The sequence below is a fragment of the Chelonia mydas genome, chromosome 1, assembly GCF_015237465.2.
Source record: "Chelonia mydas isolate rCheMyd1 chromosome 1, rCheMyd1.pri.v2, whole genome shotgun sequence".
In the NCBI taxonomy this organism is placed as follows: Eukaryota; Metazoa; Chordata; order Testudines; family Cheloniidae; genus Chelonia; species Chelonia mydas.
Window position 1 is genome coordinate 3,296,485 of NC_057849.1, and position 71,456 is coordinate 3,367,940.

General features: G+C 46.6%; 5 protein-coding genes across 5 annotated transcripts; all 5 read left to right on the plus strand.

The window, feature by feature from the left end:
- Positions 1-3,430: 3,430 nt before the first annotated feature.
- Positions 3,431-4,378, plus strand: LOC102933481 (olfactory receptor 52R1). Its single transcript, XM_007057000.2, has one exon. The coding sequence runs from the start codon at positions 3,431-3,433 to the stop codon at positions 4,376-4,378; it is 948 nt and encodes a 315-aa protein (XP_007057062.2).
- Positions 4,379-11,827: 7,449 nt separating this feature from the next.
- Positions 11,828-12,775, plus strand: LOC119565155 (olfactory receptor 52K1-like). The gene has a single exon (XM_037889595.1). The coding sequence runs from the start codon at positions 11,828-11,830 to the stop codon at positions 12,773-12,775; it is 948 nt and encodes a 315-aa protein (XP_037745523.1).
- A 17,371-nt stretch (positions 12,776-30,146) lies between these two features.
- On the plus strand, positions 30,147-31,094 carry LOC102940571 (olfactory receptor 52R1-like). Its single transcript, XM_027834534.2, has one exon. The coding sequence runs from the start codon at positions 30,147-30,149 to the stop codon at positions 31,092-31,094; it is 948 nt and encodes a 315-aa protein (XP_027690335.2).
- A 13,206-nt stretch (positions 31,095-44,300) lies between these two features.
- On the plus strand, positions 44,301-45,248 carry LOC102940354 (olfactory receptor 52R1-like). Its single transcript, XM_007072377.2, has one exon. The coding sequence runs from the start codon at positions 44,301-44,303 to the stop codon at positions 45,246-45,248; it is 948 nt and encodes a 315-aa protein (XP_007072439.2).
- Positions 45,249-61,184: 15,936 nt separating this feature from the next.
- Positions 61,185-62,132, plus strand: LOC102940134 (olfactory receptor 52R1). Its single transcript, XM_037889693.1, has one exon. The coding sequence runs from the start codon at positions 61,185-61,187 to the stop codon at positions 62,130-62,132; it is 948 nt and encodes a 315-aa protein (XP_037745621.1).
- Positions 62,133-71,456: the final 9,324 nt, after the last annotated feature.

Here is a 71,456-nt window from a genome sequence, read left to right on the forward strand (position 1 = left end):
TTCAGGAGGCTTTGAGGCAACATTTGGAAGATGAGTACCAGTAATGTTTGTTGCTGTGATTGGGATTGTAATGCATTATGTAGTCCAGTTTTGGTAGGGTAAGAAGTAGTTGTGATTCTTCAGACTCAAGATTCAAGGTAAGGAAATGATAAAACTGCTTGTTTGTTTCCTGAGGCCATCTGCTTTCATAACTTGTATGGAAACAAACAAAGAGTGCTTATTTTCCAAAGAACTTTGTTTTATTGCCAAAAAACCCACAAGAACACGTACGCACACAGAGACACCTGTACATTCCTGGGTGCAGGGGAGAGACGTGTACCCGGGGAGAGCTGACTCTTAGAGGTGAGCATAAGTCCAGCTGTCATTTGAAGAGCTGTCTGCAGGGATGAAGAGTGGGGGAAAGTCTGAAGTCCCAGAAATCAGAAATGGATGTGTGAGTAAAGTCTGGGGAAGGTATGGGAAAGAGCTCTGAATGTGCTGAAGGGGCGGGCAGACACACTATCTGCTCATTTTGGAGGGTTACAAGGGACTGCAGCATGTTGGTTTGGTGCTCCAAAACTTTTATCAGCCTCTCTGTTGCGTCCCGACTGTAGGCCTCATTCTCTTTTCTTTCCTGCTTGTCGCTTTCCCTCCACGCCCTGCTTTCCCTCTTGTCTGTATCAAAGAACTGCTGCATCTCCCAGAAGATATCTCCCTTGTGCCATCTTGGTTGCTTTCTTATCTGGCAGAAAGGCTCAGCTGGAGTGGAGGGGGTGCCTCCTTTCCAGGTCATATCTGGTGAGTCACAAGTAACAACAAACTGAAGCATTATTGTTAACTCTACGTACAGCACTGAAACACTCCATTAAAATACACCATTGGTAACACACCAATCACTTTCTGATTGTCCCTTGACAAGCACACATGCCGGGAAACACTGAAAGGATGGTGAATGTACCCAGGGCTGGAGGGCATTGGGCGTGGGAGAAAAGCATTGTGAAAGGGGACAGAGGGCACTTCTCAGGGGATAACACTCGAAAGTTTCCCAATCATTTCCACAGGCAAGAGTCATTGTGGCAGATATCTCTCTCCTGACGGGAAGCAAGGAAGCAAGGATGCATCTACTACATGCTTGCGGCTTCCACCCCGATCCCTATGCTGCTCATCTGTGTGCTGCTTTAGTCCTTGCCCAAGTAATTGCAGAATGGGGCGGGAAAATGTCTCTCAAAGGGGAAAGGAATAAAGGAGCTCTGCTAGGGACCCTCTGGCACAGGATTGTGGAGTACCTGCAGAAAGTTTGCTGGAAAACTCTTTGGAGGAATCCTGTGAAATCTCAGTGTGCATCAACACCCTGTTCCACCGTGCTCCTTCGCTGCACAGGGAAATGCCCAGCACACAGAAACACAGCCAGGCTTGTACATTTCTCTTGTACACACTTCCACACTTCACAAAGCAAATCCACTGTTTGGACACCTCCAGAGTGGAGAAGAGCTCCTGACTGTGTACGGGGAGACTTTGGCAAACCAGTAAAGTGCCTGAAACCACTATGGCTTATTGCTAAAAGCAGCCAAGTCAGCAGGCTGTAAATTAGCCAAGTCAGCAGGCTTAGCTAAACCAAGGTCGGGGGTGGGGGGCGCTTGGGTGCCACAGAGAGAGCAGTTTGACCCCATGTTCTTCTTGAAAAGAATTGTGTTGAAGTGGCTGATACATGCATTTTCGAAGAGCAGGATGTGCCCCAGGAATGTCTATTGGGGCCTCACGGCTGCAAACTCTGAAAAAACCCACACCTGGTTAATCGATTGAAACTGCTTACTGAACAAGTTTGCTTTAAGGGACATGTCATTCTATTAGTAATATATAAATGAAGGGAAAAAGTTTGAGGTGGTGGGACTCTTCAGGACTGGTCTCTTCCTCTGGATGCATCTTGTGTTCCCCACTGGCAGACGGGCTGCCGCTGTGCCACTCAAGAGCCACACTCAGCTTTGGTAATTATCAAGGATTGTGGGGGTTTCACTAACCTGTTGTGGACGTGTATATAGGTGCTCGAGATGAGGTAGAGTTTAGCTTTAAGTGAAAGCACTCTTGTGTTGTCCTGTTTGTGCCGCCATCTATCAGTCGGACTGTCATGTCTCCCCTGATTTATTTCCTGACACCACCTCGCACAGAGTAAAAGTTACCAAGAGCTTTGGGTTCAAAGAACCCCGGGTAACAACTGGACACAGAACTGGGCAATGCTGACACGGGCTCCACATCTTCTAATGTCTCCAGATCTTCATCGATGACTTTCTCCTCTGGGTTAAGTCCAGTTTGAATTGGCTCCAGCCCCCCTGAAGTATCCACGGGGGTCTTGGTTGTGGAGGTGGGGTCGCTGCCAAGAATAGCATCCAACTCCTTAAAAAATGGCAGGTTTGGGGCACAGCACTGGACTGACTGTTTGCCTCCCTTGCCTTCTGGTATGCGTGCCTCAGCTCCTTCCCCTTTGCTGTGCACTGCAGTGTGTCCTGAACACAGATCTTTTCCCACAAGCTGCATGAAATCTGCCCATCGGTATCAACATTCCTACAGCTGGAGCACAGCTGGGACTGCACGGCCTCCTCTCCCCAAACACTGAGCAGATCCAGCAGATCCACAGTGGCCCAAACTGGAGAGAATTTGCTGTGTGGAGCCACCATGGCCACCTAGGAAGCCGTGATGTAAGCTCTCCATGTTGAGCAAACAGGAGAGGGGATTTCTAAATTCCCCGGCCTCTAAAGGGGGAGGATGGAAGGTATTCACCTCGATGCAGGACAGGGCAGTTGAAACTGCTTAGCAGAGTGGTCAGGATGGGCATTGTGGGACACCTTCCAGAGGCCAATTACAGCAATAAAATCAAGCGCAAGGGTCTACACTGGAGCTTCAGTGACAAAAGTTTTGCATAAAAAGCCTTACCACTCGCGTCAAGGTGGTTTTATTATCTCACTGAAACTGAGAAGTTCCATCGTTAAAAGTGGCTTTGCAGCGTGTACAGGGCCACTGTTTCTTCTCCAACAGATATTTTTTGGGTGGAAAAACTTGGCAGTGTAGACAAGGCCTAAGGAACAATGATGAATAACGAGTATCCACAATTGTGTTTCCTGCTGGTGTCTATTAAGGTTTCCCAGACCACGATGTGTTGGAGTTACTGACACACTGAGCACCATAACACATGGAATTGGCATTAGTAGCATCATGTGTTCATAATTCTTTTCTCTGAATCATAAAAATGTCATTTTTTCAGGGTGTGAAGGGCGACCGATCTGCTTCACCAATGAGAACAGCCTCCAGTTGTGAATGTAGTGTCTCATATTCACATTTTCTCTCCATCCAGGCATTTGTACTGCGACCATCCTCCTAGAGGCTGGGCACATACAGGAAGTCAGTGGGACGCGTGGTCCATGCAGGAGACATTGTTGGACACCTTCTCCCCTTCTTAATGTCAGATTCCAACACAACCCACTTCACCAACCCCTCCACCTTCATCCTGCTGGGCATTCCTGGCCTAGAGGCAGTCCACGTCTGGATCTCCATTCCCTTCTGCACCATGTATGCAATAGCCATCTTGGGGAACTTCACCATCCTGTTCATTGTGAAGAGAGAGCCAAGCCTCCATGGGCCCATGTACTATTTCCTCTGCATGCTGGCTGTCACCGACCTGGTCCTCTCTACGACCATCTTCCCCAAAATGTTGAGCATCTTCTGGTTCAATTCCAGGGAGATCGATTTCAGTGCCTGCCTCACCCAGATGTACTTCATTCACTGCTTCTCAGCGATGGAGTCTGGGATCTTTGCGGCCATGGCTCTGGATCGCTACGTGGCCATCTGCCATCCCCTGAGACATTCGACCATCCTGACAAACCCCATTGTGGCCAAGATTGGCCTGGCCATGGTGCTACGCTGCGGGATGCTCACACTGCCCTATCCCTTCCTGGCGAGGCAATGGCCATATTGCAGAACCAACATCATCCCTCAGCACTTATGCTTGCACATGGCCGTGGTGAATCTGGCCTGCGCCGACATCCGCATCAGTAGTTACTACGGACTCTTTGTGCAATTCAGTGTGATGGGTCTGGATGGGATTTTTATTGTTGTGTCCTATATCCAGGTCCTTAGGGCCATCTTCAGCCTCCCCACAAAGGATGCCCGGCTCAAGACTTTTGGGACCTGTGGCTCCCACCTCTTTGTCATTTTAGCCTTTTACACCCCACGTCTCTTCATCTCCCTCCTGTACCGGTTTGGCCAGAATGTGGCTCTGAATTTCCACGTTCTCTTTTCCAACGTTTACCTCTTCATGCCCCCCATGCTAAACCCCATCATCTATGGGGTAAGGACCAAACAGATCTGGGACAGGCTGCTCCAGCTCTTTACTCATGAAGGGGCCTAATGGTTTCTCCACAGCCTCTGACTCTCAGATTGAGCTACGTGCAGAACTGGTTGGTTATATGGTGCTGGACCCTCTTTGCTGAATCACTGACTGGACACTGAAAGTGACATTTAATCCTTTCATGGCCTTACTGTGCTGTGTCAGCGTGACAAATGGAGGAATCGGTCTGTATAAAATTTATTAATTCATAGAGTTCCCACCTTACTAATTGCTGATAATTGGACCCCTGAGGTCCGGTGCCCTGCCCTGCCTGTACCCTCAAGGCCTTGCCCCACCTCTTTTCCCAAGGCCCCTCCTCTGTTCCTATCTCCTCTCCTCCCCAACCCCATCCACTCCTGGTTCATTTACACTTCCCTCACCACCCGCATCTGGGCTCCCTCTGCTCCGGGGCTGGGACAGAAACTGCTTCAACCTGACAAGGAGCCCTCAGTGAGCACAGCGAAGACACAGTGCTGGGGCCAAGGGGACAATGAGAAGTGGAGGGGGAAGCCAGGAATCCTTATAAAAGCAGCTGAGGTTGGGAGCAGTGTTGTGCTGCAGGTGGGCGAGACTGTGCATCTTACAGCTTGTGGGCCCTAAAGCTCAGCCACAGACCCCTGAGGGAAGAGACCATTGTGTGGCTTATTTCATTAGCTTTCGGCTCCCTGTTGTTCCTAATTCCTGGAGGCCTCAATGGGGATGGGCTGGGATCACTTTTCCCTGAGCCAGGGCTTATGTCTAGGGCAAGGGATCAGATATGAAAGAAGGTGACAGCAACTGGGAGTGGTGGAAGGAGAAGCCCCTGTGTTAGTTGGGAAGGAAGGATCCTCAGAAGAGGCCAGGGTGGCTTTGGTACCTCACAGGGAGGGAGATAAACAGCAGCCATTAGCCAGATCTTTACACATGTATACATAGAACCATAGAATCATTGAATATCAGAGTTGGAAGGGACATCAGGAGGTCATCTAGTCCAACCCCCTTCTCAAAGCAGGACCAATCCCCAATTAAATCAACAAGCCACCTTCTCTGGAACTACAGGGCACCCGTTGTGCAGGGGCTGAAGCTGTGTCTAACGTGAGCTCTGCAGGATGCTTTTGATCACTACATCTAGAAGCTCTTTAACTAGGCATCCTTATCCCCATGTCATGGATGGATCAAGCCATGCAGCAATAAACTGATTTATGCAAGGCCACACAGTGAGATGGTGGCATAGTGGGAATAGGAACTGGATCTCCTGACCCTCTCTCCCCAGCACCATTTCTCTGGCCATGAACTGGCATTGCTCTTCTGGGGTCTATTACCTGCAGTGATGCTATTTGTGTGGCGTAGTCAGTGGAGTTGCCGTCCTTCTTAAACAGGAGGAATTTGTTAAAGAAACAGCTAAAAACCACAGCTGCAAAAACAGGTGTCCACAAAGCTCAGTTTTCAGCCTCGTCTTGCTTGTTTACCAGGGGCCACATGCTTCCTGGAATGCTGCATCGTTCATTGAGACCAATGATGTGTTGCAAGGAACCAAATCAGTGCAGCGTGTGACTCATGGGCCCTGATTAAAACCTTTCGATAGCAACAGACTAGGAATAATAAATAATAATCTCTATTTAAGGCTGTGCCCGAGATCACACAACAAATCCGTGGCAGAGCTGGGACTCTTTGCTCCTAGCTCACTGAACTCTTCTGATGCTTTATCTCTAGTTAATTGTCTTGGGCCATGTCATAAATATAAATGGAAGGCTAACCACCTTTCTGTATACAGTACAAAAAATCCCTCCTGGCCAGATGCAAAACCCTTTCACCTATAAAGGGTTAAGAAGGTAAGGTAACCTCGCTGGCACCTGATCCAAAATGACCAATGAGGGGACAAGGTACTTTCAAATCTAGAAGGGAGGGGTGAACAAAGTGTTTGTCTGTCTGTGCGATGCTTTTGCTGGAAACAGATCAGGAATGCAACCTTACAACCGCTGTTAAATTAGTAAGTAATCTAGATAGAAATGAGTTAGATTTCCTTTTGTTTAATGGCTCGTAAAATAAGCTGCACTGGATGGAATGTATATTCCTGTTTTCGTGTCTTTTTGTAACTTAACATTTTGCCTTGAGGGATTCTCTATGTTTTGAATCTGATTACCCTATAGGGTATTTACCATCCTGATTTTACAGAAGTGATTCCTTTACCTTTTCTTTAATTAAAATTCTTCTTTTAAAAACCTGATTGATTTTTCATTGTTCTTAAGATCCAAGGGTTTGGATCTGTGTTCACCTGTACCAATGGTGAGGATTCTTATCAAGACTTCCCAAGGAAAGAGGGTTTAGGGCTTGGAGGGATATTTTGGGGGAAGACGTCTCCAAATGCTCAGCTGGTGTAAGTGGGAGCAGCCCTCACTGAAATCAGGGGAGATCCCCTCACTAGGGAAAACAATGGAGAGAGAGCACCAGGCCTCTGTGCTGCTGCAGAGACTTCACGAGCTGGGTCTGAGAGAGACTAAGCAAGGGATTGGCAGCTAGGGACTCATGGCCTATGCTCCCGTCTCAAAACAATTTCCTTCATGCTGCCTCAGTTTCCCCATCTGTAAAAGGGGGATACCTCCTCGGACTAGAGAGCAATAGTCTGTGAATCACGCATGAATGGTAATCTCTGTGTCCGTGTCTTACCATGCTGCAGTGGGACACAGCTGTGGAAGCCAAATTCAGGACAAACTGCTGAGAAATGGGGCAGACGCACGCCAGACTGGTGGGTATTTTACCATTAGATTACAACAAGCCAGTAGCAAATGTAAATTTCTGTCTCATCACACTGGTTAACGTAGAGCCAAAAATAGTCTCCTCAGGCATTCCAGTCTTTGCCTCACCACTTGGAAATGGGACTCCATGATGAGTGCTCAGTGAAACCCAGTTTCACCACATATGGGGTCATTCTAATCTCAAGAGAACAGTCACTTAGCCAGATCAATATATAACTCAGAATTTAGCCAGTGATCACACTGCTGCCAGTACTTTAGCAATTAAAAGCTAAATGTTTAATAATAAAAGAAAAAGAAGAGTTATTAATGGTTTGTAGATGAGATATTACAAGTGATTTTTCAGTGTTCATACATCAGGATCACATCAGAGATGGAATAAACTGCTAACTTGCAAAAGTCTCTCTGGAAATTACCCAATCAGGTTGGGCTTCATCAGTCTTTGTTCTGAGCTTCTGCGTTGGAAACCCAGCCCAGAGAACCGAAAACAACGCGGAGATATCTCGGGGGTTCTTTTATGTTCTCTGCCCTGTGCATGGAATTTTACTGTACCAAAGAAAGCTCACAGTCCAGGGGCCTGTCACGTGTCCTTACTCTCTTTGATGACTCACAAGGGCAGTCGTTGCCCATATTCTTGAAGAGCTGTGTTTCTTCTATGGCCCATTGTCAGAGCTAAGTGTCCTTGAAGGGCTAATAAAACATAGCTGAGGGGTGTTACCCAATAGCACAACACGTGTAAGATACCAGTACATCGCCAGTGTTCAGAGCTTCAGAGACAGTGATGTTACACACACCTAAATAGGATAGTCATACTGAGCAAATCATGACTTTCCCACTGACACCTGACAGGACACACTTGGTACAAGCTTTGTAGCAGTTGTATAACCGCGGTAGCAACAATGACAACAATGGTCATTGTTCAATCACACAGCATCACACCCTGTTCTCGTCCCATGATGGGTGCTACAGCTGGTAGCCACATAAGGAAGGGGCATTGCCGGGTTCTAGCAGGGCAAGCAGCTGGGACACTACAGCCACTGGAAGATGGGAAGACCACATAAAAACCTTTTTTTCTGCAGGGAGCCTGGTCTTCGTTCAAAGAAAGGAGGAAAGAGTTTTTGAAAAGTGAGAGGTCGATGTCCAGGAACTCGGCTTTTTCCTCCAAGCGTCGCCAGCCACCCACGTTGGCTTCGAACAACCTGCTCAGAGAGGGGATCTTGTGAGAGTCCCTGTGTTTTCTGGGACTAGCCCAAAGATAGAACTCCTATGATGGGATCCCCGGGGTCTGGGGTCTGGACTGTGGGACAGCTAAGCCCTCTATCCCACCAACCTAGGGTGTCCCTCTCACAATGTGATGCTGAGTGAAGCCACAAACCTCTGGCAGGTACTGGGCTTATACACACACACAGGCAGGGACACACCCAGCTCAGTTACACGAATAAACTCTCAGTCGCTCAAAAGTAACGCTCGATAGGCTCAAGCCAATTCCTCCCAGCTCCCCAGCCTTGCACCCCAGAACTGCACCATACTGCCCTGATCCAAAGCCTGGCCCTTAGTTTGATCCCTTAGTGACAGCCCAGTGTGCCTGGAGAAAGTGTTCTTATCTCCCATAAGTCTTCTGTCTCCTGATCTGTCTGTCTACCATCTACCCATCCATCCTGGGCATTTACAGCGTATCAGACCCTATAGAGACGTTGGCATTATCCCTCATTTTCTTCCTAATCAACTACATTTTTTCAAATATGCATAAATGCGCAGAGCAGCTAATTCCTCTTTGACTAAGCGGAGAGCCCAGGAGTTCTCATCTCCCGTTGGGAAGGTCCCTTAATTGCTGTTTACTCCCAAAGCTGGATAAATAGCAGAGAAGCGCAGACATGGAAAGAGAGAAATTGGCTAGAGTGTCTCCGGTCTCCAGCCTGTTTGCATCCAGATGCTGCTTCTCCCCTAGAAGCTGAGCGAAGCCCCTGGGATTGCACAGAGCTCTATTATAAACAATGCACACCACTGTCAGCTCTCAGTGTGGGATGTTGCTGCAGATGCTGCGGTGAGAGAAGTGTGGGACACGGCTACCTGAGGGGGATTCCCAGGGAAGACGCTTCCATCTAAAAAATCACAGGTACCATCTCTCTCTTTTTGACAAACCCAGTGCAACCTGGATGTGATGGGACAGAGAATAGGGTTGTGCTCCTTTTCAATCTATACATCCATTAAAAATCCTAGGGCCCTTGCCACAAAGGATGAGTTTGATCCATTATCATGGGCCAAAATGTCCCTCTTTACTATGCCCCCCCCATCATGGATGACGGTCTCCAGCCCCAAACTGGCCGCATTTCACTGGCACGGTGGATCCTTTAGGATGAAAAGTGTTACTAGGTGTCCAATACAAGGCCAAATTCGGAGGCTGTGGCTGGAAGTTCACTTAGGCCTCAATGCAGCAAAATTCCCCTTGGAGTAAGAACTGAGTAAAGACTTTGGGATCCAGCTGTGTGTTAATGCACAGGCACGGTTACATCCTCCTCCTGCAACGTGGGGCTCTGGCTATAAACGGGGGTGGTGGGGACTGTTACCTGACTTTAATGTGCTGGAAAGCACGGAGGTAGTAAGGCTGCTCACTAGAATAAGTATAAGAATTTTTCAACATGGGCAAGACATAATGTCTCCTAGCATCATTCGAGAATTTGGCTAAATCGTTATGCCTGAAGCTTTCAAAATGCAATTCATCCAGAAGCAGACACCCAGCATGGGAAATTTCAGTCCAAATGGTTAATGTTTGGCAAACGTATAAGCAACTGAAAAATAGGTCTTCTAATTGAAGGAATGAGACAGCCTTAACTAACTGTGGTGCCACAAAACCATCTACAATGGCCAATCCATGTGTGAATGCCATTCAGCGAAGCTCTTTTCTCCAACAGTGTCTGTGACAAGGAATTCCTCAGGCCAAATATGTACTTTGTAAACAGTTTTCTTTTAGCAGTGTTATACGTTCAAACTTTCAATGCACCTGAAGTTTTCCATGTTCATTTGTTATGAAACACAGTGAATATAAATGCCAGATCTACTTTGTTTATTGAAACAAGAAAAGGAGGACTTGTGGCACCTTAGAGACTAACCAATTTATTTGAGCATGAGCTTTCGTGAGCTACAGCTCACTTCATCGGATGCATAAAAGTGGAAAATGCAGTGAGGATGTTTTTATACACACGGATCATGAAAAAATGGGTGTTTATCTCTTCAAAAGGTTTTCTCTCCCCCACCCTATTCTCCTGCTGATAATATTCAGGGGATACCATCACAGGGCCTAATAACATCAGCCACACTATCAGAGGCTCGTTCACTTGCACATCCACCAATGTGATATATGCCATCATGTGCCAGCAATGCCCCTCTGCCATGTACATGGGTCAAACTGGACAGTCTCTACGTAAAAGAATAAATGGACACAAATCAGATGTCAAGAATTATAACATTCATAAACCAGTCAGAGAACACTTCAATCTCTCTGGTCACGCGATTACAGACATGAAAGTTGCGATATTACAACAGAAAAACTTCAAAACCAGAGTCCAGCGAGAGACTGCTGAATTGGAATTCATTTGCAAATTGAATACAATTAACTTAGGCTTGAATAGAGACTGGGAGTGGCTAAGTCATTATGCAAGATAACCTATTTCCCCTTGTTTTTTCCTACCCCCTTTCCTCCCCCCTGTTCATCAGACGTTCTTGTAAAACCCTGGATTTGTGCTGGAAATGGCCCACCTTGATTATCATACACATTGTAAGGAGAGTGATCACTTTAGATAAGCTATTACCAGCAGGAGAGTGGGGGGGAGAGAAAACCTGGATTTGTGCTGGAAATGGCCCACCTTGATTTTCATACGCATTGTAAGGAGAGTGATCACTTTAGATAAGGTATTACCAGCAGGAGAGTGGGGGGGGGGGGGGAGAAAACCTTTTGAAGTGATAAACACCCATTTTTTCATGATCTGTGAGTATAAAAACATCCTCACTGCATTTTCCACTTTTATGCATCCGATGCAGTGAGCTGTAGGTCACAAAAGCTTATGCTCAAATAAATTGGTTAGTCTCTAAGGTGCCACAAGTCCTCCTTTTCTTTTTGCAAATACAGACTAACACGGCTGCTACTCTGAAACCTTTGTTTATTGATAGATTCACAGGGTATAAGGCCATTTGATCATCCAGCCTGACCTCCTGTATAACACAGGCCATTCAATTTCACCCAGTTACCTGTGAACTGAGATCCATGTCTTCTCTGTGGCTAAGGCCTGGTCTTCACTAGGCTTTTATTTCAAGGAATCATGGAGGCGCAGGGTGAGAAGGAATCGCAGGGGTCATATAGTCTAACCCCCTGCCAAGATGCAAGGTTTGTTGGGTCTAAACCATCCCTTACAGATGGCTATTTTGCTTCCTTTTCAAAACCTCCCCCAAAGGAGCTTACACAAGCTCCCGACGCTTCTGTTCCAATGTCCTCCTGTTCTTAGACTTTGGCAGTTTATCTGAGATTTAACCTAAATCTGGAAAGCTGTGTGAAGGGCGACCGATCTGCTTCACCAATGAGAACAGCCTCCAGTTGTCTCATATTACCATTTTCTCTCCATACAGGCATTTGTACTGCGACCATCCCCCTAGAGGCTGGGCACATACAGGAAGTCAGTGGGACGTACGGTACCTGCAGGACACACCGTTCTGCCTCAGAGTTGGAAACCTTCTCCCCAACTCCATGTCAGATTCCAACACAACCAACTTCACCAATCCCTCCACCTTCATTCTGTTGGGCATTCCTGGCCTGGAGGCGGCCCATGTCTGGATCTCCATCCCCTTCTGCACCATGTATGCAATAGCCATCTTGGGGAACTTCACCATCCTGTTCATTGTGAAGAGAGAGCCAAGCCTCCATGGGCCCATGTACTATTTCCTCTGCATGCTGGCTGTCACAGACCTGGTCCTCTCTACGACCATCTTCCCAAAAATGTTGAGCATCTTCTGGTTCAATTCCAGGGAGATCAATTTCAGTGCCTGCCTTACCCAGATGTACTTCATTCACTGCTTCTCAGCGATGGAGTCTGGGATCTTTGCGGCCATGGCTCTGGATCGCTACGTGGCCATCTGCCATCCCCTGAGACATTCTACCATCCTGACAAACCCCATCGTGGCCAAGATTGGCCTGGCCATGGTGCTACGCTGTGGGATGCTCGCACTGCCCTATCCCTTCCTGGCGAGGCAATGGCCATATTGCAGAACCAACATCATCCCTCAGCACTTATGCTTGCACATGGCCGTGGTGAATCTGGCCTGCGCCGACATCCGCGTCAGTAGTTACTACGGACTCTTTGTGCAATTCAGTGTGATGGGTCTGGATGGGATTTTTATTGTTGTGTCCTATATCCAGATACTTAGGGTCATCTTCAGCCTCCCCACAAAGGATGCTCGGATCAAGACTTTTGGGACCTGTGGCTCCCACCTCTTTGTCATTTTAACCTTTTACACCCCACGTCTCTTCATCTCCCTCCTGTACCGGTTTGGCCAGAATGTGGCTCTGAATTTCCACGTTCTCCTTTCCAGAGTTTACCTCTTCATGCCCCCCATGCTAAACCCCATCATCTATGGGGTAAGGACCAAACAGATCTGGGACAGGCTGCTCCAGCTCTTTAGTCATGAAGGGGCCTAATGGTTTCTCCGCAGCCTCTGACTCTCAGATTGAGCTACGTGCAGACCTGGCTGGTTATATGGTGCTGGACCCTCTTTCCTGAATCACTGACTGGACAGTGAAAGCGATATTTAATCCTTTCATGGCCTTACTGTGCTGTGTCAGCGTGAAAAACGGAGGAATCGGTCTGTGTACAATTTATTAATTCATAGGGTTCCCACCTTACTAATTGCTGATAACTGGACCCCTGAGGCCCCGTGCCCTGCCCTGCCTGTACCCCAAGGCCCTGCCCCACCTCTCTCCACAATGCCCCTCCCCCGTCCTACCTCTTCCCCCAAGGCCCCTCCTCTGTTCCTATCTCCTCTCCTCCCCAACCCCTTCCACTCCTGGTTCATTTACACTCCCCTCCCCACCCCCAGCTGGGCTCCCTCTGCTCCAGGAAGCCAGGAATCCTTAAAAAAGCAGCTGAGGTTGGGAGCAGTGTTGTGCTGCAGGTGGGCGAGACTGTGCATCTTACAGCTTGTGGGCCCTAAAGCTCAGCCACAGACCCCTGAGGGAAGAGACCATTGTGTGGCTTTTTTCTTTAGCTTTCAGCTCCCTGTTGTTCCTAATTCCTGGAGGCCTCAATGGGGATGGGCTGGGAGCCCTTTGCCCTGAGCCGGGGCTTACGGCCAGGGCAAGGGATCAGCTTTGAAGCTCGGTGGACAACAGCTGTGAGTGGTGGAAGGAGAAGCCCCTGTGTTAGTTGGGAAGGCAGGATGCTCAGAAGAGGCCAGGGTGGGTTCGGTAGCTCACAGGGAGGGAGATAAACAGCAAGCCTTCCATTAGCCAGGTATTTACACATGTACACGCCACCTTCTCTGGAACTACCGGGCACCCGTTGCCCAGGGGCTGAAGCTGTGTCTAACGTGAGCTCTGCAGGATGCTTTTCATCACTACATCTAGAAGCTCTTTAACTAGGGAGCATTATCCCCATGTCATGGATGGATTTAGACACGCAGCGATAACCTGATTTACCCAAGGCCACAAAATGAGACAGTGGCAGAGCGGGAATAGGAACTCGGAGCCCTGACCCTCCCCCTCAGCACCATTTCTCTGGTCATGAATGAATCCGTGGCAGAGCTGGGACTCTTCGCTCCCAGCTCAATGGTCTCTGCTGATGCTTTATTTCTAGCTAATTGTCTTGGGCCAGATCCTCAGCCGGTGTAAGTGGGAGCAGCCCCACTGAAATCAGGAGAGATCCCCTCACTAGAGAAACCAATGGAGAGAGAGCACCAGGCCTCTGTGCACCTGCAGAGACTTCACGAGCTGGGTCTGAGGGAGACTAAGCAAGGGATTGGCAGCTAGGGACTTATGGCCTATGCTCCTGTCTCAAGACACTTCCCTTCATGCTGCCTCAGTTTCCCCATCTGTAAAAGGGGGATACCTCCTGGGACTAGTGAGCAATAGTCTGTGTATCACCCATGAACAGTGATCTCTGTCTTCGTGTCTTACCATGCTTCAGTGGGACACAGCTGTGGAAGCCAAATTCAGGACAAACTACTGAGAAATGGAGCAGACTCACCCCAGACTGGTGGGTATTCTATCATTAGATCATAACAAGCCAGTAACAAATGTAAATTTTTGTCTCAGCACACTGGTTAACTAAGAGCCTAAGATACAGACTCCCAAGGCATCCCTTCCTTTCCCTCACAACTTGAACACTGGACTCCATGATGAGTGGTCAGTGGAAACCAATTTCACCACATATAGGGTCATTCTAATCTCAAGAGACCAGCCACTTAGCCAGGTTAATATATAACTCAGAATTTACCCAGTGATCATGCTGCTGCCAGTCCTTGAGCATTTAAATCTAAAAGTTTAACAATAAAAGAAAAAGAAGATGTATTAACTCTTTATTGATGAGCCACATACTAGTGATTTTTCAGTGTTCATACTTCAGGATCACATCAGTGATGGAATAAACTCCTAACTTGCAAAAGTCTCTCTGGAAATTACCCAAGCAGGTTGAGCTTCATCAGTCTTTGTTCTGAGCTTCTGCATTGGAAACCCAGCCCAGAGAACCGAAGAGAACACGGAGATATCTCGGGCGTTCTTTTATTTTTTCTCCCCTGTGCATGGAATTTTACTGTCCCAAAGAAAGCTCACAGTCCGGGGACCTGTCACGTGTCCTTACTCTCTTTGATGACTCACAAGGGCAGCCGTTGTCCATATACTTGAAGAGCTGTGTTTCTTCTATGGCCCATTGTCAGAGCTAAGAGTCCTTGATGGGCTAATAACACACAGCTGTCTGGCCTTCATGCAAATTCTACCTGAGGGGTGTTACCCAATAGCACAACACGTGTAAGATACCAGTACATCGCCAGTGTTCAGAGCTTCAGACACAGCGATGTTACACGCACCTAAATAGGATAGTCATACTGAGCAAATCATGACTTTCCCACTGACACCTGACAGGACACACTTGGTACAAGCTTTGTAGCAGTTGTATAACCGCGGTAGCAACAATGACAACAATGGTCATTGTTCAATCACACAGCATCACACCCTGTTCTCTTCCCATGATGGGTGCTACAGCTGGTAGCCATGTAAGGAAGGGGCATTGCCAGGTTCTAGCAGGGCAAGCAGCTGGGACACTACAGCCACTGGAAGACGGGAAGAGCACATAAAAACCTGTTTTCCTGCAGGGAGCCTGGTCTTCGTTCAAAGAAAGGAGGAAAGAGTTCTTGAAAAGTAAGAGGTCAAAGTCCAGGGACTCAGCTTTTTCCTCCAAGCGTCGCCAACCAGCCACGTTGGCTTCGAACAACCTGCTCAGAGAGGGGATCTTGTGAGAGTCCCTGTGTTTTCTGGGACTAGCCCAAGGATAGAACTCCTATGATGGGATCCCCAGGGTGCAACCTGGACTGTGGGACAGCTGAGCCCTCTGTCCCACCAACCTGGGGTGTCCTTCTCACACTGTGATACTGAGTGAAGCCACTAACCTCTGGCAGGTCCTGGGCTTACACACACATACACAGGCAGGGACACACCCAGCTGAGTTATATGAATAAACTCCCAGTCGCTCATAAGTAACTCTCGATAGGCTCAAGTCAATCCCCCCCAGCTCCCCAGCCTTGCACCCCAGAACTGCGCCATCCTGCCCTGATCCGAAGCTTGGCCCTTAGTTTGATCCCTTAGTGACAGCCCAGTGTGCCTGGAGAAAGTGTTCTATCTCCCATAAGTCATCTGTCTCCTGATCTGTCTGTCTACCATCTACCCATCCATCCTGGACATTTACAGGGTATCAGACCCTAGAGAGACCTGGGCATTATCCCTCATTTTCTTCCTAGTCAACTACATTTTAGCAAATATGCATAAATGCGCAGAGCAGCCAATTCCTCTTTGACTCAGCGGAGAGCCCAGGAGTTCTCATCTCCCATTGGGAAGGTCCCTTAATTGCTGTTTACTCCCGAAGCTGGATAAATAGCAGAGAAGCGCAGACATGGAAAGAGAGAAATTGGCTAGAGTGTCTCCAGTCTCCAGCCTGTTTGCATCCAGATGCTGCTTCTCCCCTAGAGGCTGAGGGAACCCCCTGGGATTGCACAGAGCTCTATTATAAGCAATGCACACCACTGTCAGCTCTCGATGTGGGATGTTGCTGCAGATGCTGCGGTGAGAGAAGTGTGGGAGACGGCTACCTGAGGGGGATTCCCAGGGAAGACGCTTCCATCTAAAAAATCACAGGTACCATCTCTCTCTTTTTGACAAACCCAGTGCAACCTGGATGTGATGGGATAGAGAATAGGGTTGCGGTCCTTTCCAATCTATACATCCATTAAAAATCCTAGGGCCCTTGCCACAAAGGATGAGTTTGATCCATTATCATGGGCCAAAATGTCCCTCTTTACTATGCCCCCCCATTCGACCCGGATGACGGCCTCCAGCCCCTAACTGACTGCATTTCACTGGCACAGTGGATCCTTTAGGAAGAAAAATGTTACTAGGTGTCCAATACAAGGCCAAATTCGGAGGCTGTGGCTGGAAGTTCACTTAGGCCTCAATGCAGCAAAATTCCCCTTGGAGTAAGAACTGAGTAAAGACTTTGGGATCCAGCTGTGTGTTAATGCACAGGCACGGTTACATCCTCCTCCTGCAACGTGGGGCTCTGGCTATAAACGGGGGTGGTGGGGACTGTTACCTGACTTTAATGTGCTGGAAAGCACGGAGGTGGTAAGGCTGCTCACTAGAATAAGTATAAGAATTTTTCAACATGGGCAAGACATAATGTCTCCTAGCATCATTCGAGAATTTGGCTAAATCGTTATGCCTGAAGCTTTCAAAATCTAATTCATCCAGAAGCAGACACCCAGCATGGGAAATTTCAGTCCAAATGGTTAATTTTTGGCAAACTTATAAGCAACTGAAAATTAGATCTTCTAATTGAAGGAATGAGACAGCCTTAACTAACTGTGGTGCCACAAAACCATCTACAATGGCCAATCCATGTGTGAATGCCATTCAGCGAAGCTCTTTGCTCCAACAGTGTCTGTAGCAAGGAGTTCCACAGGCCAAATATGTATTATGTAAACAGTTTTCTTTTAGCAGTTCAAACTTTCAATGTACTTGAATGGTTCCAGGTTCATGTCTTATGAAACACAGTGAATAGAAATGACAGATTGAATTTGTTTTCAATAGGTTCATAGGGTTTAAGGCTATTTGATCATCCCGCCTGACCTCCTGTATAACACAGGCCATTCAATTTCACCCATTTACCTGTGAACTGAGATCCATGTCTTCTATGTGACTAAGGCCTGGTCTAGACTTGGATTTTATTTCAAGGAATCATGGAGGCACAGGTTGAGAAGTTATCACAGGGGTCATCTCCTCTAACCCCCTGCCAACATGCAGGGTTGGTTGTGTCTAAACTAACCCATAGAGATGGCTATTTAGCCTCCTTTTCAAAACCTCCCTGAAAGGATCTGCCACAACCTCCGGAGACGTCTGTTCCAATGTCCTCCTGTTCTTAGTGTTTGGCACTTTATCTGAGATTTAACCTAAATCTGCTATGCTCTACTTTGAACCCACTGTCTCTTCTCCAGCCCTCTGTGGTAAGACAGAACAGCCTTTCTCCATCTTTTTTATGGAGGCCTTTCAAGGATCTGAAGACCACTGCCATGTCCCCCTTCAATCTCCTCTTTCCCAAGCTAGATGTACCCAGTTCCTTCAGCCTTTGCTCAAAAGACTTGAATTCCATCCCTTGGATCCTCTTTGTCTCTCACCTCTGGATCCTTTCCAGTATCTCTACATCCTTCCTATACATTTGAGACCGAAACTGGACACTGTACTCCAGCTGAGGCCTGGCCAGCGCGGAGTAGAGCGGTGCTATCACCTCCCATGACTCGCATGCTCTGCCTCTGCTATTGCAACCTAACATTGCATTTGCTTCTTTTGCAAAAGCAAAACAATTGACACCCCTGAGAGATGTACTATATCAACCTAACCCCTGTGTAGAGAGCAGGAGCTCTACTGAAGAATTCTTCATTGACCTAGTTACCAAGAGGTGGATTACCTACGATGACAGGAGAGTCTCTGGTGTTAGTGTAAGAACTATATAGATTGAAGTGCTATGGCAGCACCGCTGTTCTGCAGACACGAGGAGCTGGAGATTCCATCACTTCCCTCTGCAGTTTGTTTTTATGGTTAATCACCCTCAGTGATAAACACTGGTCCTTTATTTCCAACTAGAATTTGTTTGGATTCAGCTTCCAGCCCCTGGGCCTGGCTCTGCCTTTCTCCACTAGATTACAGAGCCCATTGGTGTGCAGGGATTTCTCCCCATGAAAGTATCCACTTGATGGTCTTTTTGGTAAGATAAATATATGATGTTTTTTATGTCCCCCTCTCTCCGACAGGCATTTTCTGCAGCCTGAAATAATTTTTGTGGCTCCTTTAGCATTGTCTCCAATTATTCAACATCCTTTTTGAAATGTGAACCCAAGAATTGGACACAGTTGTTTTCACCAAAATCATGTGCAGAGGTAAAATCCTTCCAATGCTCCAACTCACCACTCCTTCATTTATGCATCCAAGGATCGCATCAGCCCTTTTGGCCAATGCATCGCACTGGGAGCTCACAATGATCTGGTTGTCCACAGTGACCCCTAAATCCTTGTCATGTTCCCTTCATTCGATAATACAGTGCCCTAGTCTGTGGGTCGGGCCTGCATTCCCCGTTCTGAGAGGATCACTTTGCATTTGACTGTATTAAAATATTTTGTTTGTTTGTTTGTTCGGTCCCAACTCACCAAACGCAGTGATTTTCTAATTGCTTCCAGATTCTTGATGAAAATATTGAATAGTACTTGGCTTAGAACTGCTCCCTGAAGAACCACACTAGAAATCTCCCGATTCACTGACAATGACAAATTGAAAACTGCTTTCTGAGATCTGTCAGTTACCCAGATTTTTGTGCATTTGACATGTGCTCTACTGATATTGTATCATATCTATATTTTTAATCAGAATATTTTCCCTACTGAAGCAAATACCTCAGAGAAATCAGAGTCTATTGGATCTATACAGTTCCCTTAATCAACCAAACATGTATTCTCATTAAAGGATGAAATTCAATTTATTTGAACAGACTTGTTTTGCACACACCCTGTTGTTGTGTGGAATTAGTTATATTCCTGGACTTAAACTAATCCCATACCAGCTTTTCCATTGTTTCCCAGCTTTGTCAAATCTTTTTTTTTAAACTTTCCCTTTTTTTAATAGTTTGCATTTAACACAGAACTGTCCTGTATTTGCCTTTTTTTTGTTTTTTTGTTTAGCTTTGCTGCTGTCTGATTGCATACTTCTGGTTTTGAATGAGGTGTGTGGTTGATCGGTCAATTAGTAACTCTAGTGTTTGTCATTCTAAGGTTCTACTCTAGGTGCGTTTAACAACCTCCTTGACAGCTAATGGACTGGAAAGTATTTTGTCAACTCTTGTGATTTAAGTACTTCATATTGCTTCTTTCCAAATTCAGAACAAAAATATTTCTTCAACACATTTTCCTTTTCGACAACATTCAATAGATTCCTTGCTACCTCTAGGAATTGGCCTATAGCTTTCCTAGGATTTATTTTTTCCTTAATATTCTTAATAAGCTCCTTTTTGTGATCCTTAGCCCTTTTTTTCCTTTTCTCACTTTTGCTATATATTGCTACCTCCACCCTCGCCACCGCAATTGCTCCCTTCGCTTTGCCACTGGACTGGATTTTTAGCCAAAATTGTCAACTTTCTTGATTGTAAAATCATGGTTTTCTGTCTCTCTCATAAACTCTTCTTAAAGAAATCTCAATTTTCCTTCCCATTTCTCTGTCTAAATTTTTCCTCCCAATCAGTTTTGCTGATTATTTGCCTTAGCTTTGGGGAATTAGCACCTTTGAAGCCCTAAGTGTCTATAGATATTACTGGCTGGGAACTGTTCTATGTTTGTCCATTTGATCGTAATCAGTTCCATTCATAGCATCATATAATATCAGAGTTGGAAGGGACCTCTGGAGGTCATCTAGTCCAACCTCCTGCCCAGAGCAGGACCAATCCCAACTAAATCATCCCAGCCAGGGCTTGGTCAAGCCTGACCTTAAAAACTTCTAAGGAAGGGGATTCCACCACCTCCCTAGGTAACGCATTCCAGTGTTTCACCACCCTCCTAGTGAAAAAGTTTTTCCTAATATCCAACCTAAATCTCCCCCACTGCAACTTGAGAGCATTAATCCTTGTTCTGTCATCTGCTATCACTGAGAATAGTCTAGATCCATCCTCTTTGGATCCACCTTTCAGGTAGTTAAAAGCAGCTATCAAATCCCCCCTCATTCTTCTGTTCTGCGGACTAAACAAGCCCAGTTCCCTCAGCCTCTCCTCATAAGTCAAGTGTTCCAGACCCCTAATCATTTTTGTTGCCCTTTGCTGGACTCTCTCCAATTTCTCCACATCCTTCTTGTAGTGTGGGGCCCAAAACTGGACACAGTACTCCAGATGAGGCCTCACCAATGTCGAATAGAGGGGAACGATCACGTCCCTTGATCTGCTGGCAATGCCCCTACTTATACATCCCAAAATGCCATTGGCCTTCTTGGCAACAAGGGCACACTGTTGACTCATATCCAGCTTCTCGTCCGCTGTCACCCCTAGGTCCTTTTCTGCACAACTGCTGCCTAGCCATTCGGTCCCTAGTCTGTAGCGGTGCATTGGATTCTTCCGTCCTAAGGGCAGGACTCTGCACTTGTCCTTGTTGAACCTCATCAGATTTCTTTTGGCCCAATCCTCTAATATGTCTAGGGCCCTCTGTATCCTATCCCTACCCTCCAGCGTATCTACCTCTCCTCCCAGTTTAGTGTCATCCACAAACTTGCTGAGGGTGCAATCCTTTATTTTGTTCTCCTCTATCATATGCCCTCTTTTCTTTCTCTTCTCTAAACTGACCAGGCCCGGATTTTTTTATCTGCCCGCATAGGGTAGTCTCCCCCATTTTTGTAGCCTGTCTCAGAAATCCCCTTTCTATCTGCTGTATCCTTTATACGGACTGGGTGTCCAAAAATGAGCGCATGGCCAGACCAGGTTATACTGCATCCCATTCCCTAGGCACCCAAACATTCTCTTGTTTTGACTACTGCTGTGAATAAGCAGGATTTCCGTGGAGCTATAATCAGTGACACCCAGGTCTTTCCTCTGAGGTGTGTTCTAGTTACGATGTGTTCCCCTGGCACATGTCTTTGCAAATCTTTGGGGATTTTTTTCCACTCTCAGATTTTGAGCAAGCAGGGGAACTCCCTACAGCATGGACTCTCTAGCCTTGCTTTCATTGAATTAAGGCTACATTTACACTGGCAGAGTTTTTTTGCCAAAAGTTTGATTTTTCCATCTCCATTTCTGCTCAGCTCGCCATCTCTGTCTTCAGCAATGGATCCCACGCTGCTCTCCACTGCTCTGCTAGCTCTCAGGAGCACACCACGAATGGTAGTGGAATCAGTCTTGAAGTTGCGAAGGCAATAGGAGTCACAATTGCCTGACATTGCCTGACATGCTCCCCGAAATGGATAGCAGCAGTGTTAGATTGCTTTTGCCACTCAGGGAAGAGCTGAACATTGTGGAATGTTTCTTTTTGGCTTGGGAAATTAGCCCTCAGTGGTGGGATTTCATTGTTATGCAGCTCAGGGATGATGAGCAGTGGCTTCAGAAATTTAGGATGCAGAAAGCCACTTTCCTGGAACTGTGTACTGGGCTCACACCAGCCTTGTTGTGTTAGAATACCAAAATGAGAGCTGCCCTCTGGGTGGAGAATCACTTAGCGATTGCAGTGTGGAACCTAGTGACTCCAGGCTGCTACCAGTGGGACGCATATCAGTTTGGAGATGGCCATTCAACCATAGGGGCTGTGTTACGGCAAGTGTGCAGGTCCATTTATCACATCCTACTACGAAGGACTGTGACTTTTGGCAATGTGCATAAAATTGTGGATTGCTTTTCAGAAATCAGTTTCCCTAATGGTGGATGGGAGAGCAATGGCATGTACATTCCAATTTTGGAACCAGACCCCACTTTGTGAGGGAGTACATCAGTCGGAAGGGGTGCTTCTCCATGGTCTTCCAAGTGCTCGTTGATCACCACAGGTGTTCACTGACTTCAATGCGGGGTGGTCGGGAAAAGTGTGTGACGCACAAATGTTCAGGCAGACCGGGCCTTACAGAAATCTGGAAACGGGGACTTTCTTCCCTGACCAGAAGATCCCTGTAGGGCTTTTAAAAATCCCATAGTTATCCTGGAGGCCTGACGTACCGCTTCATGCCATGGCTCATGAAGCCATACATGGAAAACCTGGATCACAGCAATGAGCATTTCAACAATTGGCTGAGTAGGGATAGGATGGCCATGGAATGTCCATTTGGCAGATTAAAGGCATGCTGGTGATGCCTTTATGACAGATTAGACCTCCATGTGGATAATATTTCCATGGTCATAGCCACGTGTTGCACATCGCATAATATTTGTGAAGTAAACGGTAAAAAGTTTGCCCGGGAGTGGACTATTGAGGCAGAACATTTTGCTGCTGATTTTGAGCAGCCAGATACCAAGGCTATTAGAGGGAAACACTGGGGGGCAATTCAGGAGGCTTTGAGGCAGCATTTGGAAGATGAGTACCAGTAATGTTTGTTGCTGTGATTGGGATTGTAATGCATTATGTAGTCCAGTTTTGGTAGGGTAAGAAGCAGTTGTGATTCTTCAGACTCAAGATTCAAGGTAAGGAAATGATAAAACTGCTTGTTTGTTTCCTGATGCCATCTGCTATCATAACTTGTATGGAAACAAACAAAGAGCGCTTATTTTCCAAAGAACTTTGTTTTATTGCCAAAAAACCCACAAGAACACGGACGCACACAGAGACACCTGTACATTCCTGGGTGCAGGGGAGAGACACGCACCCGGGGAGAGCTGACTCTTAGAGGTGAGCATAAGTCCAGCTGTCATTTGAAGAGCTGTCTGCAGGGGTGAAGAGTGGGAGAAAGTCTGAAGACCCAGAAATCAGAAATGGATGTGTGGGTAAAGTCTGGGGAAGGTATGGGAAAGAGCTCTGAATGTGCCGAAGGGGCGGGCAGACACACAATCTGCTCATTTTGGAGGGTTACAAGGGACAGCAGCATGTTGGTTTGGTGCTCCAAAACTTTTATCAGCCTCTCTGTTGCGTCCCGACTGTATGCCTCATTTTCTTTTCTTTCCTGCTTGTCGCTTTCCCTTCATGCCCTGCTTTCCCTCTTGTCTGTATCAAAGAACTGCTGCATCTCCCAGAAGATATATCCCTTGTGCCATCTTGGGTGCTTTCTTATCTGGCAGGAATGCTCAGCTGGAGTGAAGGGGGTGCCTCCTTTCCAGCTCATATCTGGTGAGTCACAAGTAACAACAAACTGAAGCATTATTGTTAACTCTACGTACAACACTGAAACACTCCATTAAAATACACCATTGGTAACACACCAATCACTTTCTGATTGTCCCTTGACAAGCACACATGCCGGGAAACACTGAAAGGATGGTGAGTGTACCCAGGGCTGGAGGGCATTGGGCGTGGGAGAAAAGCATTGTGAAAGGGGACAGAGGGCACTTCTCAGGGGATAACACTCAAAAGTTTCCCAACTCTGAAAAAACCCACACCTGGTTAATTGATTGAAACTGCTTACTGAACAAGTTTGCTTTAAGGGACATGTCATTCTATTAGTAATATATAAATAAGGGGAAAAAGTTTGAGGTGGTGGGACTCTTTGGGACTGGTCTCTTCCTCTGGATGCATCTTACAAGAAGAAGCTTACAAGAAGTGGAAGGTTGGACATATGACCAGCGATCTAGTAGCTTCTGCGAGCTGCCGGAAGAAAGCCTCATCCACCTCATCCCCCTGGGCCGGTGGTCTATAGCAGACTCCCACCACTCCATCACTCTTGTTGCTCACACTTCTAAACTTAATCCAGAGACACTCAGGTTTTTCTGCAGTTTCGTACCGGAGCTCTGAGCAGTCATACTGCTCCCTTACATACAGTGCCACTCCACCACCTTTTCTGCCCTGCCTGTCCTTCCTGAACAGTTTATAACCATCCATGACAGTACTCCAGTCATGTGAGTTATCCCACCAAGTCTCTGTTATTCCAATCACGTCATAATTCCTTGACATCACCAGGACCTCCAGTTCTCCCTGCTTGTTTCCAAGGCTTTGTGCATTCGTATATAAGCACTTGAGATAACCTGCTGATCGCCCGTCCTTCTCAGTATGAGACAGGAGCCCTCCCCTCACAGACGTTCCTGCCTGTGTTTCCTCCCGGTATCCCGCTTTCCCACTTACCTCAGGGCTTTGGTCTCCTTCCCCCGGTGAACCTAGTTTAAAGCCCTCCCCACTAGGTTAGCCAGCCTGCTCGCAAAGATGCTCTTCCCTCTTTTCGTAAGATGGAGCCCGCCTCTCCCCAGCACTCCTCCTTCATGGAACACCATCCCATGGTCAAGGAATCCAAAGCCTTCTCTCCGACACCACCTGCGTAGCCATTCGTTGACTTCCACGATTTGATGGTCTTTACCCCGGCCTTTTCCTCCCACGGGGAGGATGGACGAGAACACCACTTGCGCCTCAAACTCCTTTATCCTTCTTCCCAGAGCCACGTAGTCCGCAGTGATCCGTTCAAGGTCATTCTTGGCAGTATCATGGGTGCCCACGTGGAGAAGCAGGAAGGGGTAGCGATCTGAGGGCTTGATGAGTCTCGGCAGTCTCTCTGTCACATCACGAATCTTAGCCCCTGGCAAGCAGCAGACTTCTCGGTTTTCCCGGTCAGGGCGGCAGATAGATGACTCAGTCCCCCGGAGGAGAGAGTCCCCGACCACCACCACCCGCCTCCTTCTCTTGGGAGTGGTGGTCGTGGAACCCCCCATCTTAGGACAGTGCATCTCATGCCTTCCAACCAGCGGAGTCTCCTTCTGCTCCCTTCCCTCAGAAGTATCATCTGGTCCACTCTCCGCATTAGTACCTGTGGCGAGAACATGAAAGCGGTTAGTTACCTGTGTCTGCGTTGCTGAAAACTGGACATTCCCCCTTCTTCTTCTGGAGGTCACATGTTGCCAAGCCTCTTCACTGGACTCTTGGCTCCGCTGTGCAACCTGCTCTAAATCTTTAGAGCTTTGTGCCCGTAGAAGCATATCCTGACTTTTGTCCAGAAAATCCTCAGTTTCTCGTATGCAACGCAGGGTCGTTATCTGTTGCTCCAGACCTTCAATCTTCTCTTCCAATATGGAGACCAGCTTGCACTTTGTACAGACAAAGTCGCTTCTGTCCTGTGGAAGAAAGACAAACATGGCACATCCAGTGCAGGTCACAATAGCTGAACCCCCCGCTTCCATATCACCTTCCTACTTTGAGCTTCCTCAGAGAAGCTGGCAAGATGTAAGCCTCACTGGGCTCACTCCAGGCGAACTCCCAGGCAAACTCCTGCTGTGTGCTGCTCTGCTGGTTCGCCGCCGCTCAGCTGGTTCGCGAAGCTCTGGCTATTTTTAAACAGCCAGGCTCCCCTGAAACAAACAAGCAGACAGCCCCAATGCCCGCCCCCTGCAGGCTACCAGCCAATCAGGCACTCACTCAGGCTCTCACACTGCCCTCCCAGCAAACACACACTCGGATACTTACTCAGCAAACACGCACTCGGATACTCACCAATCCCAGGCAAACTCCTGCTGTGTGCTGCTCTGCTGTCCCCCGCTGCTCAGCTGGTTCGCCGCCGCTCAGCTGGTTCGCGAAGACCACCGGACCAGGGGGATGAGGTGGATGAGGCTTTCTTCTGGCAGCTCGCAGAAGCTACTAGATCGCACGCCCTGGTTCTCATGGGTGACTTTAATTTTCCTGATATTTGCTGGGAGAGCAATACAGCGGTGCATAGACAATCCAGGAAGTTTTTGGAAAGCATAGGGGACAATTTCCTGGTGCAAGTGCTAGACGAGCCAACTAGGGGAGGAGCTTTTCTTGACCTGCTGCTCACAAACAGGGAAGAATTAGTGGGGGAAGCAAAAGTGGAAGGGAATCTGGGAGGCAGTGACCATGAGTTGGTTGAGTTCAGGATCCTGACGCAGGGAAGAAAGGTAAGCAGCAGGATACGGACCCTGGACTTCAGGAAAGCAGACTTTGACTCCCTCAGGGAACAGATGGCCAGGATCCCCTGGGGGACTAACATGAAGGGGAAGGGAGTCCAGGAGAGCTGGCTGTATTTCAAGGAATCCCTGTTGAGGTTACAGGGACAAACCATCCCGATGAGTCGAAAGAATAGTAAATATGGCAGGCGACCAGCTTGGCTTAATGGTGAAATCCTAGCGGATCTTAAACATAAAAAAGAAGCTTACAAGAAGTGGAAGGTTGGACATATGACCAGGGAAGAGTATAAAAATATTGCTCGGGCATGTAGGAATGATATCAGTAGGGCCAAATCGCACCTGGAGCTGCAGCTAGCAAGAGATGTCAAGAGTAACAAGAAGGGTTTCTTCAGGTATGTTGGCAACAAGAAGAAAGCCAAGGAAAGTGTGGGCCCCTTACTGAATGAGGGAGGCAACCTAGTGACAGAGGAAGTGGAAAAAGCTAATGTGCTCAATGCTTTTTTTGCCTCTGTCTTCACTAACAAGGACAGCTCCCAGACTGCTGCGCTGGGCATCACAAAATGGGGAAGAGATGGCCAGCCCTCTGTGGAGATAGAGGTGGTTAGGGACTATTTAGAAAAGCTGGACATGCACAAGTCCATGGGGCCGGACGAGTTGCATCCGAGAGTGCTAAAGGAATTGGCGAATGTGATTGCAGAGCCATTGGCCATTATCTTTGAAAACTCGTGGCGAACGGGGGAAGTCCCAGATGACTGGAAAAAGGCTAATGTAGTACCAATCTTTAAAAAAGGGAAGAAGAAGGATCCTGGGAACTACAGGCCACTCAGCCTCACCTCAGTCCCTGGAAAAATCATGGAGCAGGTCTTCAAAGAATCAATCCTGAAGCACTTGCATGAGAGAAAAGTGATCAGGAACAGCCAGCATGGATTCACCAAGGGAAGGTCATGCCTGACTAATCTAATCACCTTTTATGATGAGATTACTGATTCTGTGGATGAAGGGAAAGCAGTGGATTTATTGTTTCTTGACTTTAGCAAAGCTTTTGACACGGTCTCCCACAGTATTCTTGTCAGCAAGTTAAAGAAGTATGCCTGGATGAATGCACTATAAGGTGGGTAGAAAGTTGGCTAGATTGTCGGGCTCAATGGGTAGTGATCAATGGCTCCATGTCTAGTTGGCAGCCGGTGTCAAGTGGAGTACCCCAGGGGTCGGTCCTGGGGCCGGTTTTGTTCAATATCTTCATAAATGATCTGGAGGATGGTGTGGATTGCACTCTCAGCAAATTTGTGGATGATACTAAACTGGGAGGAGTGGTAGATACTCTGGAGGGCAGGGATAGGATACAGAGGGACCTAGACAAATTGGAGGATTGGGCCAAAAGAAACCTGATGAGGTTCAATAAGGATAAGTGCAGGGTCCTGCACTTAGGAAGGAAGAACCCAATGCACAGCTACAGACTAGGGACCGAATGGCTAGGCAGCAGTTCTGCGGAAAAGGACCTAGGGGTTACAGTGGACGAGAAGCTGGATATGAGTCAGCAGTGTGCCCTTGTTGCCAAGAAGGCCAATGGCATTTTGGGATGTATAAGTAGGGGCATAGCGAGCAGATCGAGGGACGTGATCGTTCCCCTCTATTTGACATTGTTGAGGCCTCATCTGGAGTACTGTGTCCGGTTTTGGGCCCCACACTACAAGAAGGATGTGAATAAATTGGAGAGAGTCCAGCGAAGGGCAACAAAAATGATTAGGGATCTGGAACACATGACCTATGAGGAGAGGCTGAGGGAACTGGGATTGTTTAGTCTGCAGAAGAGAAGAAAGAGGGGGGATTTGATAGCTGCTTTCAACTACCTGAGTGGTGGTTCCAGAGAGAATGGTTCTAGACTATTCTCAGTGGTAGAAGAGGACAGGACAAGGAGTAATGGTCTCAAGTTGCAGTGGTTTAGGTTTAGGTTAGTGCAGGGGAGGTTTAGGTTGGATATTAGGAAAAACTTTTTCACTAGGAGGGTGGTGAAACACTGGAATGCGTTACCTAGGGAGGTGGTAGAATCTCCTTCCTTGGAAGTTTTTAAGGCCAGGCTTGACAAAGCCCTGGCTGGGATGATTTGGTTGGGGATTGGTCCTGCTTTGAGCAGGGGGTTGGACTAGATGACCTCCTGAGGTCCCTTCCAACCCTGATATTCTATGATTCTATGATTCTATGATTCTATGATTGTGTTCCCCACTGGCAGACGGGCTGCCACTATGCCACTCAAGAGTCACACTCAGCTTTGGTAATTATCAAGGGTTGTGGGGGTTTTACTAACCTGTTGCGGACATGTATATAGGTGCTCGAGACGAGGTAGAGTTTAGCTTTAAGCGAAAACACTCTTGTGTTGTCCTGTTTGTGCCGCCATCTATCAGTTGGACGGTCATGTCTCCCCTGTTTTATTTCCTGACACCGCCTCGCACAGAGTAAAAGTTACCAAGAGCTTTGGGTTCAAAGAACCCCGGGTAACAACTGGACACAGAACTGGGCAATGCTGACACGGGCTCCACATCTTCTAATGTCTCCAGATCTTCATCGATGACTTTCTCCTCTGGGTTATGTCCAGTTTGAATCGGATCCAGCCCCGCTGAAGTATCCACGGGGGTCTTGGTTGGGGAGGTGGGGTTGCTGCCAAGAATAGCATCCAATTCCTTTAAAAAATGGCAGGTTTGGGGCACAGCACTGGACTGACCGTTTGCCTCCCTTGCCTTCTGGTATGCGTGCCTCAGCTCCTTCCCCTTTGCTGTGCACTGCAGTGTGTCCTGAACACAGATCTTTTCCCACAAGCTGCATGAAATCTGCCCATCGGTATCAACATTCCTACTGCTGGAGCACAGCTGGGACTGCACGGCCTCCTCTCCCCAAACACTGAGCAGATCCAGCAGATCCACAGTGGCCCAAACTGGAGAGAATTTGCTGTGTGGAGCCACCATGGCACCTAGGAAGCCTGTGATGTAAGCTCTCCATGTTGAGCAAACAGGAGAGGGGATTTCTAAATTCCCCGGCCTCTAAAGGGGGAGGATGGAAGGTATTCACCTCGATGCAGGACAGGGCAGTTGAAACTGCTTACCAGAGTGGTCAGGATGGGCATTGTGGGACACCTTCCAGAGGCCAATTACAGCAATAAAATCAAGCGCAAGGGTCTACACTGGAGCTTCAGTGACAAAAGTTTTGCAATAAAAAGCCTTACCACTCGCGTCAAGGTGGTTTTATTATCTCACTGAAACTGAGGAGTTCCATCGTTAAAAGTGGCTTTGCAGCGTGTACAGGGCCACTGTTTCTTCTCCAACAGATATTTTTTGGGTGGAAAAACTTGGCAGTGTAGACAAGGCCTAAGGAACAATGATGAATAACGAGTATCCACAATTGTGTTTCCTGCTGGTGTATATTAAGGTTTCCCAGACCACGATGTGTTGGAGTTACTGACACACTGAGCACCATAACACATGGAATTGGCATTAGTAGCATCATGTGTTCATAATTCTTTTCTCTGAATCATAAAAATGTCATTTTTTCAGTGTGTGAAGGGCGACCGATCTGCTTCACCAATGCGAACAGCCTCCAGTTGTGCATACAGTGTCTCATATTCACATTTTCTCTCCATCCAGGCATTTGTACTGCAACCATCCCCCTAGAGGCTGGACACATACAGGAAGACAGGGGGACGTACGGTACACGCAGGAGACACCATTCTGTCTCAGAGTTGGACATCTTCTCCCCTACTCCATGTCATATTCCAACACAACCCACCTCACCAACCCCTCCACCTTTATCCTGTTGGGCATTCCTGGCCTGGAGGCAGCCCATGTCTGGATCTCCATCCCCTTCTGCACCATGTATGCAATAGCCATCTTGGGGAACTTCACCATCCGGTTCATTGTGAAGACAGAGCCAAGCCTCCATGGGCCCATGTACTATTTCCTCTGCATGCTGGCTGTCACTGACCTGGTCCTCTCTACGACCATCTTTCCCAAAATGTTGAGCATCTTCTGGTTCAATTCCAGAGAGATCGATTTCAGTGCCTGCCTCACCCAGATGTACTTCATTCACAGCTTCTCAGCAATGGAGTCTGGGATTTTTGCGGCCATGGCTCTGGATCGCTACGTGGCCATCTGCCATCCCTTGAGACATTCTACCATCCTGACAAACCCCATTGTGGCCAAGATTGGCCTGGCCATGGTGCTACGCTGTGGCATGTTCTCACTGCCCTATCCCTTCCTGGCGAGGCAATGGCCATATTGCAGAACCAACATCATCCCTCAGCACTTATGCTTGCACATGGCCGTGGTGAATCTGGCCTGCGCCGACATCCGCATCAGTAGTTACTATGGACTCTTTGTGCAATTCAGTGTGATGGGTCTGGATGGGATTTTTATTGTAGCGTCCTATATCCAGATACTTAGGGTCATCTTCAGCCTCCCCACAAAGGATGCCCGGATCAAGACTTTTGGGACCTGTGGCTCCCACCTCTTTGTAATTTTAGCCTTTTACGTCCCACGTCTCTTTACCTCCCTCCTGTACCGGTTTGGCCAGAATGTGGCTCTGAATTTCCACGTTCTAATTTCCAGCATTTACATCTTCATGCCCCCCATGCTAAACCCCATCATCTATGGGGTAAGGACCAAACAGATCTGGGACAGGCTGCTCCGCCTCTTTATTCATGAAGGGCCCTAATGGTTTCTCCTCAGGCTCTGACTCTGAGATTGAGCTACGTGCAGACCCGGCTGCTTATATGGTGCTGGACTCTCTTCTCTGAATCACTGAGTGGACAGTCAAAGCAACATGTAATCCTTTTGTGGCCTTACTGTGCTGTGTGTGAGTGTGAGAAATTAAGAAATCGGTCTGTGTACAATTTATTAATTCATAGGGATCTCACCTTTCTAATTGCTGATAACTGGACCCCTGAGGCCCACTGCCCTGCCCTGCCTGTACCTGTAAAGCCCTGCCCCACTTCTTCCAAAATGCCCCTCCCTCATCCCAGCTCTTCTCCCAAGGCCCCACCTCTGTTCCTATCTCCTCTTATCCCCAACCCCATCCACTCCTGATTCATACCCACCTCCCTCCTCACCCCTGCAGCTGGCCTCGCTCTGCTCCGTTTCGGGGACAGAAACTGCTTCAGCCTGACAAGGAGCCTTCAATGAGCTCAGCGAGGACACAGTGCTGGGGCCAAGGGGACAATGAGAAGTGGAGGGCGAAGCCAGGAATCCTTATAAAAGCAGCTGAGGTTGGGAGCAGTGTTGTTGTGCAGGTGGGCTTAGACTGTGCATCTTACAGCTTGTGGGCCCTAAAACTCAGCCACAGACTCCTGAGGGAAGAGACCATTGTGTGGCTTATTTCATAGAATCATAGAATATCAGGGTTGGAAGGGACCTCAGGAGGTCATCTAGTCCAACCCCCTGCTCAAAGCAGGATCGATCCCCGACTAAATCATCCCAGCCAGGGCTTTGTCAAGCCTGACCTTAAAAACTTCTAGGGAAGGAGATTCCACCACCTCCCTAGGTAAAGTATTCCAGTGTTTCACCACCCTCATAGTGAAAATGTTTTTCCTACTATCCAACCTAAATCTCCCCCACTGCAACTTGAGACCATTACTCCTTGTTCTGTTATTTCATTAGCTTTCAGCTCCGTTTTGTTCCTAATCCCTGGGAACCTCCAATGCAGATGGGCTGGGAGCCCTTTGACTTGAGCCAGGGCTTAGGGCCAGGGCAAGGGATCAGCTTTGAAGCTCAGTGGAGAACAGCTGTGAGTGGTGGAAGGAGAAGCCCCTGTGTTAGTTGGGAAGGCAGGATGCTCAGAAGAGGCCAGGGTGGCTTCAGTAGCTCACAGGGAGGGAGATAAACAGCAAACCTTCCATTAGCCAGGTATTTACGCATTTACACACCACCTTCTCTGGAACTACCGGGCACCCGTTGCCCAGGGGCTGAAGCTGAGTCTAACATAAGCTCTGCAGGATGCTTTTCATCACTACTTCTAGAAGCTCTTTAGCTAGGCAGCATTATCCCCATGCCATGGATGGATTGAGGTACGCAGCGATAACCTGATTTACCCAAGGCCACACAATGAGGTGGTGGCATAGTGGGAATAGGAACTGGAAGTCCTGACCCTCCCTCCCCAGCACCATTTCTCTGGTCATGAACTGGCATTGCTCTTTTGGGCTGTATTAGATGCAGTGATGCTATTTGTGTGGCGTAGTCAGTGAAGTTGCCGTCCTTCTTAAACAGGAAGAATTTGTTAAAGAAACAGCTAAAAACTACAGCTGCAAAAACAGGTATCCACAAAGCTCAGTTTTCAGCCTCGTCTTGCTTGTTTACCAGGGGCCACATGCTTCCTGGAATACTACATGGTTCATTGAGACCAATGATGTGCTCCAAGAAACCAAATCAGTGCATTGTGTGACTCGTGGGCCCTGATTAAAACCTTTCCATAGCAACAGACTAGGATTAATAAATAATCATCTCCATTTAAGGCACGGAGAGACTGTGCCCGAGGTCACCCAACAAATCCATGGCAGAGCTGGGACTCTTCGCTTCTAGCTCACTGATTTCTGCTGATGCTTTTTCTCTAGTTAATTGTCTTGGGCCATGTCATAAATATAAATGGAAGGCTAACCACCTTTCTGTATACAGTACAAAATATCCCTCCTGGCCAGAGGCAAAACACTTTCACCTATAAAGGGTTAAGAAGGTAAGGTAACCTCACTGGCACCTGATCCAAAATGACCAGTGATGGGACAAGGTACTTTCAGATCTAGAGGGGGAGGTGAACAAAGGGTTTGTCTCTCTGTGTGATGCTTTTGCTGGGAACAGATCAGGAATGCAGCCTCATAACTCCTGTTAAGTTAGTAAGTAATCTAGCTAGAAATGTGTTCGATTTCCTTTTGTTTAATGGCTTGTAAAAAAAGCTGTGCTGAATGGAATGGATATTACTGTTTTCGTGTCTATTTGTAACTTTACATTTTGCCTAGAGGGATTCTCTATGTTTTGAATCTGATAACCCTGAAGCGTATTTCCCACCCTGATTTTACAGAGGTGATTCTTTTTCCTTTTCTTTAATTAAAATTCTACTTTTAAAAACCTGATTGATTCTTCATTGTTCTTAAGATCTAAGGGTTTGAGTCTGTGTTCACCTGTACCAATTTATGAGGATTCTTATCAAGCCTTCCCCAGGAAAGGGGGTGTAGGGCTTGGAGGGATATTTTGGGGGAAGATGTCTCCAAGTGGGCTCTTTCCCTGTTCTTTGTTTAAAAACTTTTTCACTAGGAGGGTGGTGAAGCACTGGAACGGGTTATCTAGGTAGGGGGTGGAATCTCCTTCCTTAGATATTTTTAAGGTCAGGCTTGACAAAGCCCTGGCCGGGATGATTTAGTTGGGGATTCATCCTGCTTTGAGCAGGGGGTTGGACTAGAACCTCCTGAGGTCCCTTCCAACCCTGATATTCTATGATTCTATGAACGCTTGGCTGTGGCAGCATACAGTTCAAGGACAAGGCAAAGTTTTGTACCTTGGGGAAGTTTTTAACCTAAGCTGGTAGAAATAAGTTTAGGGAGTCTTTCATGCAGGTCCCCACATCTATGCCCTAGAGTTCAGAGTGGGGAAGGAACCTTGACAAGCCAAATGCTCAGCTAGTGTAAGTGGGAGCAGCCCCATTGAAATCAGGGGAGATCCCCTCATGAGAGAAAACAATGGTGAGAGAGCACCTGGCCTCTGTGCTGCTGCAGGGACCTCATGAGCTGGGTCTGGAAGAGACTAAGCAAGGGACTGGCAGCTAGGGACTCATGGCCTATGCTCCCGTCTCAAGACACTTCCCTTCTTGCTGCCTCAGTTTCCCCATCTGTAAAAGGGGGGATACCTCCTCGGATTAGTGAGCAATAGTCTGTGAATCACCCATGAACAGTAATCTCTGTGTCCGTGTCTTACCATGCTTCAGTGGGACACAGCTGTGGATGCCAAATTCAGGACAAACTGCTGAGAAATGGGGCAGAATCACCCCAGATTCGTTAGTATTCTATCATTTGATTACAACAAGCTGGTAGAAAATGTAAATTTCTGTCTCATCACACTGGTTAACATAGAGCCAAAAATAGTCTCCTGAGGCAACCGAGTCTTTACCTCACGAGTTGGACACGGGACTCCATGATGAGTGGTCAGTGGAAACCAATTTCACCATATATAGGGTCATTCTAATCTCAAGAGAACAGTCACTTAGCAAGGTCAATATATAACTCAGAATTTACCCAGTGATCACACTGCTGCCAGTCCTTCAGCATTTAAAAGCTAAAGGTTTAATAATAGAAGAAAAAGAAAAGTTATTAATGGTTTGTAGATGAGATATATACAAGTGATTTTTCAGTGTTCAGACAACAGTATCACATCAGTGAAGGAAGAAACTGCTAACTTGCAAAAGTCTCTCTGGAAAGTACCCAAGCAGCTGGGGGTTCATCAGTCTTTGTCCTGAGGTTCTGTGTTGGAAACCCAGCCCAGAGAACCGAAGACAAGACTGAGATGTCTCAGGGGTTCTTTTATGTTCTCTGCCCTGTGCATGGAATTTTACTGTCCCAAAGAAAGCTCACAGTCCAGGGGCCTGTCACGTGTCCTTATTCTCTTTGATGACTCACAAGGGCAGCCGTTGCCCATATTCTTGAAGAGCTGTGATTCTTCTATGGCCCATTGTCAGAGTTAGGAGTCCTTGATGGGCTAATAACACACAGCTGTCTGGCCTTCATGCAAATTCTACCTGAGGGGTGCTACCCAGTAGGAAAACACGTGTAAGATACCAGTACATCGCCAGTGTTCAGAACTTCAGAGACAGCGATGATACAGGCACCTAAATAGGATAGTCATACTGAGCAAATCATGACTTTCCCACTGACACCTGACAGGACACACTTGGTACAAGCTTTGTAGCAGTTGTATAACCGCGGTAGCAACAATGACAAAAATGGTCATTGTTCAATCACACAGCATCACACCCTGTTCTCGTCCCATGATGGGTGCTACAGCTGGTAGCCATGTAAGGAAGGGGCATTGCCAGGTTCTAGCAGGGCAAGCAGCTGGGACACTACAGCCACTGGAAGATGGGAAGAGCACATAAAAACCTGTTTTCCTGCAGGAAGCCTGGTCTTCTTTCAAAGAAAGGAGGAAAGAGTTCTTCGAAAGTGAGCGGTGGTGCCCAGGAACTCAACATTTTCCTCGAAGCGTCGCCAGACAGCCCCCTTGGCTTCGAACAACCTGCTCAGAGAGGGAATCTTGTGAGACTCCCTGTGTTTTCTGGGACTAGCCCAAGGACAGAACTCCTATGATGGGATCCCCAGGGTGTAACCTGGACTGTGGGACAGCTAAGCCCTCTGTCCCACCAACCTGGGGTGTCCCTCTCACAATGTGATGCTGAGTGAAGCCACCAACCTCTGGCAGGTCCTGGGCTTACACACACACAGGCAGGGACACACCCAGCTCAGTTACATGAATCAACTCCCACTCACTCTTAAGTAACTCTAGAGAGGCTCAAGCCAATTCCCCTCAGGTCCCCAGCTTGGCACCATCATACGCTGAACCAAAACCTGGCCTTTAGTTTGATCCCTTAGAACAACCACTGTGCCTGGAGAAAGTGTTCTATCTCCCATAAGTCATCTGTCTCCTGATCTGCCTGTCTACCATCTACCCATCTATCCTGGACATTTACAGGGTATCAGACCCTATAGAGACGTGGGCATTATCCCTCTTTTTCTTCCTAATCCACTACATTTTTTCAAATATGCATAAATGCGCAGAGCAGCTAATTCCTCTTTGACTCAGCGGAGAGCCCAGGAGTTCTCATCTCCCATTGGGAAGGTCCCTTAATTGCTGTTTACTCCCAAAGCTGGATAAATAGCAGAGAAGTGCAGACATGGAAAGAGAGAAATTGGCTAGTGTCTCCGGTCTCCAGCCTGTTTGCATCCAGATGCTGTTTCTCCCCTAGAGGCTGAGGGAACCCCCTGGGATTGCACAGAGCTCTATTATAAACAATGCACACCACTGTCAGCTCTTGGTGTGGGATGTTGCTGCAGATGCTGGGGTGAGAGAAGTGTGGGACACAGCTACCTGAGGGGGATTCCCAGGGAAGACGCTTCCAACTAAAAATTCACAGGTATCATCTCTCTCTTTTTGGCAAACCCAGTGCAACCTGGATGTGATGGGATAGGGAATAGGGTTGTGGTCCTTTCCGATCTACACATCCATTAAAAATCCTAGGGCCCTTGCCACGAAGGATGAGTTTGATCCATTATCATGGGACAAAATGTCCCTCTTTACTATGCCCCCGCCATCCGCCCCAGATGACGGCCTCCAGCCCCAAACTGGCTACATTTCACTGGCACAGTGGATCCTTTAGGATGAAAAGTGTACGAGGTGTCCAATACAAGGCCAAATTGAGAGACTGTTGATGGAATTTTACTTAGGTCTCAATGCAGCAAAATTCCCCTTGGAGTAAGAACTGAGTAAAGACTTTCGGATCCAGCTGTGTGTTAATGCACAGGCATGGTTACATCCTCCTCCTGCAATGTGGGGCTCTGGCTATTATCGGGGGTGGTGGGGACTGTTACCTGACTTTAATGTGCTGGAAAGCATGGAGGTGGTAGGACTCCTCACTACAATAAGTATAAGAATTTTTCAAAATGGGCAAGACATCATCTCTCCTAGCATCTTTTGAGAAGTCGGCTGAATCGTTATGCCTGAAGCTTTCACAATGCAATTCATCCGAAAGCAGACATCCAGCATGGGAAATTTAAGTCCAAACGGTTTATGTTTGGCAAACTTATAAGCAACTGAAAATCAGGTCTTCTAATAAAGGAATGAGACTCCCTTAACTAAAAGTGGTGCCACCAGCACCACCTACAATGACCAGTCCATTTGTGAATGCCATTCAGTGAAGCTCTTTGCTCCAACAGTGTCTGTGGTAAGGAATTCCTCAGGCCAAATATGTATTATGTAAACAGTTTTCTTTTAGCAGTGTTATACGTTCAAACTTTCAATGCACCCGAAGTTTTCCATGTTCATCTGTTATGAAACACAGTGAATATAAATGCCAGATGTACTTTGTTTATTGATAGATTCACCGGTATAAGGCCATTTGATCATCCAGCCTGACCTCCTGTATGACACAGGACATTCAATTTCACCCAGTTACCTGTGAACTAAGATCCATGTCTTCTCTGTGACTAAGGCCTGGTCTACACTCAGATTTTATTTCAAGGAATCATTGAGGCGCAGGGTGAGAAGGGATCACAGGGGTTATCTAGTCTAACCCCCTGCCAAGATGCAAGGTTTGTTGGGTCTAAACCATCCCTTACAGATGGCTATTTTGCCTCCTTTTCAAAACCTCCCCCAAAGGAGCTTACACAAGCTACCGATGCATCTGTTCCAATGTCCTCCTGTTCTTAGACTTTGGCAGTTTATCTGAGATTTAACCTAAATCTGCTAAGCTGTACTTTGAACCCATTGTCTCTTCACCTACTCTATGCGTCAAGACAGTACAACTTTTCTACATCTTTTTTACTGAGGTCTTTCAAGGATCTGAAGACTGCTGCATGCCCCCCTCAATCTCCTCTTTCCCAAGCTAAATGTACCCAGTTCCTTCAGCCTTTGCTCAAATGACTTGAATTCCATCCCTTGGATCCTCTTTGTCTCTCACCTCTGGATCCTTTCCAGTTTCTCTACATCCTTCCAATACATTGGAGACCCAAACTGGACACCATACTCCAGCTGAGGCCTGGCCAGCGTGGAGTAGAACGGTGCTATCACCTCCCGTGACTCGCATGCTATGCCTCTGCTAATGCAACCTAACATTGCATTTGCTTCTTTTGCAAAAGCAAAACAATTGACACCCCTGAGAGATGTAGCTATATCAACCTAACCCCGATGTAGAGAGCAGGAGGTCTACTGAAGAATTCTTCATTGACCTAGTTACCAACTCGGAGAGATGGATAACCTACAATGACAGGAGAATCCCTGCTGTCGGTGTAAGAATTGTCTAAAATGAAGTGCTACGGCAGCACCGCTGTTCTGCAGACATGAGGAGCTGGAGATTCCACCACTTCCCTTCGCAGTTTGTTTCTATGGCTAATAGCCCTCAGTGCTAATCAGTGGGCCCTTATTTCCAATTGGAATTTGTTTGGATTCAGCTTCCAGGCACTGGGCCTTGCTCTGCCTTTCTCTGCTAGATTACAGAGCCCATTAGTACCCACGGTTTTCTCTCCATGAAAGTCTCACTTGATGGTCTCTTTGGTAAGATAAATAGATGAAGTTTTTTATGTCCTCTCTTTCTGTTAGGCATTTTCTGCAGCCTGAAATAATTTTGTGGCTCTTTTAGGACCATCTCCAGTAATTCAACATCCTTTTTGCAATGTGATCCCAAGAATAGGATGGAGTTCTTTTCACCAATATTGTGTGCAGAGGTAAAATCCGTACTCTGCTCCAACTCACCACTCCTTCGTTTATGCAACCAAGGATGGCATTAGTCCTTTTTCCCACAGCATAGCACTGGGACCTGACGATGAGTTGGTTGTCCACAGTGACCCCTAAATCCTTTTCAGGTTCGCTTCATTCCATAATACTATGCCCTAGTCTGTGGGTCCGGCCTGCATTCCCCGTTCTGAGAGGATAACTTTGCATTTGACTGAACTAAAACATTTCGTTTGTTTGTTTGTATGGTTCCAACTCACCAAATGCTGCATATCAGTTGGTATGCCTGCCATGGCCTCCTCATTGTAACCACTCTTCCAATCTTGTGTCATCCGCAAATTTTATATGCCGTGATTTTCTAATTCCTTCCAGATCCACGATGAAAATACTGAATAGTACTAGGCTTAGGACTGCTCACTGCAGAACCCCACTAGATATAGGCCCATTCACTGACAATGACTCATGGACAACTGCTTTCTCAGATCTGTCAGTTACCCAGATTTTTGTGCATTTGACATTTGCTCTACTGTTATTGTACAGTACTTATATCATAGAATCATAGAATCACAGGCTATCAGGGTTGGAAGGGACCTCAGGAGGTCATCTAGTCCAACCCCCTGCTCAAAGCAGGACTGATCCCCAATTAAATCATCCCAGCCGGGGCTTTGTCAAGCCTGACCTTAAAAACTTCTAAGGAAGGAGATTCTACCACCTCCCAAGATAACATATTCCAGTGTTTCACCACCCTCCTAGTGAAAAAGTTTTTCCTAATATCCAACCTAAATCTCCCCCACTGCAACTTGAGACCATTACTCCTTGTTCTGTCATCCGCTACCACGGAGAATAGTCTAGAGCCATCCTCTTTGGAACCCCCTTTCAGGTAGTTGAAAGCAGCTATCAAATCCCCCCTCATTCTTCTCTTCCACAGACTAAACAATCCCAGTTCCCTCAGCCTCTCCTCAGAAGTCATGTGTTCCAGTCCCCTAATCATTTTTGTTGCCCTCCGTTGGACTCTCTCCAATTTTTCCACATCCTTCTTGTAGTGTGGGGCCCAAAACTGGACACAGTACTCCAGATGAGGCCTCACCAATGTCGAATAGAGGGGAACGATCATGTCCCTCGATCTGCTGGCAATACCCCTACTTATACATCCCAAAATGCATTGGCCTTCTTGGCAACAAGGGCACACTGTACTCATATCCAGCTTCTCGTCCACTGTAACCCCTAGGTCCTTTTCCGCAGAACTGCTGCCGAGCCATTCGGTCCCTAGTCTGTAGCGGTGCACTGGATTCTTCCGTCCTAAGGGCAGGACTCTGCACTTGTCCTTGTGAACCTCATCAGATTTCTTTTGGCCCAATCCTCCAATTTGTCTAGGTCCCTCTGTATCCTATCCCTACCCTCCAGCGTATCTACCACTCCTCCCAGTTTAGTGTATTTTTAACGGGAATATTTTCCCACTGAAGCAAATACTTCAGAGAAATCAAAGTCTGTTGGATCTGTACACTTCCCTTGATCAACCAAACATATATTCCCATTAAAGGATGAAATTCAATTTATTTGAACAGACTTGTTTTGCACTCACCCTGTTGTTGCGTGGCATTAATTATATTCCCGGATTTTTATCTAATCCCATACCAGCTTTTCCATTGTTTCCCAGCTTTGTCAAATCTTTTTTTTTTTTTTTTAGTTTAGCTTTGTTGTTTGTTTAGCTGCTGCTGTACATGTTGTTTAACATCCTCCTTGACAGCTAATGGTCTGGAAAGTATTTAATCACCTCTTCTGATTCATAGAATCATAGAATCATAGAATATCTGGGTTGGAAGAGACCTCAGCAGGCCATCGAGTCCAACCCCCTGCTCAAAGCAGGACCGATCCCCGATCATCCCAGCCTGGGCTTTGTCAAGCCTGACCTTAAAAACTTCTAGGGAAGGAGATTCCACCACCTCCCTAGGTAACGCATTCCAGTGTTTCACCACCCTCATAGTGAAAAAAGTTTCCCTAATATCCAACCTAAATCTCCCCCACTGCAACTTGAGACCATTACTCCTTGCTCTCTCATCTGCTACCACTGAGAACAGTCTAGAGCCATCTTCTTTGGAACCCCCTTTCAGGTAGTTGAAAGCAGCTATCAAATCCCCCCTCATTCTTCTCTTCTGAAGACTAAACATCCCCAGTTCCCTCAGCCTCTCCTCATAACTCATATGTTCCAGTCCCCTAATCATTTTTGTTGCCCTCCGCTGGACTCTTTCCAATTTTTCCACAAAAAAAATTAAGTAGATTTAAGTAGCTCATACTACTTCTTTCCAAATGCAGAATAAAAATATTTCTTCAACATATTTTCCATTTCTGCAACATTAAAAAGTTTCCTTGCTACCTCTAGGAATTGGCCTATAGCTTTTCCAGGATGTATTTTTTCCTTAATATACTTAATAAGCTCCTTTTGGTGATCCTTAGCCCTGCCACACTGGGATTTTCACCTCATGTCTTCAACATCCCCTCGCAATTTTCAAAACTTCCAATTTATATTGCTTTTCCGTTTCTCACATTTGCTATATATTGCTACCTCCACCCTTGCCACCGCAATTGCTCCCTTCCCTTTGCCACTGGACTGGATTTTATTCAAAATAGTAAACTTTCTTGATTGTAAAATCATGGTTTTCTATCTCTCTAATAAACTCTTCTTAAAGAACTCTCAATTTTCAGTCCTATTTCCCTGTCTAAATTTTTTCTCCCAATCAGTTTTCCTGATTATTTTCCTTAGCTTTGGGGAATTAGCACCTCTGAAGCCCTAAGTAATCAGTTCCATTCCTTTATTTTGTTCTCCTCTTTCATATACCCTCTTTTTTGTCTCATCTCTAAACTGACCAGGCCCGGATTTTTTTATCTGCCCGCACAGGGTAGTCTCCCCCATTTTTGTAGCCTGTCTCAGAAATCCCCTTTCTATCTGCTGTATCCTTTATACGGACTGGGTGTCCAAAAATGAGCGCATGGCCAGACCAGGTTATACTGCATCCCATTCCCTAGGCACCCAAACATTCTCTTGTTTGGACTACTGCTGTGAATAAGCAGGATTTCCGAGAAGCTGTAATCAGTGACACCCAGGACTTTCCTCTGAGGTGTGTTCTAGTTACGATGTGTTCCCCTGTCACATGTCTTTGCAAATCTTTGTTTTTTTTTTCCACTCTCAGATTTTGAGCAAGCAGGGGAACTCCCTACAGCATGGACTCTCTAGCCTTGCTTTCATTGAATTAAGGCTACATTTACACTGGCAGACTTTTTTTGCCAAAAGTTTGATTTTTCCATCTCCATTTCTGCTCAGCTCGCCATCTCTGTTGCGTCCCGACTGTAGGCCTCATTTTCTTTTCTTTCCTGCTTGTCGCTTTCCCTCCACGCCCTGCTTTCGCTCTTGTCTGTATCAAAGAACTGCTGCATCTCCCAGAAGATATCTCCCTTGTGCCATCTTGGGTGCTTTCTTCTCTGGCAGAAAGGCTCAGCAGGAATGGAGGGGGTGCCTCCTTTCCAGGTCATATCTGGTGAGTCACAAGTAACAACAAACTGAAGCATTATTGTTAACTCTACGTACAGCACTGAAACACTCCATTAAAATACACCATTGGTAACACACCAATCACTTTCTGTTTGTCCCTTGACAAGCACACATGCCGGGAAACACTGAAAGGATGGTGAGTGTACCCAGGGCTGGAGGGCATTGGGCATGGGAGAAAAGCATTGTGAAAGGGGACAGAGGGCACTTCTCAGGGGATAACACTCGAAAGTTTCCCAATCATTTCCACAGGCAAGAGTCATTGTGGCAGATATCTCTCTCCTGACGGGAAGCAAGGAAGCAAGGATGCATCTACTACATGCTTGCGGCTTCCACCCCGATTCCTATGCTGCTCATCTGTGTGCTGCTTTAGTCCTTGCCCAAGTAATTGCAGAATGGGGTGGGAAATTGTCTCTCAAAGGGGAAAGGAATAAAGGAGCTCTGCTAAGGACCCTCTGGCACAGGATTGTGGAGTACCTGCAGAAAGTTTGCTGGAGAACTCTTTGGAGGAATCCTGTAAATTCTCAGTATGCATCAACACCCTGCTTCACCATGCTCCTTCGCTGCACAGGGAAATGCCTAGCAAATAGAAACACAGCCAGCCTTGTACATTTCTCTTGTAGACACTTCCACACTTCACAAAGCAAATCCATTTACCAGGGAGTCTTTTCTCCTGCTTCTCGCTCACCTAACTGTAACTGCTGATACTGTCTGGACACCTCCAGAGTGGAGAAGAGCTCCTGACTGTGCACGGGGAGACTTTGGCAAACCAGTAAAGTGCCTGAAACCACTATGGCTTATTGCTAAAAGCAGCCAAGTCAGCAGGCTGTAAATTAGCCAAGTCAGCAGGCTTAGCTTAACCAAGGCGGGGGGGGCAGGGGGCACTTGGGTGCCAGAGAGAGGGCAGCTTGACCCCGCATCCTTCCTGATAGGAATTGTGTTGAAGTGGCTGATACATGCATTTTAGCAAAGCAGGATGTGCCCCAGGAATGTCTACTGGGGCCTCACAGCTGCAAACTCTGAAAAAGCCCACACCTGGTTAATCGATAATCAGAAGGAACCTCTCGCTTGACCATTGAAACTGCTTGCTTAACAAGTTTGCTTTAAGGCTCATGTCATTCTATTACTAATGTATAAATAAGGTGGGGAAGGTTGAGGTAGGGAATCTTCAGGACTGGTCTCTTCCTCTGGATGCATCTCGTGTTTCCCGCCAACAGAAGGGCTGCCACTGTGACACACGAGAGCCACACTCAGCTTTGGTAATTATCAAGGGTTGCGGGTGTTTGCGGACGTGTTTATAGGTGCTTGAGACTAGGTAGAGTTTAGGTTTAAGTGAAAGCACTCTTGTGTTGTCCTGTTTGTGCCGCCATCTATCAGTCGGACGGTCATGTCTCCCCTGATTTATTTCCTGACACCGCCTCGCACAGAGTAAAAGTTACCAAGAGCTTTGGGTTCAAAGAACCCTTGGTAAAAACTGGACACAGAACTGGGCAATGCTGGCACGTGCTCCACATCTTCTAATGTCTCCAGATCTCCATCAATGACTTTCTCCTCTGGGTTAAGTCCAGGTTGAATTGGCTCCAGCCCCGCTGAAGTATCCATGGGGGTCTTGGTTGTGGAGGTGGGGTCACTGTCAAGAATAATGTCCAACTCCTTAAAAAATGGCAGGTTTGGGGCACAGCACTGGACTGACCATTTGCCTCCCTTGCCTTCTGGTACGCGTGCCTCAGCTCCTTTCCCTTTGTGCATATAGTGTCTCATATTATCATTTTCTCTCCATCCAGGCATTTGTACTGCAACCATCCTCGTAGAGGCTGGTCACATACAGGAAGTCAGGGGGACGTACGGTACATGCAGGAGACACCGTTCTCCCTCAAAGTTGGACACCTTCTCCCCTACTCCATGTCAGATTCCAACACAACCCACCTCACCAACCCCTGCACCTTTATCCTGCTGGGCATTCCTGGCCTGGAGGCAGCGCATGTCTGGATCTCCATTCCCTTCTGCGCCATGTATGCAATAGCCATCTTGGGGAACTTCACCATCCTGTTCATTGTGAAGATGGAGCCAAGCCTCCATGGGCCCATGTACTATTTGCTCTGCATGCTGGCTGTCACTGACCTGGTCCTCTCTACGACCATCTTTCCCAAAATGTTGAGCATCTTCTGGTTCAATTCCAGAGAGATCGATTTCAGTGCCTGCCTCACCCAGATGTACTTCATTCACAGCTTCTCAGCGATGGAGTCTGGGATCTTTGCGGCCATGGCTCTGGATCGCTACGTGGCCATCTGCCATCCCTTGAGACATTCTACCATCCTGACAAACCCCATTGTGGCCAAGATCGGCCTGGCCGTGGTGTTACGCTGTGGGATGCTAGCACTGCCCTATCCCTTCCTGGCGAGGTGGTGGCCATATTGCAGAACCAACATCCTTCCCCAGCCATACTGCCTGCACATGGCCGTGGTGAATCTGGCCTGCGCCGACATCCGCATCAGTAGTTACTACGGACTCTTTGTGCAATTCAGTGTGATGGGTCTTGATGTGATTTTTATTGTTGTGTCCTATATCCAGATCCTCAGGGCCATCTTCAGCCTCCCCACAAAGGATGCCCGGATCAAGACTTTTGGGACCTGCAGCTCCCACCTCTTTGTCATTTTAGCCTTTTACGTCCCACGTCTCTTCATCTCCCTCCTGTACCGGTTTGGCCAGAATGTGGCTCTGAATTTCCACGTTCTCTTTTCCAACATTTACCTCTTCATGCCCCCTATGCTAAACCCCATCATCTATGGGGTAAGGACCAAACAGATCTGGGACAGGCTGCTCTGCCTCTTTATTCATGAAGGGCCCTAATGGTTTCTCCTCAGGCTCTGACTCTGAGATTGAGCTACGTACAGACCCGGCTGCTTATATGGTGCTGGAACTTCTCTGAATCACTGAGTGGACAGTCAAAGCAACATGTAATCCTTTTGTGGCTTACTGTGCTGTGTGTGAGTGTGAGAAATTGAGAAATCGGTCTGTGTACAATTTAATAATTCATAGGGATCTCACCTTTCTAATTACTGATAACTGGACCCCTGAGGCCCACTGCCCTGCCCTGCCTGTACCTGCAAAGCCCTGCCCCACTTCTTCCAAAATGCCCCTCCCTCATCCCAGCTCTTCTCCCAAGGCCCCACCTCTGTTCCTATCTCCTCTTGTCTCCAACCCCATCCACTCCTGATTCATACCCACCTCCCTCCTCACCCCTGCAGCTGGCCTCGCTCTGCTCCGTTTCGGGGACAGAAACTGCTTCAGGCTGACAAGGAGCCTTCAATGAGCTCAGCGAGGACACAGTGCTGGGGCCAAGGGGACAATGAGAAGTGGAGGGCGAAGCCAGGAATCCTTATAAAAGCAGCTGAGGTTGGGAGCAGTGTTGTCGTGCAGGTGGGCTTAGACTGTGCATCTTACAGCTTTTGGGCCCTAAAGCTCAGCCACAGACCCCTGAGGGAAGAGACCATTGTGTGGCTTATTTCTTTAGCTTTCAGCTCCCTGTTGTTTCTAATCCCCGGGGCCCTCCAGTGGGGATGGGCTGGGAGCCCTTTGACTTGAGCCAGGGCTTACGGCCAGGGCAAGGGATCAGCTTTGAAGCTCAGTGGAGAACAGCTGTGAGTGGTGGAAGGAGAAGCCCCTGTGTTAGTTGGGAAGGCAGGATGCTCAGAAGAGGCCAGGGTGGGTTCGGTACCTCACAGGGAGGGAGATAAACAGCAAGCCTTCCATTAGCCAGGTACTTACACATGTACACGCCACCTTCTCTGGAACTACAGGGCACCCGTTGCCCAGGGGCTGAAGCTGAGTCTAACATAAGCTCTGCAGGATACTTTTGATCACTACAGCTAGAATTTCTTTAACTAGGGAGCATTATCCCCATGTCATGGATGGATTTAGACACGCAGCGATAAACTGATTTACCCAAGGCCACACAATGGGACAGTGGCAGAGCAGGAATAGGAACTCGGAGCCCTGACCCTCCCCCTCAGCACCATTCCTCTGGTCATGAATGAATCAGTGGCAGAGCTGGGACTCTTCGTTCCCAGCTCAATGGTCTCTGCTGATGCTTTATCTCTAGTTAATTGTCTTGGGCCAGATCCTCAGCTGGTGTAAGTGGGAGCAGCCCCACTGAAATCAGGGGAGATCCCCTCACTAGAGAAACCAATGGAGAGAGAGCACCAGGCCTCTGTGCACCTGCAGAGACTTCACGAGCTGGGTCTGAGAGAGACTAAGCAAGGGATTGGCAGCTAGGGACTCATGGCCTATGCTCCTGTCTCAAGACACTTCCCTTCGTGCTGCCTCAGTTTCCCCATCTGTAAAAGGGGCACCGGTCTGGGGTGAATCTGCCCCATTTCTTGGCAATTTTTCCTGAATTTGGCATCCACAGCTGTGTCCCACTGAAGCGTGGTAAGACACGGACAGAGAGATCACTGTTCATGGGTGATACACAGACTATTGCTCACTAGTCCCAGGAGGTATTCTATCATTAGATTATAACAAGCCAGTAACAAATGTAAATTTCTGTCTCACCACACTGGTTAACATAGAGCCAAAAATACAATCTCCCAAGGCATCCCATCCTTTCCCTCACAACTTGAAGACTGGACTCCATGATGAGTGGTCAGTGGAAACCAATTTCACCACATAGAGGGTCATTCTAATCTCAAGAGACCAGCCACTTAGCCAGGTCAATATATAGCTCAGAATTTACCCAGTGATCACGCTGCTGCCAGTCCTTCAGCATTTAAAAGCTAAAGGTTTAATAATAAAAGAAAAAGAAGAGTTATTAATGGTTTGTAGATGAGATATATACAAGTGATTTTTCAGTGTTCAGACAACAGTATCACATCAGTGAAGGAATAAACTGCTAACTTGCAAAAGTCTCTCTGGAAAGTACCCAAGAAGGTTGGGCTTCATCATCTTTGTTCTGAGCTTCTGCATTGGAAACCCAGCCCAGAGAACCGAAGACAAGACGGAGATGTCTCGGGGGTTCTTTTATGTTCTCTGCCCTGTGCATGGAATTTTACTGTCCCAAAGAAAGCTCACAGTCCAGGGGCCTGTCACGTGTCCTTACTCTCTTTGATGACTCACAAGGGCAGCCGTTGTCCATATACTTGAAGAGCTGTGTTTCTTCTATGGCCCATTGTCAGCGCTAAGAGTCCTTGATGGGCTAATAACACACAGCTGTCTGGCCTTCATGCAAATTCTACCTGAGGGGTGCTACCCAGTAGGAAAACACGTGTAAGATACCAGTACATCGCCAGTGTTCAGAGCTTCAGAGACAGCGATGATACACGCACCTAAATAGGATAGTCATACTGAGCAAATCATGACTTTCCCACTGATACCTGACAGGACACACTTAGTACAAGCTTTGTAGCAGTTGTATAACCGCGGTAGCAACAATGACAAAAATGGTCATTGTTCAATCACACAGCATCACACCCTGTTCTCGTCCCATGATGGGTGCTACAGCTGGTAGCCACGTAAGGAAGGGGCATTGCCGGGTTCTAGCAGGGCAAGCAGCTGGGACACTCTTAGGATATAGATATTCAGGCCTGTCTGCAAAGGCCTGTACTTTAAGAATTTAGGTGTATTCTTATCACTTGGCTAGTTCTAGAGGTATAAAAGAAAGAATCAAAATCACTGTCTGCCGGTGTAAGGGCCTTCTCTCACTGTGACAGTCTGAGGCCCTGTGCTTAGGCTAAGGCCTTTGGCTAAGCAGCAGAGGCAGCCATAAGCTGGGAAGCGACCGGTCACCTCCTCACATTCCAAACTAGTCCCATTGAAAGAAGGTGCTATGGGGCTGTTAGGATACAATCCTGTCCTGATAATGCCTATGGCCTCCAGAGAAAGGGAAGTGCCTAAAAGATGTAAAAGGAAACTTAGTTTGATAGCATCCTGTCTGGCAAGAACTCACTTATCAATAGCTGGGATGTGAAATCCTCACTTCTGTATTGTTTTGTCATTATAGTTCCCACTTTGCTATTGTTTGTCTGTATAATCTCTGTCTGGTTCTGTGATTGTTTCTGTCTGCTGTATAATTAATTTTGCTGGGTGTAATTTAATTAAGGTGGTGGGATATAATTGGTTAGCTAATCATGTTATAATATGTTCGGATTGGTTAGTTAAATTTCAGGAAAATGATTGGTTAAGGTATAGCTAAGCAGAACTCAAGTTTTACTATATAGTCTGCAGTCAATTAGGAAGTAAGGGGGGATGGGAACAGGGAATGGGGTTGGGGAAATTGGAATCATTTTTGGCTAAGGGCAGGAATGGGAACAGGGACAGAGGTATAAGGCTCTGTGGTGTTAGAGCAGGGAAGTGGGACACTAAGGAAGGAAACTGGAATCATGCTTGCTGGAAGTTCAGCCCAATTAACATCAAATTGTTTGCACCTTTGGACTTCGGGTGTTTATAAACTTCTCTGTTTATGCGAGAAGGACCAGGGAAGTAAGTGGGTGAAGGAATAAGCCCCCTAACAGACACTATAGCCACTGGAAGATTGCAAGAGCACATAAAAACCTGTTTTTCTGCAGAGAGCCTGGTCCTCTTTCAAAGAAAGGAGGAAAGAGTTCTTGAAAAGTGAGAGGTGGACGTCCGGTAACTTAGCTTTTTCCTCCAAGCGTCGCCAGCCAGCCCCCTTGGCTTCAAACAACCTGCTCATAGAGGGGATCTTGTGAGACTCCCTGTGTTTTCTGGGACTAGCCCAATGATAGAACTCCTATGATGGGATCCCCGGGGTGCAACCTGGACTGTGAGACAGCTGAGCCCTCTGTCCCACCAACCTGGGGTGTCCTTCTCACACTGTGATACTGAGTGAAGCCACTAACCTCTGGCAGGTCCTGGGCTTACACACACATACACAAGCAGGGACACACCCTGCTGAGTTACATGAATAAACTCCGAGTCGCTCATAAGTAATGCTGGAGAGGCTCAAGCCAATTCCCCCTAGCTCCCCAGCCTTGCACCCCAGAACTGCACCATCCTGCCCTGATCCGAAGCTTGGCCCTTAGTTTGATCCCTTAGCAATAGCCCAGTGTGCCTGGAGAAAGTGTTCTTTCTCCCATTAGTCTTCTGTCTCCTGATCTGTCTGTCTACCATCTACCCATCCATCTTGGGCATTTACAGGGTATCAGACCCTAAAGAGACCGGGGCATTATCCCTAGTTTTCTTCCTAATCAACTGTATTTCTTCAAATATGCATAAATGCACAGAGCAGCTAATTCCTCTTTGACTCACTGGAGAGCCCAAGAGTTCTCATCTCCCATTGGGAAGGTCCCTTAATTGCTGTTTACTCCCAAAGCTGGATAAATAGCAGAGAAGCGCAGACATGGAAAGAGAGAAATTGGCTAGAGTGTCTCCCGTCTCCAGCCTGTTTGCATCCAGATGCTCCTTCTCCTCTAGAGGCTGAACGAACCCCCTGGGATTGCACAGAGCTCTATTATAAACAATGCACACCACTGTCAGCTCTCAGTGTGGGATGTTGCTGCAGATGCTGGGGTGAGAGAAGTGTGGGACACGGCTACCTGAGGGGGATTCCCAGAGAAGACACTTCCTTCTAAAAATTCACAGGTACCCATCTGTTATTGTTTGACAACCCCAGTGCAGCCTGGACGTGACGGGATAGAGAATAGGTGTGTGGTCCTTTCCGATCTGCACATCCATTAAACATCCCAGGGCCCTTGCCACGAAGGATGAATACGATACTTTATCAAAGGCAAAAATGTCTGTCTTTACTATGCCCCCCCTCACCCCAGCTGATGGACGCCAGCACCTAACTGGCTGCATTTCACCGGCACAGATCATACTTCAGGATGAAAGGTGTTAGTGGGTGTCCAATACAAGACCAAATTTGGAGGTTCTGGCTGGAAGTTTACTAAGGCCTTAATGAAGCAAAATTCCCCTTGGAGTAAGAACTGAGTAAAGACTTTGGGATCCAGCTGTGTGTTAATGCACAGGCATGGTTACATCCTCCTCCTGCAATGTAGGGCTCTGGCTATTATCGGGGGTGGTGGGGACTGTTACCTGACTTTAATGTGCTGGAAAGCATGAAGGTGGTAGGCCTCCTCACTAGAATAAGTATAAGAATTTTTCAAAATGGGCAAGACATCATCTCTCCTAGCATCTTTCGAGAAGTCGTCTGAATCGTTATGCCAGAAGCTTTCGAAATGCACTTCATCCAGAAGCAGACACCCAGCATGGGAAATTTCAGTCCAAATGGTTTATGTTTGGCAAACTTATAGTCAACTGAAAATGAGGTCTTCTAATTGAAGGAATGAGACAGCCTTAACTAACTGTGGTGCCACCAGTACCACCTACAATGGCCAATCCATTTGTGAATGCCATTCAGCGAAGCTCTTTGCTCCAACAGTGTCTGTGGCAAGGAATTCCACAGGCCAAATATGTATTATGTAAACAGTTTTCTTTTATGAGTGTTATATGTTCAGACTTTCAATGTAATTCAGTGTTTCTGTGTTCATGTGTTATGAAACACAATGAATATAAATTCCAGTTCTTCTTTTTTTTTTAATTGATAGATTCATCGGGTATAAGACCATTTGATTATCCAGCCTGACCTCCTTTATAACACAGGCCATTCAATTTCACCAGGTTACCTGTGAATGAGATCCGTATCTTCTGTGTGACTAAGGTCTGGTCCACACTTGGATTTTATATCAAGGAATCATGGAGCCACAGGTTAAGAAGGGATCACAGGGGTCATCTAGTCTAACTGCCTGCCAAGGTGCAGGGTTTATTGTCTCTAAACCATCCCATAGAGATGGCTATTTAGCCTCCTTTTCAAAACCTCCCTGAAAGGATCTGCCACAACCTCCGGAGACATCTGTTCCAATGTCCTCCTGTTCTTAGTGTTTGGCAGTTTATCTGAGATTTAACCAAAATCTCCTTTGCTGCAGTGTGAACCCATTGTCTCTTCTCCTGCCTCTGCGGTAATGCAGGACAACTTTTCTCCATCCATTTTATGGAGGCCTTTCCAGGATCTGAAGACCGCTGCCATGTCCCCCCTCAGTCTCCTTTCCCAAGCTAAATGTACCCAGTTCCTTTAGCCTTTCCTCAAATGACTTGAATTCCATCCCTTGAATCCTCTTTGTCTCTCACCTCTGAATCTTCTCCAGTTTCTCTTCATACTTGCTATACATTGGAGACCCAAACTGGACACCGTACTCCAGCTGAGGCCTGGCCAGCACGGAGTAGAGCGGTGCTATCACCTCCCGTGACTCACATGCTCTGCCTCTGCTAATGCAACCTAACATTGCATTTGCTTCTTTTGCAAAAGCAAAAAAACTGACACCCATGATAGCTGAAGCTGTATCAACCTAACCCTGGTGTAGATGGAATGAGGTCTACTGAAGTATTCTTCATTGACCTAGTTACCATCTCGGCGAGGTGGATTGTCTATGATGACAGAAGAAATCCTGCTGTCCGTGCAAGAATTGTCTAAATTGAAGTGCTATGGCAGCACCGCTGTTCTGCAGACATGAGGAGCTGGAGATTTCACCACTTCCCTTTGCAGTTTGTTTTTATGGTTAATCACCCTCAGTGTTAAACACTGGTCCCTTATTTCCAATTGGAATTTGTTTGGATTCAGCTTCCAGCCACTGGGCCTTGCTCCGCCTTTCTCCGCTAGATTACAGAGCCCATTAACACCCAGGGTTTTCTCCCCATGAAAGTCTCCACTTGATGGTCTTTTTGGTAAGATAAATATATGAAGTTTTTTACGTCCCCCTCTCTCTGTCAGGCATTTTCTCCCGCCTGAAATCATTTTTGTGGCTCTTTTAGCATCGTCTCCAATTTTTCAACATCCTTGTTGAAATGTGAACCCCAGAATTGGACACAGTTGGTTTCACCAATGCCATGTGCAGAGGTAAAATCCTTCCCCTGCTCCAACTCACCATTACTCTGTTTATGCATCCAAGGATCTCATCAGTCCTTTCTGCCACAGCATCGCACTGGGACCTGATGATGAGTTGGTTGCCCACAGTAACCCCTAAATCCTTTTCAGTTTCCCTTCATTCCATAGTTTGTGGGACCGGCCTGCGTTCCCCGTTCTGAGAGGACAACTTTATATTTGACTGTATTAAAACATTTTGTTTGTTTGTTTGTATGGCCCCAGCTGACCAAACGCTCCAGATCAGTCGGTATGCCTGCCATGGCCTCCTCATTGTAACCACTCTGCCAGTCTTGTCTTGTCCGCTAATTTTATCTTCAGTGATTTTGTATTTGCTCCCAGATCCTTGATAAAAATACTGAATAGTACCAGGCTTAGAACTGATCCCTGCAGAACCTCATGAGAAATAGCCCCAGTCACTGACAATGACTCATTGAAAACTGCTTTCTGAGATCTATCAGTTAGCCAGATTTCTGTGCATTTGACATGTGCTCTACTGATATTGTATCATATTTATATTTTTAATCAGAATATTTTCCCTACTGAAGCAAATACCTCATGAAATTAAAGTCTGTTGCATCTTGATCAGACAAACATGTACTCTCTTTAAAGGATGAAATTCAATTTATTTGAACAGACTTGTTTTCCATTCACCCTGTTGTTGTTGTGTGGCATTAATTATATTCCTGGACTTTTAACTAATCCCATACCAGCTTTTCCACTGTTTCCTAACTTTGTTAAATCTTTTTTTTAAACATTCCCTTTTTTTAATAATTTACATTTAATACAGAACTGTCCTGTGTTTGCATCTTTTTGTTGTTGTTGTTGTTGTTGGCTTTGCTGCTGCCTGATTGCGTTCTTCTGGTTCCGAATGAGGTGTGTGATTGGTCAGTCAGTTAGTAACTCTAGTGTTTGTCACTCTAAGGTTCTACTGTAGATGCTGTTTAACATCCTCCTTGACAGCTAATGGACTGGAAAGTATTTCTTTACCTCTTGTGATATAAGTAAATCATACTGCTTCATTCTAGTGCAGCACAAAAATATTTCTTGAACACATGTTCCCTTTCTGCAACATTAAAAAGCTTCCTTGCTACCTCTAGGAATTGGCCTAAACCTTTTCTAGGGTTTCTTTTGTTCGTAATATACTTAATAACCTCCTTTTTGTGATCCTTCTCCCTGCCATGCAGGGATTTTTCCCTGATGCTTTCAACGTCCCCTCCCAATTTTCATAACTTCTAATTTGTATTGCTTTTCCCTTTCTCCCATTTGTTATATTATTGCTCCCCTTCACCCTCTGCCACCGCAATTGTTCCCTTCACTTTGACACTGGACAGGGATTGTAGCCAAAGTTGTCCAGTTTCTTGACTGTAAAATCATGGTTTTCTATCTCTCTAATAAACTCTTCTTAAAGAAATCTCAATTTTCATTCCCATTTCTCTGTCTAAATTTTTCCTCCCAATCAGTTTTGCTGATTATTTTCCTTAGCTTTGGGGAATTAACACCTTTGAAGCCCTAAGTGTCTATAGATATTACTGGCTGGGAACTGTTCTATGTTTGTCCGTTTGATTGTAATCAGTTCCATTCCTTTATTTTGTTCTCCTCTATCATATGCCCTCTTTTTTGTCTCTTCTCTAAACTGAACAGGCCCAGTCTTTTCAATCTGTCCACATAGGGTAGTCTGCACCATTCCCATAACCTGTCTCAGAAATCTCCTTTCTATTTACTGTATCCTTTGTAGGGACTGGGTGTCCAAAACTGAGTGCATGTCCATACCAGGTTATTCTAACTCTCATTCCTTAAGCATCCAAACATTGTCTTTTTTTTTTGGCCAGTGCTGTGAATATGCAAGTGTTTCCATGGAACTGCTATCAATAAGTCCCAGGTCTTTACCCTGCGGTGTGTTCTAGTTGCCATGTTTTCCCCTGGGACATGTCTCGGCAAAGATTTGTGTTGTTTTTCCCACTCTCAGATTTTAAGCAAACAGGTGAATGGGGAACAGGGCTGGGCTTACCGTGAGGCATAGGCTACAGCAAGTGAAAAACTTCATGTTCCCCAAAGACAATGAAAATAGAAGTTTCCATCCAACACATTACTGGCATGAAATCCCCAATGGTAACAAAATGAAGAGGCCATGGCTTATGTACTCAAAAACCTACTTTGTATTTTTGTTGCAAACACTTCCAGTCTGATGTTCCAGCCACATAGAGTTCAACAGGAACAAAGGACTGCAAAAATCTGACTAGAAATCCAGCATGTCATGAGAAGGCAGCAAATCACCAGAGAGCATTCCAAAGCTGGAAAGAGCTTGAGATGACACTAAGGTTAAAGTCCACCTGTCATACATATAAATGGAAGGGTAACCACCTTTCTGTATAAAGAGCTATAAAATCCCTCCTGGCCAGAGGAAAAACCCTTTCACCTGTAAAGGGTTAAGAAGCTAAGATAACCTCGCTGGCACCTGACCAAAATAACCAATGAGGAGACAAGTTACTTTCAAAGCTTGGGGGGGGGGGAACAAAGGGTCTGTCTGTCTGTCTGTCTGATGCTTTTGCCGGGAACAGAACAGGAATGGAGTATTAGAACTTCTGTTAAATTAGTAAGTAATCTAACTAGAAATGTGTTAGATTTCCTTTTTGTTTAAATGGCTGGTAAATAAGCTGTGCTGAATGGAATGTAGATTCCTGTTTTTGTGTCTTTTTGTAACTTAAGGTTTTGCCTAGATGGATTCTCTATGTTTTGGATCTGATTATCCCGTAAGGTATTTACCATCCTGATTTTACAGAGGTGATTCTTTTACTTTTTCTTTTATTAAAATGCTTCTTTTAAGATCCTGATTGCTTTTTCATTGTTCTTAAGATCCAAGGGTTTGGCTCTGTGTTCACCTATGCAAATTGGTGAGGATTTTTATCAAGCCTTCCCCAGAAAAGGGGGTGTAGGGCTTTGGGGGATCTTTTGGGGGGAAGACATCTCCAAGTGGGGTCTTTCCCTGTTCTTTGTTTAACAAGCTTGGTGGTGGCAGCATAGGCTTCAAGGACAAGGCAAAGTTTGTACCTTGGGGAAGTTTTTAATCTAAGCTGGTAAGAATAATCTTAGGGGGTCTTTCATGCAGGTCCCCACATCTGTACCCTAGAGAGAAAGAACCTTGACACCAGCACAGATGATCAGCATCAACAGAAGATTGCATCAGAGTCTCTTTACTGGCAAAATGTTCTGAAAAGGCAAAACGTCATTGCCATTGTGAGAATGCTTCCTATCCAAAACCTAGCACTGTGTGGCACTTCAGATCAGCTATATGGCCAAACAATGGAAACTTCCTTAAAATTGTGGAGCTGTTGGCTGAGTTTGATACTGTAGTCCAGGAGCATCTAAGAAGAGTCACCACCCAAGAAATGTACACACACCACCACCTTGGAAAAACAATTCAAAATGAGATCATACAGATCCTAGCATCAAAAGTCAAACAGAAGATTGTGGCAGATCTGAAATCAGCAAGATATTACTCTGTTATTCTGGACTGCACACCTGACATCAACCATATGGAACAAATGACTTTAATGTTGCGATTAATAACAACAACACAACCTAGTGAAAATGTCACTGCAATGGTGTCTGTCAGAGAGCATTTTCTAGAATTTATTGACACTGATGATACTACAGGAGCTGATATGACAAATGTGCTTCTTAAAAAGCTGGAAGATACGGGAATTGCTATTGCTGACATGAGACGTCAGGGCTAAGATAATGGTGCCAACATGAGAGGAAAGAACAGAGGAGCGCAGACACGGATCGGAGAGTTAAGCCCTTGAGCTTCTTTTGTCCCATGCAGTTCTCATGCATTGAACTTGGTGGTTAGTGAGGCAGCTTCAGCTTCCAGTAAGGCTGCTGAATTTTTTAATGTAATTCAAAGCATCTATGTATTTTTCTCTGCATCAACTCATCGATGGAAAAGTTTGAAGCAACATCTGGGAACATCCTCTCTGACACTGAAACCACTGAGTGCCACATGATGGGAAAGTTGAGTGGAGGGGATAAAGCCTATCAAACACCAAATTGGGAAGATAGATGATGCCATAGTTGCCATTATGGAGGATAATGCTATGATAGGAACCGTTTGTGGGAGAACAGTGGCAGAGGGAAATGAAATCACCTGAAACATACATAACTTCAAATTTCTGTGTGGCTTAGTGTTGTGGCATGACATACTGTTTGAAATCAATGTTGTAAGCAAGAGACTCCAATGTGTTGACCTTGGTATATTTTCCTACCCATTCAAGAATACAAAAGGCACCGAAGAAGACATTTTGATTAGGAGGCACAGGATAATCCCATAAGAAACCCCAAACAACAATTCATAGAATCATAGAATCATAGAATATCAGGGTTGGAAGGGACCTCAGGAGGTCATCTAGTCCAACCCCCTGCTCAAAGCAGGACCAATCCCCAATTAAATCATCCCAGCCAGGGCTTTGTCAAGCCTGACCTTAAAAACTTTTAAGGAAGGAGATTCCACCACCTCCCCAGGTAACACATTCCAGTGTTTCACCACCCTCCTAGTGAAAAAAGTTTTTCCTAATATCCAACCTAAATCTCCCCCACTGCAACTTGAGACCATTACTCCTTGTTCTGTCATCTGCTACCACTGAGAACTGTCTAGATCCATCCTCTTTGGAACCCCCTTTCAGGTAGTTGAAAGCAGCTATCAAATCCCCCCTCATTCTTCTCTTCTGAAGACTAAACATCCCCAATTCCCTCAGCCTCTCCTCATAACTCATGTGTTCCTGTCCCCTAATCATTTTTGTTGCCCTCCGCTGGACTCTTTCCAATTTTTCCACATCCTTCTTGTAATGTGGGGCCCCAAACTGGACACAGTACTCCAGATGAGGCCTCACCAATGTCGAATAGAGGGGAACAATCATGTCCCTCGATCTGCTGGCAATGCCCCTACTTATACATCCCAAAATGCCATTGGCCTTCTTGGCAACAAGGGCACACTGCTGACTCATATCCAGCTTCTCGTCCACTGTCACCCCTAGGTCCTTTTCCGCAGACTGCTGCCTAGCCATTTGGTCCCTAATCTGTAGCGTGCATGGGATTCTTCCGTCCTAAGTGCAGGACTCTGCACTTGTCCTTGTTGAACCTCATCAGATTTCTTTTAGCCCAATCCTCCAATTTGTCTAGGGCCCTCTGTATCCTCTCCCTACGCTCCTGCGTATCTACCTCTCCTCCCAGTTTAGTGTCATCTGCAAACTTGCTGAGGGTGCAATCCACACCATCCTCCAGATCATTTATGAAGATATTGAGCAAAACTGGCCCCAGGACCGACCCTTGGGGCACTCCACTTGATACCGACTGCCAACTAGACATGGAGCCATTGATCACTACCCATTGAGCACGACAATCTAGCCAACTTTCTATCCATCTTATAGTCCATTCATCCAGCCCATACTTCTTTCACTTGCTGGCAAGAATACTGTGGGAGACAGTGTCAAAAGCTTTGCTAAGTCAAGGAACAACACGTCCACTGCTTTCCCTTCATCCACAGGAGCCAGTTATCTCGTCATAGAAGGCAATTAGATTAGTCAGGCATGACTTGCCCTTGGTGAATCCATGCTGACTGTTCCTGATCACTTTCCTCTCCTCTAAGTGCTTCAGAATTGATTCCTTGAGGACCTGCTCCATGATTTTTCCAGGGACTGAGGTGAGGCTGACTGGCCCGTAGTTCCCAGGATCCTCCTTCTTCCCTTTTTTAAAGATGGGCACTACATTAGCCTTTTTCCAGTCGTCTGAGACCTCCCTCCATCGCCATGAGTTTTCAAAGATAATGTCCAATGGCTCTGCAATCACATCCGCCAACTCCTTTAGCACTCTTGGATGCAACGCAAAGTTAAAGAATTCAAAGCTGAATTGTTTAACCAGGTGCTAGATTGTGCAATACAGTCAGTTGAAGAACGTTTCATGCAGCTCAAGGAACACAGCAGTATATATGGGATGTTGTATGATATTCCAAAACTCCTCACTATATCTGAAGAAGACCTACACCAGTAATGCAGGGAACTAGAGACAGTGTTGACACATGATGACATGCACGATATTGATGCAAGTGATTTAGGTGGTGAACTGAAAGTCCTTTCAAGCTACATTTTTTGCAGGATCAACTCCAAAGGCTGTTCTGGAATATATACAAATAAGATGACCACCCTCTTTCCAAATGCTTTTGTTGTTGTGCGCATACTTCTAACACTTCCTGTAACAGTTGCCAATGGAGAAAGCAGCTTCTCCAAGCTGAAGTTAATAAAAACTCATCTACACTCTATAATGATACAGGAGAGGCTGGTCGGCTTTGCAACCATCTCAATAGATTGTGGACTGTGGACCTTCAGGAAGCAGTTCAAATCTTTGCAACGAAGAAGGCACGGAAAGCACCACTTTGATTATTCAAACAGATAAAAATGCCAGTATTTACTATGAGGACAAGAAAAGTAACATTTGCTGTTCAGGCTTTTGAAAGTTAAGTGTTACTTAAAATTTTTGAATAAGGAATTTTAAGTTGTTAGTTCTCCTTTATTGGGGTAGGTAGCTGTCAAGGTTCCCTCCCCACTCTGAACTCTAGGGTACAGATGTGGGGACCCACATGAAAGACCCCCTAAGCTTATTCTTACCAGCTTAGGTTAAAACTTCCCCAAGGAACAGATTCCTTTCTTGCCTTGGGATTGCTGCCACCAACAAGTGACTTAACAAATAATCAGGGAAAGGACCACTTGGAGTCCTATTGCCCCAAAAATATTTCCCCAAGCCTACACCCTCTTTCCTGGGGAAGGCTTGAGCATATATCCTCACCAATTGGTTACAAAGGGACTACAGACCCAAACCCCTGGGTCTTAGAACAATGGAAAAATCTGTCAGGTTCTTACAAAGAAGGATTTTATTTAAAGAGAAAAGGTAAAAGAATCACCTCCGTAAACTTAGGCTGGTAGTTAACCTTACAGAGTAGCAGAAAATTCAAAGGTTTCAGAGTAGCAGCCGTGTTAGTCTGTATTCACAAAAAGAAAAGGAGTACTTGTGGCACCTTAGAGACTAACCAATTTATTTCAGCATAAGCTTTTGTGAGCTACAGCTCACTTCATCGGATGCATTCAGTGGAAAATACAGTGGGGAGATTTATATACACAGAGAACATGAAAAAATGGGTGTTACCATACACACTGTAATGAGAGTGATCACTTAAGATGAGCTATTACCAGCAGGAGAGCGGGGTGGGGGGAAGAAAACCTTTTGTGGTGATAATCAAGGTGGGCCATTTCCAGCAGTTAACAAGAATTAATTTGAAAACTGGATACAATTAACTTAGGCTTGAATAGAGACTGGGAACAGATGAGTCATTACATAAAGTAAAACTATTTCCCCATGTTTATTCTCTCCCCCCCCCCCCGCACTGTTCCTCAGACATTCTTGTTAACTGCTGGAAATGGCCCACCTTGATTATCACTACAAAAGGTTTTCTCCCCCCCCACGCCCAATCCCGCTCTCCTGCTGGTAATAGCTCATCTTAAGTGATCACTCTCCTTACAGTGTGCATCTGATGAAGTGATCTGTAGCTCACGAAAGCTTATGCTCAAATAAATTGGCTAGTCTCTAAGGTGCCACAAGTACTCCTTTTCTTTCTGAGAAAATTCAAAGAGCACAGAGGAACCCCCTCTAGCCTTAGTTTCAAAGTTACAACAAAACAGGGAAAAATCTCCTTCTAGCAAAGGGAAAATTCACAAGTTGAGAAAACAAAGATAAACTAATACGCCTTGCCTGGCTGTTACTTACAAGTTTGAAATATGAGAGCCTTGTTCAGAAAGATTTGGAGAACATGGATTGACGTCCGGTCCCTCTTAATCCCAAGAACGAACGGCCACAGAAACAAAGAACCCAAAACAAAACCTCTTCCCCCACCCCAGATTTGAAAGTATGTTTTGTCCCTATTGGTTCCTTTGGTCATGTGCCTCCTTTCAAGGACATATCTGGTGAAGCACAAGTAACAATAAACAGAAGCGTTATTGTTAAGTACACATACAGTATTGAAAACGCTACATTAAAATACACTGCTGGTAAGACACCAATCACTTTCTGGTTGTCCCTTGACAAGCACACATGACGGCAAACAGTGTAAGGATGGTGAGTGTTCCCAGGTCTGGAGAACATCGTGCTTCAGAGAAAAGCAATGTGAAAGGAGTCACGGGGCACTTTTTAGGTGACAACTTTCTACAGTTTCCCAACCGTTTCCACAGGCAGGAGTCATTGTGACAGACATCTCTCTCCTGAAGGTAAGCAAGGAAGCAAGAATGTATCTAGTACATGCTTGTGGCTTCCACCCCGATCCCTATGATGCTCACCTCTGTGCAGCTTTACTCCTTGCCCAAGCAAGGAGCAGAATATCACAGGAAAGTGTCCCTCAATAGGGAAAGGAACAAAGCAGTTCTGCCAAGGATTGTGGAGTACCTGCAGGAACGTTTCCTAGAGATCTCTCTGGAGGAATCCTGTGAAATCTCTATGCATAGGAGTTACTGACACATTGAACATCAGAACACATGGAATTGGCATTAGTAGCACCATGTGTTCATAATTCGTTTCTCTGAATAATAGAAATGTCATTTTTTAGAATGTGAAGGGCGACCAATTTGCTTCACCCAAAACAACAGCCTCCAGTTGTGCTTGTAGTGTCTCATAGTAACACTGTCTCTCCATCCAGGCATTTGTACTGCGACCACCACCCTAGAGCCTGGGCACATACAGGAAGCCAGGGGGACGTACAGTACAGTCAGGAGACACTGTTCTGCCTCACAGTTGGACACCTTCTCCTCTACTCCATGTCAGATTCCAACACAACCCACCTCACCAATCCCTCCACCTTCATCCTCCAGGGCATTCCTGGCCTGGAGGCAGCCCATGTCTGGATCTCCATCCCCTTCTCCGCCATGTACGTCATAGCCGTCTTGGGGAACTTCACCATCCTGTTCATCGTGAAGAGGGAGCTGAGCCTCCATGGGCCCATGTACTATTTCCTCTGCATGCTGGCCGTCACCGACCTGGTCCTGTGCACATCCGTCATGCCCAAAATGCTGAGCATCTTCTGGTTCAATTCCAGGGAGATCGATTTCAGTGCCTGCCTCACCCAGCTGTACTTCATTCACTGCTTCTCGGCAGTGGAGTCTGGGATCTTTGTGGCCATGGCTCTGGATCGCTACGTGGCCATCTGCCATCCCCTGAGACATTCCACCATCCTGACAAACCCCATGGTGGCCAAAATTGGCCTGGCTGTGGTGCTGCGTGGTGGCATGCTCGCACTGCCCTATCCCTTCCTGGCGAGGCAATGGCCATATTGCAGAACCAACATCCTCCCCCAGCCATACTGCCTGCACATAACTGTGGTGAATCTGGCCTGTGCAGACACCCGTGTCAGTAGTTACTACGGATTCTTTGTGCTATTCTGTGTGACGGGTCTGGATGTGATTTTTATTGCCGGGTCCTATATCCACATCCTCAGGGCCATCTTCAACCTCTCCACAAAGGATGCCCGGATCAAGATTTTTGGGACCTGTGGATCCCATCTCTTTGTCATTTTAGCCTTTTACATCCCCGGACTCTTCATCTGCCTCATGTATCAGTTTGGCCAGAATGTGTCCCTGCATTTCGACATTCTCATTGCCAACATTTACCTCTTGATGGCCCCCATGCTAAACCCCATCATCTATGGGGTAAGGACCAAACAGATCAGGGGCAGGCTGCTCAGCCTCTACACTCATGGAGGGGACTAATGGTTTCTCCTCAGGCTCTGACTCTGAGATTGAGCGACGTGAAGAGCTGGCTGCTTATATGGTGCTGGACCCTCTTCCCTGAATCACTGACGGGACAGTCAAAGTGACATTTAATCATTTCATGGCCTTACTGTGCTGCGTCAGCGTGACAAACTGAGGAATTGGTCTGTGTACAATTTATTAATTCATAGGGTTCCCCCCTTACTAATTGCTGATAACTGGACCCCTGAGGCCCGATACCCTGCCCTGCCTATACCCGCAAGGCCCAGCCTCCTGTCCCACCTCTTCCCCAAAAGCCCCACCTCTGTTGCTCTCTCCTCTTATCCCCAGCCCTATCCACTCCTGGTTCATCTCCACCTGCCTCCCCACACCCCCAGCTGGGCTCCCTCTTCTCCGGGGCTGGGACAGAAACTGCTTCAGCCTGACAAGGAGCCTTCAGTGAGCGCAGCGAGGACACAGTGCTGGGGCAAAGGGACAGTGAGAAGTGGAGGGGGAAGCCAGGAAGCTGTATAAAAACAGCTGAGGTTGGGAGCAGTGTTGTGTTCCAGGCGGGCAGACTGTGCATCATACAGCTTGTGGGCCCTAAAGCTCAGCCACAGACTCCTGAGGGAAGAGACCATTGTGTGGCTTATTTCATTAGCTTTCGGCTCCCTGTTGTTCCTAATCCCTGGGGCCCTCCAATGAGGATGGGCTGGGAGTCCTTTGCCCGAAGCCAGGGCTTACGGCCAGGGCAAAAGATCAGCTTTGACGCTCGGTGGACAATAGCTGCGAGTGGTGGAAGGAGAAGCCCCTGTGTTAGTGGGTGAGGCTGGATGTTTAGAAGAGGCCAGGGTGGCTTTGGTAGCTCACAGGGAGGGAGATAAACAGCAAACCTTCCATTAGCCAGGTATTTACGCATTTACACACCACCTTCTCTGGAACTACCGGGCACCCGTTGCCCAGGGGCTGAAGCTGAGTCTAACATAAGCTCTGCAGGATGCTTTTCATCACTAAATCTAGAAGCTCTAATAACTGGGCAGCATTATCCCCATGTCATGGATGGATTGACCCACACAGCGATAACTGATTTACCCAAGGCCACACAGTGAGACGGTGGCAGAGCAGAGAATAGGAACCGGGAGTCCTCATCCTCCCTCCCCAGCACCATTCCTCTGGCCATGAACTGGCATTGCTCCTCTGGGCTATATTAGATGCAGTGATGCTATTTGTGTGGCGTGATCAGTGGAGTTGCCCTCTTTCTTAAATAGGAGGAATTTTTTAAGAAACAGCTAAAAACTACATCCACAAAAACAGTTTTCCAAACAGCTCAGTCTTCAGCCTCATCTTGCTTCTTTACCAGGGGCCACACGCTTCCTGGAAATGCTGCACGGTCACTGAGACCACTGATGTGCTGCAAGGAACCAAATCCATTCAGCGTGACTCGAAGGCCCTGATGAGGACCTTTAGATAGCAACAAACTAAGAATAATAAATAATAATCTCCATTTAATGCATGGAGAGGCTGTGCTCAAGGTCACCAAGGAAATCCATGGCAGAGCTGGGACTCTTCGCTCCCAGATCACTGGCCTCTGCGGATGCTTTATCTCTAGTTAAATGTACTGGGCCAAATCCACATCTCGTAAGTGGGTGTAGCCCCACTGAAATCAAGGGAGATCCCCTCACTATAGAAAGCAAGGGAGAGAGAGCACCAGGCCTCTGTGTTGCTGCAGAGACCTTATGGGCTAGGACTGAGCGAGACTAAACAAGGGATTGGCAGCTATGTTGCCATCTCAAGACACTTCCTTTCCTTCTGCCTCAGTTTCCCATCTGTAAAAGGGGGATACCTCCTGGAAGTAGTGATCAATAGTCTATGAATCACCTATCAACAGTAATCTCTGTGTCCGTGTCTTACCCTGCTTCAGTAGGACACAGCTGTGAATGCCAAATTCTAGACAAACTGCTGAGAAATAGGTCTAGAGAGGCTCAAGCTACTTCCCCCAAGCTCCCCAGCCTTTCTCCAGAACTGCTCTGTCCTGCCTTGGTCTGAAGCCTGGCCAGTGTAAGATTGTTAGCCAGTCCACCCCACCCTCCCTGTGGAGGGGATATACAGTAACCTTTGTAACCTGAGCTGAGATTTCCCAAGCACCTGAACCAAAACACACTGTTTCAGGTAAAATATAAAGCAAATGTATTCACTACAGAAGGTAGATTTGAAGTGAGAAACACAAATAAAAATAAAATACAAACTAAAGTTTATTTGCACCCAGTGGAACAGCTCCAGCTGAAGAGACAGAGTCCCACACAGAATAGCCCTTTGCGTATGCTCAGGTCACTCACATGGGATGTGGGAGACCTGTGTTTAAGTCCCTGCTCCAAATCAGGTGCAGGAGAGATTTTGGATCTGGTCTCCCACGTCTCTCTGGGGTCTTTCATGAGAAAGCGCTGTCCTGCCCTAAACACTTGTCTCCAGGAGAGGGCTCACATTCCTGTATTCAATTTTCCCACACCATTCACGATTTTATAAACCTCTCTCATATCCCCCCTTCATCATCTCTTTTCCAAGCTGAAAATTCCAAGTCTTTTTAGTCTCTCCTCATACCTATCATAGGGACCTTTTAAATTGCCCGGGCGGGCTGCAGCACTCCTACACATGCACGGGGTGGGACCAGAGGCGGCGAAGGCAGCCAGGCGGGCATGTGGAAGCCCTGGTCGTGTCAGAAGAGTGCATCCAGCAGTGTAGCCAGCAGCTCGCTGGGCACCAGCCACCACAGGTGCAGCACTGCCCAAATGTCAGGCAGACATTTCGAGAGGACCCATTGACTCTTCTGCCCTGGGCAGAACCATCCCTAGAGTACAGCGAATCGGGGTGACAGCTCCAGGCCCCGTGCTTTGGGGGGGACCCACGGGCCAGTGCGATTGGTCAGAGTGGTCAGTCCCAGAAGTGATAGGTCAGTCCCAGAAGTCCCGCTAGAGATGGCCCTGACCCTGGAGCCTGGAATTGTTATCAGTGGGGGTGGCATTGGTGCAATACATAGGGAACTGAGGTACACACAGTATTCATGCAAAAAAGTAAGACGCACATAGGCTCACATACAACATAACAAGGGAAACTGTCACAAATTCCATGCTCAAATAATAAGAATATAGCAGTAGGGATATACTACCAACCACCTGACCAGGACAGCGATAATGACCGTGAAATGCTCAGGGAGATTAGAGAGGCTATAAAAATAAAACACTCAATAATAATGGAGGATTTCAACTATCCATATATTGAATGGGTACATGTCACCTCAGGACGGGATGCAGAGACAAAGTGTCTTGACTCCTTAGATAATTAAATTATTTATTCTTGGAGTGGCTAGTCCTGGAACTCACCAGAGGAGATGCAGTTCTTAATTTACTCCTAAGTGGAGTACAGGATGTGGTCCAAGAGGTGAATAGAGCTGGACCGCTTAGTTATGGTGAGCATAATACAATTAAATTTAAAATTCCTGTGGTGGGGAAAACACCAGAGCAGCCCAACACAGTAGCATTTAGTTTCAAAAAGTGGGATCATACAAAAATGAGGACGTTAGTTAAACAGAAATTAAAAGCTACCGAGCCAAAAGCGAAATCCCTGAAAGCTGCATGGAAACTTTAAACGGCACCATAATAGAGGATCAACTTAAATGTACACCCCAAATTAAAAAGCATAGTAAAAGAACAAAAAAAAGTGCGAGTGTGGCTGTCAAGGTTCCTTTCCCACTCTGAACTCTAGGGTACAGATGTGGGGACCTGAATGAAAACCTCCTAAGCTTACTTTTACCAGCTTAGGTTAAAATTTCCCCAAGGTACAAACTATTTTACCCTTTGCCCTTGGACTTCCACTGCCACCATCAAACGTCTAACAGGGATATAATTTGGAAAGAGTCCATCTGGAAACATCTTTACCCCCAAAATCCTCCCCAGCGTTACACCCCCTTTCCTGGGGAAGGTTTGATAAAAATCCTCACCAATTTGAGTAGGTGAACACAGACCCAAACCCTTGGATCTTAAGAACAATGAAAAACCAATCAGTTTCTTAAAGAAAAATTTAATAGAAGAAAAAGTAAAAAGAATCACCTCTGTAAAATCAGGATGGTAAATACCTTACAGGGTAATTAGATTGAAAACATAGAGAATCCCTCTAGGCAAAACCTTAAGTTACAAAAAGACACAAAAGCAGGAATCTACATTCCATTCAGCACAGCTTATTTTCTCAGCCATTTAAACAAACAGAATCTAACGCATCTCTAGCTACATTACTTACTAAGTTCTAAGACTCCATTCCTGTTCTGTTCCCGGCAAAAGCATCTCCCAGACAGAGCAAGGCTTTGTTTCTCCCCCCCTCCACCTTTGAAAGTATCTTGTTTCCTCATTGGTCATTTTGGTCAGGTACCAGTGAGGTTATCCTAGCTTCTTAACCCGTTACAGGTGAAAGGGTTTTTCCTCTGTCTAGGAGGGATTTTAAAGGTGTGTACCCTTCCCTTTATATTTATGACAGTGGCAAAACAACCAAGTAAAAGAAGCAGTGCGAGGAAAAAGGAATCCTTTAAACCGTGGAAGTTTAATCCTATTGAGGAAAATAGAAAGGAGCATCAACGCTGCCAAGTAAAGTGCAAAAATATAATTAGGAAGGTCAAAAATGAATTTGAAGGACAGCTAGTCAAAGACTCAAAAAGAAATAGCAATATATATATATATTTATATTTTATATTATATATATATATATATATATATATATTTTTTTTTTAAGTCCATCAGAAGCAGGAAGCCTGCTAAACAACCAGTGGGGCCACTGGACGATCGAGTTGCTAAAGGTGCACTCAAGGACAAGAAGGCCATTGCAGAGAAACTAAATGAATTCTCTGCATCAGTCTTCATGGCTGAGGATGTGGAGGAGATTCACAAACTTGAGCCACTCTTTTTAGGTGGCAAATCTGAGGAACTGTCACAGAGTCAGGTGTCATTAGAGGTGGTATTGGAACAAATTGATAAATTAAACATTAATATTTGACCAGGACCAGATGGGATTCACCCAAGAGTTCTGGAGGAGCTCAAATGTTAAACTGCAGGACTACTAAATCTCATCTGTAACCTATCATTTAAATTAGCTTCTGTACCAAATGACTGGAGGATACCTAATGTGACACCAGTTTTAAAAAAGGGCTCCAGAGGTGACCCTGGCAACTACAAGCCAGTAAGCCTCACTTCAGTACCAGGCAAATTAGTTGAAACTATCGTAAAGAACAAAATTGTCAGATGCATAGATGAACATATTTTTTCGGAAGAATCAGCATGGTTTTTGTAAAGAGAAATGAGGCCTCACCAATCAACTAGAATTCTCCAAGGGGGTCGACAAGCATATGCACAAGAATGATCTATGGATATAGTTGTGATAAATGAAGGGAGGGGTTAGCTCCCTTTTTATGGACCACCCAGCAAGGTAGTTAGCTATAAAATCCCTCTTAGTAGCTGTTCTCTACTTGCTATACCAGTAAAGGGTTAAAAAGTCCATGCGTAAAGGGAGGGAGGGAACACCTGCCCAAAAGAGCCAATGGGAAGGCTAGAACTTATTAAAATTGGGAAGAAACTTCCCCTTTGTCAATCTGTTGTTCTCCCGGACAGCAGGGACAGGGCTGGAACTATACTGTTAAAAGCTTTGGGCCAGGTATGAAAATCATCAGATCATACTTAGAAACTACACACTTGAAACCCCAGATATGTAAGTAGATCAGGAAATATCAAGGAAGATGCAATTAGGTTTATCTCTTATTATGGTTTGTGGAATTCTCTGTGCTAACCCCAGGTGCTGTTGTTTTCCTTGTAACCTTTAAACTGGACCTCAAGAAGCTATCTTGATGCTTAATCCCTGTAATTGTTTTATTTAAAAAAAAAAAAAAACTAGGAAAAAGCCTAAGTTACAGATGTATTTTCTTAACAACGGGTTCCCTATAAAGAGTTCTGATGTAAGGGATGTGCCCCACTCTGTATTTTTTGTACCAACAGGGTTCCCATATGTCCATATTTTCCCAGGAGGAATTTTTAAAATTTAAACATTCCTCCCGGACGGCGATTTAAGAACTAACAGGCCTGACCTGTCCGGGGAAATACGTGTGTGTGTTAACCCTGCCGAAAGTTCTTTCTGTGCAGGGCTACTGCCTTGGGAACTGCAGGGCACCAGTGGACGTGGGGCCAGCTGCAGACAGGGGCATGGGGTAGGGCTAGCTGGAGGCGGGGGTGCGGGGCTGGCTGGAGGCAAGGGGGTGCAGGGCTGGCTGGAGGCAAGGGGGTGGCTGCGGGCAGGGCAGGAGGTGTGGGAGCGGCTGGAAGCGGGGGCTGGCTGCGGGCAGGGTGGTGGGTGCTCACGGGGAGAGCGGCTCGGAGCAGCCCAGGCCCAGCAGAGCTGCCAGGGACCCACCAGGCAGCAGCAGGAGCCCCGGGCCAGGGGAGCAGCCGCAGCACCAGGGCTGGTGCCCAGGGCCAGGGGGCAGCCCACGTGTCTCCTGCAGCTCAGCGCCCCCGGTGGCCGGAGGAGGAATTACATCACTTCCCGGCCAGAGCCCAGCAAAGCCTCTGCGCCGCCTGCAGGGAAGCGGGTTAACAACCGCTTCTAAAACTGCTTCAGATTTAACAACCGGTTCACGCAAAGCGGTGCAAACCAGCTCCAGCTCACCACTGCCTAAGAGGTTTCTGTACATGTTTAATTAGCTGGTTGCAACAGATGATTTCCTTTGTTTTCTTCCTCAGCTCATTCCTGGAGGGGCGGGGGTGAAAGGGCTTGAGGGTACCCCACAGGAAGGAATTCCCAAGTGCGCCTTCCTGGGTTTTCAAAGGGGTTTTTGCTCTTGGTTGGTGGCAGCATCTACCCATTAAAGGTCAGAAAAAAGCTGTAACCTTGGTAGTTTAATACAAGCCTGGAGTGGCCAGTATTAATTTCTAGAATCGTTGCAGGCCCCCGCCTTCTGCACTTGATGTGCCAGAGTGGGGAATCAGCCTTGACAGCTTGTAACACCTTTGCCTGTTTCCCACTTTCCCATCAATCTTTTATTTTGTTTACATATTCCACATTACTCATTCCAGCACCCCACTTAGGATTCCCAAATTTCACACTATATATTTCAGGGGTATTCTGAAATTGTTTCAAAATTATTTCTTTTGAATTTATAATAATCTAAAGCAACCTCAATTGGCAATTTATTAAACATATCCAGAGCTTTACCAGTTAACTTTGCAACTAAAGTGTGCATATACTGGTTATCAGGAATCTTATGAATCACACACAGTCTCTCATAGATAAATTAGTATTCAGCAATATCACCTGCCTCATTGTATGCCAGACAAATCAGCTAATTAAAAAACATGTACACAAAACTCTTAGGACACCAGAAATCCAATCCTGTTCTTAAAAAAGGTAAATTTTATTAAAAACAAAAAGAAAGAACATACATCTAGAACTTAGCCTTTTGCTCAATTTAAAAAACACACTTACAAAAAAACAATCAAGAATAACCTTCTTGAGGTCCAGCATAAAGGTTACAAACAAAACAAAAGCATTTGGGGTTAGCACAGAGGAGTCCACTAGCCATAAGAAATAAACAGAAATAAATCTAATTGCAACTTTCTAAATGTAAGCACGGGAATAGCCCCGCTATGGGGGGGAACTTTCCTGGCTTGTGCACTATCCCGGTGAAGTGGGCTAGCAAAAGGATCTGAGTCCTCGCTCCCACTTCCTTTACCCAGTGGCCTCCCGGCCCTTGAGGACTCCCCTTCCACTCTCCTGTCTGGCAGAGTCCTCGTAACCCCAACAAGGCTGGGCCCAGGATTCCTGGGGGGGCTCGACACCTAACCCTGCTGTGGTCACCTCTGACAGGGGCTAGGGTTTCCCCACTCCGGGGTACTCTCTCTGCACTGGGCACTTCTCTGACCCACTGACCATTACATACAATTGAAAGCAAATGCAAGTTATTTAATCAACAATTAATTTTTAAAAAAAGAATAAGGGGAAATGGGAAAGGTTAAAGGAAACACATCACCCCGCTCTGTGGCAGAGAACATCACAAACAGTGTCTCTGCAATGCCAGGGCAGTTCACAGTCTGTTCCTTGTAAGTCCCAGGCCTCCTGCTCAGGCCCTGGCTGTGCTGTAGGGATGCTGTGAGTTTGACACTCGCTCTGGTGGTGGCCACAGGCCTTAAGTGGTGAATCATAGAATATTAGGCTTGGAAGGGACCTCAGGAGGTCATCTAGTCCAATCCCCCGCTCAAAGCAGGAGCAATCCTCAATCAAATCATCCCAGCCAGGGCTTTGTCAAGCCTGACCTTAAAAACTTCTAAGGAAGGGGATTCCACCACCTCCCTAGGTAACGCATTCCAGTGTTTCACCACCCTCCTAGTGAAAAAGTGTTTCCTAATATCCAACCTAAACCTCCCCCACTGCAACTTGAGACCATTACTCCTTGTTCTGTCATCTGCTACCACTGAGAACAGTCTAGGTCCATCCTCCTTGGAACCCCCTTTCAGGTAGTTGAAAGCAGCTATCAAATCCCCCCTCATTCTTCTCTTCCGCAGACTAAACATCCCCAGTTCCCTCAGCCTCTCGTCACAAGTCATGTGTTCCAGACCCCTAATCATTTTTGTTGCCCTCCGCTGGACTCTTTCCAATTTTTCTACATCCTTTTTGTAGTGTGGGGCCCAAAACTGGACACAGTACTCCAGATGAGGCCTCACCAATGTTGAATAGAGGGGAACAATCATGTCCCTCGATCTGCTGGCAATGCCCCTACTTATACTTCCCAAAATGCCATTGGCCTTCTTGGCAACAAGGGCAAACTGTTGACTCATATCCAGCTTCTCCTCCACTGTAACCCCTAGGTCCTTTTCTGCAGAACTGCTGCCTAGCCATTCGGTCCCTAGTTTGTAGCGGTGCATGGGATTCTTCCATCCTAAGTGCAGGACTCTGCATTTCTCCTTGTTGAACCTCATCAGATTTCTTTTGGCCCAATCCTCCAATTTGTCTAGGTCCCTCTGTATCCTATCTCTACCCTCCAGCGTATCTACCTCTCCTCCCAGTTTAGTGTCATCTGCAAACATGCTGAGGGTGCAATCCACACCATCCTCCAGATCATTTATGAAGATATTGAACAAAAGCGGCCCCAGGACCGACCCTTGGGGCACTCCACTTGACACCGGCTGCCAACTAGACATGGAGCCGTTGATCACTACCCGTTGAGCCCGACAATCTAGCCAACTTTCTACCCACCTTGTAGTGCATCCATCCAGCCCATACTTCTTTAACTTGCTGGCAAGAATACTGTGGGAGACAGTG

Bases quoted from the DNA above. Each gene is read 5' to 3' on its own strand.
- LOC102933481 (XM_007057000.2), top strand. From the start codon at position 3,431: ATGTCAGATTCCAACACAACCCACTTCACCAACCCCTCCACCTTCATC.
- LOC119565155 (XM_037889595.1), top strand. From the start codon at position 11,828: ATGTCAGATTCCAACACAACCAACTTCACCAATCCCTCCACCTTCATT.
- LOC102940571 (XM_027834534.2), top strand. From the start codon at position 30,147: ATGTCATATTCCAACACAACCCACCTCACCAACCCCTCCACCTTTATC.
- LOC102940354 (XM_007072377.2), top strand. From the start codon at position 44,301: ATGTCAGATTCCAACACAACCCACCTCACCAACCCCTGCACCTTTATC.
- LOC102940134 (XM_037889693.1), top strand. From the start codon at position 61,185: ATGTCAGATTCCAACACAACCCACCTCACCAATCCCTCCACCTTCATC.